This window comes from Catharus ustulatus, chromosome 14 (genome assembly GCF_009819885.2).
Source record: "Catharus ustulatus isolate bCatUst1 chromosome 14, bCatUst1.pri.v2, whole genome shotgun sequence".
Taxonomy (NCBI): domain Eukaryota; kingdom Metazoa; phylum Chordata; class Aves; order Passeriformes; family Turdidae; genus Catharus; species Catharus ustulatus.
In genome coordinates this window covers 901,377-968,666 of record NC_046234.1, presented here as the reverse complement: position 1 = coordinate 968,666, position 67,290 = coordinate 901,377, and the positions used below count along the sequence as shown (strand labels likewise).

The 67,290-nt window shown below is 51.6% G+C and overlaps 5 protein-coding genes across 6 annotated transcripts in view; 3 read left to right on the top strand and 2 right to left on the bottom strand.

The window, feature by feature from the left end:
- Positions 1–19,134: 19,134 nt before the first annotated feature.
- LOC117003127 lies at positions 19,135–31,562 on the bottom strand. The gene is made up of 9 exons (XM_033072800.1): positions 31,342–31,562; positions 30,361–30,468; positions 27,098–28,777; positions 25,978–26,077; positions 24,924–25,072; positions 24,647–24,759; positions 24,029–24,118; positions 22,944–23,066; positions 19,135–22,471 (listed from the first exon to the last, which is right to left on the bottom strand). The coding sequence occupies exons 1-9, from the start codon at positions 31,442–31,444 to the stop codon at positions 22,289–22,291; spliced, it is 2,649 nt and encodes an 882-aa protein (XP_032928691.1). The 5' UTR covers positions 31,445–31,562; the 3' UTR covers positions 19,135–22,288.
- Positions 31,563–34,376: 2,814 nt separating this feature from the next.
- Positions 34,377–39,388, top strand: LOC117003068 (glutamine amidotransferase-like class 1 domain-containing protein 3B, mitochondrial). Its single transcript, XM_033072697.1, has 4 exons — positions 34,377–34,514; positions 36,316–36,487; positions 36,709–36,910; positions 38,694–39,388. The coding sequence occupies exons 1-4, from the start codon at positions 34,407–34,409 to the stop codon at positions 38,884–38,886; spliced, it is 675 nt and encodes a 224-aa protein (XP_032928588.1). The 5' UTR covers positions 34,377–34,406; the 3' UTR covers positions 38,887–39,388.
- Positions 39,389–40,201: 813 nt separating this feature from the next.
- On the bottom strand, positions 40,202–44,631 carry CETN2 (centrin 2). Of its 2 annotated transcripts, none has more exons than XM_033072699.2 (5): positions 44,556–44,631; positions 43,112–43,270; positions 41,867–41,995; positions 41,117–41,254; positions 40,202–40,773 (listed from the first exon to the last, which is right to left on the bottom strand). In XM_033072699.2, the coding sequence occupies exons 1-5, from the start codon at positions 44,601–44,603 to the stop codon at positions 40,684–40,686; spliced, it is 564 nt and encodes a 187-aa protein (XP_032928590.1). In that variant the 5' UTR covers positions 44,604–44,631; the 3' UTR covers positions 40,202–40,683. The 2 variants fall into 2 exon arrangements, with proteins under 2 accessions (XP_032928590.1, XP_032928589.1); XM_033072698.2 differs by having other exon boundaries at positions 44,544–44,611.
- Positions 44,632–44,863: 232 nt separating this feature from the next.
- On the top strand, positions 44,864–53,139 carry NSDHL (NAD(P) dependent steroid dehydrogenase-like). The gene is made up of 8 exons (XM_033072714.2): positions 44,864–44,941; positions 45,490–45,540; positions 48,071–48,232; positions 48,911–49,057; positions 49,963–50,091; positions 51,328–51,470; positions 51,929–52,031; positions 52,580–53,139. Exons 2-8 carry the CDS (start codon positions 45,520–45,522, stop codon positions 52,913–52,915), a joined length of 1,041 nt encoding a protein of 346 aa, XP_032928605.1. The 5' UTR covers positions 44,864–44,941; positions 45,490–45,519; the 3' UTR covers positions 52,916–53,139.
- A 5,588-nt stretch (positions 53,140–58,727) lies between these two features.
- ZNF185 (zinc finger protein 185 with LIM domain) overlaps positions 58,728–67,290 on the top strand; it is a 26,300-nt gene continuing 17,737 nt past the window's right edge. Inside the window, exons 1-8 of the mRNA XM_033072569.1 lie at positions 58,728–59,837; positions 63,260–63,334; positions 64,259–64,394; positions 65,419–65,469; positions 66,171–66,209; positions 66,397–66,468; positions 66,776–66,835; positions 67,178–67,258. Of these exons, the coding sequence (XP_032928460.1) occupies positions 63,310–63,334; positions 64,259–64,394; positions 65,419–65,469; positions 66,171–66,209; positions 66,397–66,468; positions 66,776–66,835; positions 67,178–67,258 (464 nt within the window). The 5' untranslated portion in view covers positions 58,728–59,837; positions 63,260–63,309. The remainder of the gene's footprint in view (positions 59,838–63,259; positions 63,335–64,258; positions 64,395–65,418; positions 65,470–66,170; positions 66,210–66,396; positions 66,469–66,775; positions 66,836–67,177; positions 67,259–67,290) is intronic.

The following is a 67,290-nucleotide window of genomic DNA, read 5'->3' as shown; positions in this document are numbered from 1 at the left end:
AATCCCAACCTTCTGCACAACCAAGTAATTGAATAATTCATTGCTCCCCAGTCTTTCCTTGGAGGTTTTTAGCCTTTCCTCATTTGATGAGGGTTGATGTTGCCAAACCAGTTTGGAGCTGTCGGAGTTGATTTATCCTCCATCCTTCTTCCTTTGGGGAAGTGACATCCTTTAGAATAAATGGAGAGAGGAAAACACGGGACTTTTAGCAGAACAAGCGAGTCCAGGGGCTACTGATGTTTGCAAAATGTGAATTTGTGCTGAGGATTTGTGTGATCCTGGAATTTAGGTTCGTTATTGTTCCCATATTATTTTTCTTTGGGTGGTGCTCCTTCCCTCCTCCTCACTCCCCTGAACAATAGTGGAGCTTTCCTCCCTTTCCAAAGGGTTCTTTGGAATGGCTGACAACAGCATACATCACCTTCTCCCTTTCCAGCTTTTTTAGCTCACCAAATATTCTAAAAATACCCAAATCACAAGAACATTGCTGTTTTATTTTCCTCTTTGTTTCCCAACAAAACCCTCCAGAGAGAAAACTTCAGCTCCTGGTACCCAGGAGCGCCGAAGAGTGGAAACGTGGGGGCTGCCTGCAAACAGACGAGTTCATGGGAGAAATATGAAGGGTTTGAAAATAGCCTATTTAGTCACTGGGGTTGAAAGAAAGCTGGAAAATTCCATCTGGAAGGGAGACTGTGTGTGTGTGTGTGCACCGTGCCTGCCCTGTTTGTCTGCAACAGTGGATAAGAAACGTCCTGGAACGGCTCAAAAATACCTTGTGGGTTTTGTCTGAATGTTTGTTGGTTTGGGTTGGGCTATTCATGCCTCTCCATCTCCAGCAGCCTGGAGAAGAGGGGACAGCTACCATCACCACCACCTGCAGCGCTTTGGGGCACCTAAACATGTTTTTGCCAGGAATCCTGGTCGCCTAAATGGGCTGTGTGTGTTTTTTCTGGATGGGGCTGCGGAAAGCAGGCACCTCAAGTGGTGCTTTGAATGGAGCCTTTGTCCATGGCAAGGAACATGGAAACACCTGAGCCTGTGGGCAGGGGCACGGCCCTGAGGGTTGGCCAGGTGCCCCAGGGGAGGCTGTGGGGGCGAGGGCCGACTCTGCTGTTTTGTCTGGAAGGGCCATGGCGAGCGCTGAGGGTTTCGCTGCCGTCTTCTACAGTGAGCCGGGTGTGCTGGGGCTGCTCGGCAATGTGGTCAGCGCCTTCCTGCTATGCCTGCAGAACTTCACCGTGGCCACCACTGGCCTGGGGCCTCAGGCAGCAGAGCAGGTCCTGGCAGGTGGGTGCTGCTGTTCAGGGTGGGGTGAGTGGGGTTGAACATCCCCCGAGATCTTTGAGGGTCATCCCTGTGGGGCAATGGTGGGGAAATGGGGGCTGTGTCCATCGTGGGTGCTCCTGGGGATGGCTGCTCCTCCCTCCCTGGCCACTGGGCCGCCTGTTCCCATGTGCCAATCCCTGCTGGATCCAAACTGTCCTTGGGGCCTGCTCACCACGGGGCTCAGGGGCCACATAAAAATTTCCCACAAAGGTGGGAAGAGGGGCAGGCAGAGGCCACAGGACCTGCCGTGGGGTGGATCTTCCTGCAGCTCCAGCCTTTTTGTGCTTGGTTTCACCCCTGACCCCTTCCTGCATCCCTCAGGCATCCACCTCATACTGATTGGTGGCTTTGTCCAGCTCCTGGCCGGGTTTCTCGCCTTCCGCAAGTATGACCACCTTGGAGGTGTGGCCTTCCTCACCTTCTCTGCTCTGTGGAGCAGCTATGGGGCCACCAAGGTCCTGTCAGCTGCATTCCCCTCCCCAGAGAACACAATGCTTCCCTCTGGGAATGCCAGCCAGCTGCTGGCTGACAGCATGGCCCCGCTCTCAGCCAGCCAGAGCGCCGTGGCCGGGCTGGTGGCCTACATCACCATCTCCTTCATCCTGTCCTTCTGCTCGGCCACCGTCAACTACATCATGCCCTTCATCTTCGGGGCCATTGCACTGGCCCTGGGTTTCGAGGCAGTGGCGCTCTTCGGGGACTGGGCGCTGGTGGTGTCCGCAGTGCTGGAGCTGGGCATCGTCCTGTGTGGGCTCTACGGGGCTGTGGCTCTGCTCCTCAAGGGCATCACCCAGAGGTATGTCCTGCCCGGCTTTGGGCACCCCCTCTTCAACATCCTGCTGTTGGGATCGGCACAGAAAAGCTCCTCCAAGGCCCTAGGGGATGAAAAGAAGAAGAACACGAAGTACGCAGAGCCGATGGCCCTGGGGAACATCTGTGACACTGTGTCCCCCTTCATCTTCGCCTTTTACTTCTTTGGCTACATGGAAACCTTCTGTGTGGGAGCAGCGTGGGTATCCATCATCTCCAGCTGCCAGCTGCTCTCCAGCTTCTACAGCTACCTCCGAGGGGATGGCTACCACACCACCAAGTTTGGCGTGCACAGCCTGCTCTGGCTGGTGATGTGCTGGGAGGAGTTTGTGCTCAGCACTGTGCTGGGGCTGCCCATGGCTCAGGACAGCAGGATGGCCATGTTTGGAGCCTGGTTCTTCCTGGCTGCCGCCCTCCTGCTCTTTGTGATGTCCACCCACAAAGACACCCTGGAGATGCTGCAGAACGCCTCCTTCATCCTCCTCACCTCGGCCTTCATCCACCAGATCCCGCTGCGAGGCGCCCGGCCCTTCCTGGGGGCCGCCTGCAGCCTCTGCGCCGCGCTCTCCCTCTACGCCACCTTCGCCAGCCTCATCAACTCCATCGGGGAGAAGGCTCTGATTCCCATGGGAGCCCAGGCCGTGTCCAGCTCAGCTCTCCAAGCCACGCTGGGGGCTGTCCACACCTGGCTCTCAAGGTCCAAGGACATCCCCAGCGGCTGCAGTGCCGCCGTGCCGGATGCTTTGTTCTACATCTGCAATGGCCTGGCTGCGGCTGCCGCCGTGCAGGGCAGCGCTGAGCCGGGCAGGCAGCAGCTCGGCATCCCCTCTGTGCTCATCCCTGGAGCCCTGGGGCAGCTCTTCGTGTGCAGGATCCAGCTGCAGTGTGGAAAGAGGTTTGGGTCTGTGCTCCCCTTCTGCTACGCTGCCTTCTGGGCAGGCTGGACCTGGCTGCGCCTGGCAGGTAAAGCACGGGGTGGCTCCTGGGTCAAGGGGTGCTTCCAGGGAGTTTCAGATTGCCTTCTCCAATGGAATTCCTTCTTTCAGGAGAGTCAATGACATCAGGTTTACTGATGTTCCTCCTTGGAAAAAGATAATTCACGAATCACCCAAGTTTGCACTCCACTGCTGCAGGTGCCTGGTGCTCTCAGCTCCAGGAGTCCAAGCTGTGCCTTCAAACTCCAACAAAAGCCAAAATTCCCCTGCAAAAACATGTGAGACAGGGCTGGTTCTGGGCTGTTATAGCCCAGAATAACAACTCAGGAGATGCTTTAGGCAGTGGGAGACTCCAGATTCTGGATTTCTCCTTTGGGTGCCTGGAGAACTCCATCCCAGCTGGTCACAGCCACGAAAGAAGCTCTCGGAAGCTGAGCCTGCCTTTTAAAAGTTGCACTTTGCTCCAGGTGGGCAGAGTGTCCACAGCCTTCGTGCCAGGCACTCTTAAAATTAGCACCTGTGGGGAAAGTTAAAGCTGTGCCTTCAGAGCTGCCCAAGTGTCCAGCCAGGTCCTGAGTATTCCAAGCTGGAGGTAAAATCCAGAGCTTTTTTTAGACAGCTGTCACCAGTCCCACAGTTAATACCTCACTTTGTGTGGCAACAGCAGCGGGTGTCGGTGAGGGAGGGTTTTTGGGAGGTCACCATGGTGAGGGAGGGTTTTTGGGAGGCTGCCATCCATCAGCTGGAGCTGTGGGAATCCCAGCTGAGGCTTTGCTGCTCTCCTGCCACACTGCTCTCTGTGGTTTGCTCGTAACCAGATGTGCTGCTCCTCTTTCAGGCCACTTGCTGAGCATTGGGGCGGGGAACACCGAGGGATTCACTGCTGGCTCCATTGCCTGTTTGGTGCTCAATGCCTTTTTAATCATTTTGGGTAAGTCCCAGAACCACGTGGGATGTTTATTGAGGGGCGTCCAGGGTCAGATCATGAATCCTTCTGTGGTTGCTCCACGGTGGAGATGCTCAGTGAGGGAGGCTCAGCTCTGCCTGCCACTCTGATTAAGCAAGAACGGAGATGTTTTGCCCACAGCCAGTAACAGAAGCTGAGCTGGGCTTAGGAGAAGCAGCCCCGAGGGAATGGAAGAACATTTCAAAGAAAATAAAAGGATCAAACCAGGTGAAAGTGTTTGGCACTCTAGGGCCCATCCACAGCCACGCTCCAGCCCAGCTGGTGGAAATCAGAACCCGCTTGGCTGCTGGGGAAGTGTTTTCCATGTGAGCACAGTGTCCTGGCAGATCAGGGGCTTGGCAGCATGTCCGTGGAACCTGAGGGCTGAACAGACCTTGGCTGTGCCTCTTTGTTCCTCCACGGATAGGGAGATCAGAGCTGGGGCTGCTGGCTTCAACCAAACAAGCCTCAGTTGATTTAGGAACTCTTCTGCTGCCTCATGGATGTTTTATGGGCTGTGCTTGATGTGGGTCCCTCTTGTTTGTGTTTCTTTCCACAGCTTCCTCTTTCAACATGGTGCTGCTCTGCCTGACCCTGGCCATGGAGCTCTTGACCGTTTGTTTTCTGCTCTTTACACTGGAGAAGCTCCCTTTGCCATTTGAAAGTGAGTTTTAGGGGGAACCTGGGAATTAAACCTTCACCCACAAAGTGCAGGGAGTGATTCCTGGCTTGGGAAAATCAAGCAGAGTGTTCCTCTTTCCCTGGAAGTCTGGGGTGTGTGCAAGCAGGACTGGAGAAGAAAATCTTTCCTCCTGTCACCCCCAGGGCCTTGAGCTTCCAAATAAACCCACAGGTTTGGATCAGAGCACCTCTGGAGGTTCTGTCCAGCTGCACTTCCCAGTGGATGCTCCCTGGGGTGTGGGATGAGCTGGATGTGCCACCACTGTCAGTGGCTGGAGTTCTGCTGGAACTCTGGCTCTGCTGAGAGTGACAATTTCAGTTTTAATTCCATGGAGTGCTGTAGCAAGGGGATTAGCAGGAGCTTTTCCACCAGGGTTTTGTCACCACAGAATGGAACCACAGCACCATGAAATCCAAGCCACTGTGTCCAAATCCCATCCCCAAGTGCCACATCCACACTGTTAAATCCCTGCAGGGACAGGGATTCAATCTCTCTTTCCTGCCTCTGAATCTTTTGGGATTTTTTCCAGTTGTGGTGTTGAGCATCCTCAGCGTCATCTGCTTCTACGGAGCCGCAGCCTCACTCACCAACTGCATGTTTGGGAAGGACCTCCTGGTGATGGGACCCCCTCTGCTCACAGTAAGAGATCCTGGCGTGGTACTGGAGCTCAGAGGGAAATTCTGGGGCCTTCAGAGCAGATTCCTGTGGGATTTCCCTTCTACTGGATCCTTTAGTGCTCTTCAAAGTCCCGTCACAGCATTTTTGTAGGGAGCTGTGAGCTGGGAATGAGCTCTCTTCCATTATGAATAACAATGGAGAAAGGGCAGGGATGTGCACAAGGCTCTCACCTTGCTACTGGGGAATCAGCCATCCCCAGTCCAAGAACTCCCCACAGACTGAGTTTTAAAGCAAACACTTGGGAGCAGGGAGTTTAAGAAGTTTCTCAGACTGGACAGCAAGAATTCCCCATATTTTCTTAACTTCAGACTCCTTCTGCCATCTGTGTCTGACCAGGGCAATTCCCCCAGTCCAGGATGATAGATCTGACAGCTCCAATTCCTGCTGCAGAGAAACTGTTCCATTAAATCAGCATTTCATGGGAATGTTTGGAACTCCATCCTCGTCTGGGTTTTGGATTCCCGAACGGTTTCCTTAGGTCACTTTGGAGAGCATCCAATTCTCCGGGAAGCTGTGCTGGGTGGGATTCATCTCCTCTAATTTAAGGATTTAGTTGAAATTTTAGGATGTTTTAGTTGAAATGTCCACCCTGAGCTGCTCTCTTTGACTTTAATAATTGGAACTCACCTCCCCTATTTTGGGAGAGGCATCCCTAGAGGGATCACAACAGGATCCCTTCATTCAGGTGGATAAAATCCTACCCTGTGTCCCATATTTTTACTTCTTTGTTGTTTCCTGATCCCTGGCAGGTCCAGAGCTCCAGGAAGGACAGGGAGGAGCCCCTGCCCTGTGTGTGCCCCAAGTCCCACCTGACGAGTGGCCTGAGGACCATCGCGGAGCTGCTGAACACGGGCGCTGTGTGCGGGGTCCCCACAGACACCGTGTACGCCCTGGCAGCCTCCTGCAAACACCCTCAGGCCATCGAGAAGGTCTACAGGATCAAGGTGGGCATTCAGGGCTGGCTCTGCTTGCCTGGCTCTGGGTGCTGTCTGTGAGGCACAAAGGGAAGCCCCTGCTTTGAGGTTGCCCCACGATTCAGCGGGGCAGAGCTCATGAGCAGCCACACCAGAGCATCAGGGACCATTTTCTGAGCAACCCAAGTTACAGCCCCTCTGCTGCAGGCTGGAGTGCTGGGAATTAGGCAGAGACACCCCTGGGGATGGACAGAGCACAACCCCAAACAGGAACAGGCACTCACAAGTGGCTCCGTGCCTCATGAAGTGCTGAATCAGAATCCCAGTGCTGCATTCCCCCAGACTTTTGGAGCCACTCAGAGCTGGAAGCAGCCCCAGAGTTCGCAGCTTTTGCAGCCTGGCCCTGTCTGCTGCCCATGAGGCAATTTCCTGGCTAGCCTGGAGAAATAACCATAACAGAGCACCACAAAGGGCGTCTCTTGTGTGCTGCCCTGCTGCCAGCGCTGAGCTCGCTGCGATGAGGGAATACACACAGAATGTAAATACATGCCCAGCTCCTGAGTCACCTGGCCCCACTGAAGCTGATGTCAGTGGAGGACTGAAGTGACACGGCTTTGTGAGCTCGTTTGATTTCCCCTCCATCTCCACCACTGCTTTCACACCGAATTTATTTCACCAGGCTTCTTTCAAAGTGCTGGAAGGAGGATAATGGAGGTGTTGGTTTGCAGGGGGTTGAGTTCTCCATCCTTTATCCCATCACAAATTGGTGTGTTTGACCTTGGCTTATGCCAGCAGAAATTTGGAAAAAATCAAACTCCTGGTGTGTAAGATCCCAAAAATGCTGATACTGAGCAGGGCATCATTATCCCTGTGATGGATGTGATTAAAGAGGGGAAACTGGATGCAGCCCAGAAGTTCCCAAGGGCAGCCTGCTGCTCTGGCTCCTCTTTCATTTGCACTCATCTGAGGCATTGTAGTGGTTTTGGTTTGTTAATTTGAATTTTTTTTCATAAACGTGCTAATTTATGTTGTGTGTTTTGGGTTAAATTGTTAATGTGTTTGTTTGAATTAATTTTTTTGTTGTTGTGAGATAGAATTAGGAGGAAGGCAAAATGGGCTTAAATTTTAAAGGGTATAAAGAAAACTTTTATTATTAGAAATTATAAGGAAAAATAATGAGAATAAAATTTTAAGAACTTTTTTTTCTTTCTTTTACAACTTTTTTTTTTTTTTTTACTATTAATTACACATAGAAACAATTTACTCAGTTTAATACTTTTAAAATTTTCAAAAAAAATCTTTACAAACCACCACAGGGTCCCATCACAGCTCAGCATGGTGCAGACACAGCACCTTCCCTGCCTGGAGCTCCCTGGGGAATCACACAAACCAGGATCCCAGCAGCCTGTGAGCTTCTCCAGGCAAACCTTCCCTCTTCATCTCACTCTCCATCATTCCCCCCTTTTTTTTCAGGACAGGCCTCAGGAGAAGCCCATCTGCATCTTTATTTCCAACCTGGAGCAGCTGCGAGCGGCTGCCCCGCCCATCAGCCCCCTGCTCTGGGAGTTCATGGAAAACGTTTATCCAGGTGGCATTGGCTGCATCATCCAGAAGGGAGAGTGGCTGAAGAAGTTGGGTGAGATGAGCAGCACGACCCTCCCATCCTCATTTCATGTTTCCAGCACAACCCTTCCATCCTCATTTTGTGTTTCCAGCACAACTCTTCCATCCCCTTTTCATGGTCTCAGCACAACCCTTCCATCATCATTTCGTGCTTCAAGCATGACCCTTCTGTCCCTCTTTTGTGTTTCCAGCATGACCCTTCCATCCTCATTTTGTGTTCTTGCACAACCCTTCTGTCCCCCTTTCATGTTCTCAGCACAGCCCTTCCATCCCTCTTTCACATTTCCAGCACAGCCCTTCTGTCCCTTCTGTCCTTTCACATTTTCAGCATGTCAGGTCTGCAACCCCACCCCCATTTGGGATGGGATGGGGAGAGATTCCGGCGGTTTTCTCCCAAGCAATTCCACCTGGAGCTCCCAGATGCTGTGGAGGATGCTCAGCAGAGGGTGTTGATTATATGGAGTGACTCACCAGGAGTGGGAGCCAGCAGGATGAGCTCTTCACCCAGAGCCAGGGAGGCTCCTCAACCTGGGAGGGTCCCTCCAGTCCCGAGCCCCCCGCTGTTCACTGGGAATGAGCAAAGCAGGGCGGGGCACCCCGGAGATGAGAGGGCTCCTGCTCATCCCTGCTCACCCCTGCTCATCCCTCTGCCCTCCCAGCACAGGCAGGCACTGTGAGTTGGCACTGGGCTGATCCACCCCAGCCCTGGCTCCTGGCAGCCTTGGAAATGGCACAGAGTGAGGGAACTGGAGGATTTGGAGCACAAACCCTGTGGGGAGCTGGGAAAGGGGCTCAGCCTGGAGAAAAGGGGGTTCAGGGGGGCCCTTGTGGCTCTGCACAACTTTCTGACAGGAGGGGACAGCCAGGGGAGGTCAGGCTCTGCTCCCAGGGAGCAGGACAGGAGGAGAGAACACAGCCTTAATCTGCACCGGGGTTGGACATCAGGAAAAAAAGCCTTCCTAGATTTTTCACTCCACGGAAAAAAATCACCTCAGAAAAGGTGATTGGACATTGGCAGGGGCTGCCCAGGGAGATGTTGGAGTCCTCATCCCTGGAGGAGTCTGAGGAAAGGCTGGATGTGGCACTTGGTGCCATGCTGTGGTGGTGTTGGGGTTGCACTCAATGATCTCAAAGGTTTTTTGCAGCTCGGTGGGTTCTGTGAGGCAGAGGGAGGTGGTGGAGGGTGGGCAATGGTCACAGGAAGTCAGATTTGGGATATGGGGAGATCCTGTGTCCGTGGAAACAGGGATGCCTCCAGCTGTGATTCATTCCCTTTTCACCCAGCTGGACCCCAAACTGCTCTCCTCTGTTGGAACCCTCAACAGTGGGAGTTCTGAGCTTTCTGTGCTTTCTGGCACTGATCCCAAAAGAACACTGCTTTTAACTTGAGGACTTGGAGAAAGCTTCCAAAATGGAGTGATAGAGTTAAAATCACTGCTGTGCAGTTGAATAGAAGTGTGTGATTCCACATGGTGAAGGGTTTGGAATTTGGGGTTTTAGAGTATAATAATGGGTATGGGACAAGATGGAGGTTTTGGGGCATTGGCTCTTCTTCCTTGTCCCTCCTTCTTGGTCTCAGGCAGCAGTTTTTGGTTGGATAGAAAGTACTGCAGGGCAGGTCACAGCTGTATGGTCATTGGGTCAAAAGTAAAAATATTATAGATATTAGTTTTTAATTAGCTAGTTAGCCTTTAAAAAACCTTGTAACAACCTAGAACCGCCTCCAATTCCTCACTTCTGGCTTGTTAGCTAGAAGTGCTACAGAACTCTCTGTAGTTTAGGTAAGTTTTAATAAACAACCAAGTCCAAACAAAAAAAATCCAAAAAACAGAAGAGAAGTCATTAATGTGTGGTTTGGCTGCCAGCCCTGTGCTATCCTTGCAGGGGTTGGAGCAGGGTACAGCAGGGTGGGGACCCAGGACAGCATCATGATCCGAGTGCCTGACCTGACGGTGCTGGTGCACCTCATCGACATGACCGGGCCCTTGGCCATCACCTCAGCCAACCCCAGCGGGGAGGTGGACAGCACCCACCATGACATGGTCATCTCGTGAGTCCCTGCAGTGCCCCCCTGCCCCCACACCCTGCTCTGGTGCCCTGCACCCAGCACGAGGTCACAGCAAGGTCTTGGAAGGGTTGTTGATGTTTTCCCCCACCCCCACAGGCGCCTGGGCCATAAGCTGGAGGGTGTTCTGTGTGATGGAGAGTCTGACGAGGTGGTGGCATCCACTGTGGTCAACTGCACAAGGATTGATGAGAGTGAGTGTGGGAACCACCCTGTGTGTCAGCCCTGGCGTTTTCCTGGGAGCTGTCCATGCCTTTCCAAAGCTCTATCAGTCTGGCAGCACAGAGCGCTCCAAGAGTAACAGCTCTGGAGTGCCTGGACCTTTGCAAATATGGTGATGAAGAGAAGCAAACAAAAGATGTCCTGGGAGGACCTCTGTGTTGACAGGGAGCAGGGTAGGATAAACCCAGTTGTGCAAGGAAAATCTGCCTTGTCATGGGGGAAATGCTCTGAGAGAGAGGGTGGGTGATACTGGAAGGGGAGTGGAGGGTGCTGAAGGAGGTGGGTGATGCTGGGAGGAGGGTGGGTGATGAAGGAGGGTGGGAGCTGCAGGAAGGAGGGATGGGTGCTGCCTCAGCCCACCACAGCGAGGGTGGTGCAGGAGCTTGCCCACAGTGATGCAGCAGCACACGCTGAGGTGTCCTGGGTGGCTCTGGGCTGACATTTGAGAGGGATTCATTAGTGGAAAACCAAACCCCTGAATTAAGTGTGAGGTCAGTGTTCATTGGTTTCACTTTCTGACCCATTTCTGGTCCTTCCACACAACTTTATTTTGAGTGGTTTTGCTGGTGAGGGATGTTCCTCAAAACTCCTTTCTGTGCCCCTTTGGGGATTGTCCTGATGTGTTCGTTGTCCCTCTGGGAAGGTGGCATCACCATTGTGCGGGAAGGCTGCATCCCAGCAGGAAAAGTGATGCAGATCTTTGAGAGGGTGAAGAACAGAGTGGTCTGAAGCAACCGAAGGAACTTCCCTGAGCCAAGGAACAAATTCTGCTCTCCCTGAAAACACGAGGTGTCCCTTGTTCTGCTGGAGAGTCATTCCTTCTCTGATCCAGCTCTTACCTCCTTGGGAACGGCAGTACTTCCCCACCTGGGGCCTCTCCTGGGCCCTTTCTGCAGTGATTTGTTGTTTATCCCCTGCAAGGACCTGGAACCTCCAAGAGCTTTGCTGCAGGAATTCCAAGAGCTCCCGTGTTTCCGAAGTGCATCGGGCTGTGAATGCAATGTTTGTGCATCCCCCTCCACAACACTCAGACCTGTGTGTTTGAAAATTCCTAAACCCACTAAATAAATGCTCTTTTTGGAACATGAGACTTTGAGTTTCCTTTGATCTCTTCATCCTCCCAAAATGGCAAAGCTCCACAAGTAAACACCAGGGGAAGGAATAAATGCAGGGAGGTGTAATTGTGACAGAGAATTTCTGACAGAGAGTTACAGCAGTAATTCATCCCATTCCTTCTCTGCCCCTCCCCAGCTCATCCCGGGCCACTCAGTTCCTTGAAAATGCCAAAGAACTTCCATGAGCATCCATGGCCAAACTGAGGGCTCGGGCTGCCTTGGGTTGGAAGGGATTTTTAGCATCACCCCCTGCCCCTGGGCTGAGTGCTGCTGTCCCCAGGACCCACTGTGGAGGGGCAGAAATCCCTGCCAGGAGCAGAGAACAGAACCTCCCTCTCTCCCAAAGCAAACAAGCCCCAGGAGGAGCCAGGGATGAGGGAATCCACTCGTTAAACACAAACCTCAACAAAGGAAACAATGAGTTAGACCCGAGGGCTTCAAAACACCGCGAGGTGCGTGACAGATGGGAGGTTTTCTGTACGGATTTTCTGTAATGTTTTTCCCATCCTGGAGGCAGTGTCCAAGTGGGAGATCTCTGCCAGTTCCCTGCCTCGTTCCCTCTGCTCCCTCCTGCTCTGGGCAGGGAGGTCACTCCCTGGGGAATGTCCCAGGGGGACAAGATCCTTCCCTTCCCCTTCTCCTTATCATTGTTTTGGAGGATCTTGCTCGTGGAATTCTCCCTCAGGCCACACCTCACCTGCTCACCTGCTGTGGGAGCCGGGCAGGAAAATCTGGGAGATCTGGGGCTGGATCGCTCCTGATTCTGTGGGATTTGGGCAGCGAAATCTGGGAGATCTGGGGCTGGATTCCTCCTGCTGCTGTGGGATTTGGGCAGGAAAATCTGGGAGATCTGGGTGGGAAAATCTGTGAGCCCTGGGGTTGGATTTCTCCTGATTGTGTGGGATTGGGGCAGGGAAATCTGGGACATCTGGGCAGGAATATCTAGGAGATCTGGGGCTGGATTCCTGCTGATTCTGTGGGATTTGGACAGGGAAATGTGGGAGCCCTGGGGCTGGATTCCTCCCACGCCTCGTTGCTGACATTTCAACACCAGCTCCATCCCTGAGCTTTGGCGCTGCCGCTGGTGCTGCCATCCCGTTTGAACTCAGGATTTATAAACATTCCCCATAAATAGCAGCTCTCACTTCTTCTCCAGCTCATGGATGTCGTTCCATCCAAGCAGCTCCCCAAAGTCCCGGCTGGAGGTGCCTGGTAGGGCTCCTGGGGTGGAACCCTGCAAACCCAGCGGGGCACAGCTGGGCATTCCCAGCCTCCTGTGGTTTCCCAGCCCGTGCCAGCATCTGGAAGTGGAATTCGGGTCAGGATCTCCTCCCTGCACATGCCTTAGGACAGCTAAACAACCTGGTGGAAGGTGTCCATGGCATGGGATGAGCTTCAGGTCCCTTTCAAGCCAAACCTTTCTCTGGTTGTGTGATAAACACTTATTAATAAATGGCAAAGTGCCAGCTGAGGTTCATCACCACCCAGCAGAGGCTTAACTTTAAGGGATGTGGTGAGGTCCCACAACACGGGACTCGTCTCATGTTTAAATACCTTAATGCTTGAAAAACGACTTGAACTTCCTGAGCAAGGGAGGTTTGTTAATATTGGCTATAAACTGCTGGAAGGGTAGAAAAACCCTAAGAAAATAGAAAAGGAGAAGAATTCTTGACCTGTGATCTGTGTTAGACCATCCCTGGTGCCGTGGGAGATGTCAGTTCCTGTGAGGATGTGGAGTTCCCCAACTTCACTGCTCACCCCAAACAGGCAGGATTTGGCAAATCCAAGGATGGAAAAGTTACCTGTGATGTGGAAAGCACCGTGATGGGAAATCAGGGCTGAAAATAGAAACAGATTCCAAACAGAGCTACGAAGAATCCAGAATTTATGTTAAAAGTGGGGCAAGATAAAAAAATTACAGGAGTTTATGGATTCATTTCAGGGAGAACCAGGATTAGAATTTCCTTATAAAATTGGTATAAATTTATATATAAATGTATATAATTTGTGTAAATTCCTTATAAAATGTAGGGCTTCCCTCCCAGTAGAGCACAATGAAATCAATAAACTCTCTGTACTTACAGGCAGCTGAGAGGCAAGGGTGTAAAATTTAATGCACTAATTGAGCTTTTATGATTTACTGAATAAGGAAACAAACAAATTATCTTAGAGGAAAATAAAACCCCAAACAGTCACCATGGTCTGGGCTGCTCACTTTGGCACTGACATCTCGTGAGTGTTCTGGTGACTCAGGAGTAATTACGGCTCAGAGGTGTTTGCTCTGCACCTGTTTTCCACCATCAGGTGATAAAAAAGAAAAACAGGATTTTTTTTGTTTTTTTAATTAACAAAATAAATGGCACAATCCGTTTGTGCCAGGAACAAGCTCTCACCTCTCTTTGCTGCAAAGAAGGAAATAAATTTGATTTTTTTTTTCAGTGTTGCTGCTAAACAGAAAAGAATTTATTTATTTATTTATTTATTTATTTATTTACTTACTTACTTACTTGCTTACTTACTTACTTACTTACTTGCTTACTTACTTGTTGATATTTCCTTTAAAAAAATGTTTTGGGGAATCAGGGAACCCCAGAATGGTTTGGGTCAGGAGGGACCTTAAAGATCATCCTTTTCCCAATCCCTGCCGTGGGACACCTTCCACTGCACCGGGTTATTTGTGCCTTGCTCACACAGCTGGGAATTTCTGACCAGCATCCCTGGGGGTTGTGGGACAAGATTTGCTGGTTGAGAGGCCATGATAAATCTCAGATAAGGAATTGATGTTGTAGTGAAATGTAATTCACAGCATTTTAACTAAAAGGTTTTTTGATGGTAGGGATGAAGCTCCATCTCTGGAAGTGCCCAAGGTCGGGTTGGACACTGGGATAGTGGAAGGTGTCCCTGCCCGTAGCAGATCTTTAAATTTCCTTTAAATTCATCTCTGGAAGCCCCAGGTTGGACAGGGCTTGGAAAAACTTGGGATAGTGAAGGTGTTCCTGCCCATGGCAGGAGATCTTTAAATTCCCTTTTAACCCAAATAATTCTGGGGTTTTGTGTTGTTGGTTCTGCCACTTTAGCCAAACAAATGATGGAATTCTTTAGTGGGGTCTGAGCAGTTCCCAGGACAAACCCAGCTGGAAAACAGCTCAGACCCATCCCCCAGGCGAGTGAGCACCACCGTGCTGGGTCTCTGACACATGAACCCAGCACGAGAAAGTTGGGAGCTGGAGCAAGGTCCCCAATGTCACATTGCCACAATTCCTCCAAAGGAAATTCCCCAGCTCTCCAGAGCCTCTGCAAGGTGAGAGGGAAACAAACACCTCCCTTGGATCAACAACAGGAGCCTTCAGTTCCTGTAGTCAGGCTCCCTAAACACAGGAGCCTTTCAGCAGAACTGGTGCTGGCTTTTAACCCCTCTTGTTGTGTTTTCCACCCTGCTGCACGCTGAAGAAGGCTCATCCCAAAGGGAAAGGCTCATTTCCCAAAGGAAGCAGCACTGCCAGCCAGAGTTAGGGGTGAAGGATGCAAACCTGGTCACGTTTGCTCCTAAGTGTCTCCTGTGGATGGTTTTATTCATTTCCAGCCCTCTTCTCACCTTGGTGTTTGCTCCAAAAGGAGCTGAGCTCCAGTGAAATAATTTTTAGGGATAGGGAGAGGGGCAGGAGGCTTTAGGTGACAGGACATTATTTTATTAATTCTTTTATTGAAAGAAACCCCGGTGGGAAATGCTGCTACAAAACTGAGCATTCACATTGCCAAGGAATTAAACTGCCCCAGTGCCAGTGGGGGTGCAGGACATTCCAGCTGTGCTCCAGGAGGTTGGGAAGGGAATATTGAGGGGTGACAGCCAGCCCTCCATGGCCAGGCCTGTTCTGGGACCAAGGGACCAGGGCCTAGGAGGTGACAGCATTTTTGGGCACCCCAGGGCTCCCATGAAAACTGAATTTCCAGCTCTGCCTCAGCACAGAGAACCAGCTCATCCTCCTGCCTGGACTCTCTGCTGGCAGCTTTTACCAAGTCATTATTTAGTCTAAAAATAAGGAAGTCCTCCCTAGGCCAGGAGTTGGTGCTGCCCTTCCCACATCAAGGCTCTGGTTTTGGTTCTGCCCTGCCCATACCTGTCTCCTTCCTTCTTCTCAGGGTTTTTTACTGATGGATCAAAGAATTCCATTTGTCAGTTAATTTTAACAGGTGGGAAAATGAATCTCCCTGGTGGCAGTTAGATCACGGCTCTGTGAATTTGCATTTTATCAATTTAAACATAATTTTGTGCAGAGTAGGAATCAAAAACAACAAAGGTGAAAACACCTACACTACCAACTCCCACCAGGGATCTGCTGGGACTCGCTTCTGCAATGGGCAGGAGGAACTGTTCTGGGCAAAGCACGTCCAGAAAGCTCCAAAATCTGCAGCACCACAGAGAAGGCAACTTCAAATCCACCTGCTGCTGTGCAAAACCATTTCAGAAATCCCAGAACTCCTGGCTGGTTTGGGTTGGGAGGTTTAAAGCCCTTCTCATTCCAGTCTCATGGGTATGGACAGCTCCAGTGCTCAGCTATGAACCCCCCCGAGATGCTGTTCCATATTAAAGTTTAGCAAAGCTGCTATTTCATATTAAAGTTTAGAAATGGAGAGACCTGGACGAGGCCTCCACCTTCCCTGAACTCACATCCCAGGTTTTTGAGGGCGAGACCTCGGAAGTGAGATGGAGAGCAGAATCTCCATTAAATGTCTGTGGAAAGTCCAGCTCAGCTGTTGCTGTGGCCAAGGAGCCTGCATCCCATGTCCCAGCAGTCATGGAATCATGGAATCATGCAATCATGGAATTGTGGAATCATGGAATCATGGAATTGTGAAACAATGGAATAATAGAATAATGGAATAATGAATCATGGAATCCTGGAGTCATGGAGTCATGGAATCATGGAATCATGGAATCGTGGAATTGTGGAATCATGGACTCATGGAATTGTGGAATCATGGACTCATGGAATCACGGAATCCATGGAATCCTGGAATGATGGAATGATGGAATAATGGAATAATGCAATCCTGGAGTCATGGACTCATGGAATCATGGAATCCATGGAATCCATGGAATCATGGGCTCACAGGGATAAAATCATCAGTTCAACCATGTTGGTTTCTTCTTCACTCCCAAAACAACAGCAAGCTTCCATGTCTGCTCCTTCATTATCCCTTCCTCATCCCTCCCTTTTTTTGCCATTTCCAATTCCCTCAAGAGAATCCCGCGCTGCCAATTACGACTGGGGTGGTTTTGCAAGGGAAGGAGGGCCTGGAGTGATGGTAGGGTTGGGAAGGAGGGGGAAAGAGGTCTGTGGTACCCCTTGGGTCATGTAGGATCTGATAACCCAGTGTGGGACAGCAGGGAAAGCTGCAGGTGCAGGATGCCTCAGGTGGTTTGGGGACTTTTGGGAATTTTCAGGAGATAAGGTGAGTGTGACTGATACCCATCCAGGTTCTAAAGGACTCCTGAAGGGAAACCAGGGCTCAGCCTGGTCCTTCAGGGAGATTTTGAGTGCACAGGGTCATGCTGGAACCCACAGCAGTGGGAATGATCAGACTGTGGGGTGGAAACCGGTTGTGGTATACGCGAGGTCAAAGGGGGAAGGGATTGTAGCACTTCCAGCAACTGGTGCTGTGTCAGGGAAGGAATTTGGGGCTGGGTATTTACTGAAACTCCCCATGGCACAAAAACACCTCACAAAAGGCCCACGTTACTTCCTGCTGGGTGGGTCACCTAAAAATGGGGTGTGAGAACAGAGGTGCTCACCTAGAGAATCTCTGGGTGAGCAAGGAATGCCAGGAATGCTTCTAAATTTGGGATGGGGCCACGAGAACTGCACGGAGCCAAGGCACAGAGATGGTCAAAGGATCTTCTGCAGCAGGCTGTGAGAGCATGAGGTTCCTCAGAGCCTTGGGGAGACCTCAGTGACTCTGTGACAGCTGCTGGGACAGGTGAACCTCTCTCTGTTCCAACCCTGACATCCATCTCGTGGCCAGAGCAGAAGAATTTGCTGGAATTCCTGGGTTTTGCTATCTCAAATGAGATAACAACACGAGTGAGATCTCGGTGTGTTTTCCAGGAAGGAATGGAAGGTTCTCACAAAAACCAACAATGTTGACCCTTTAACACGTGATTTTCACTCCAGGTGTTTATTGGAGCTGCTGAACTGGATGTTCAGGGCAGACCTCCCCATCCAGCCCCACACACCCCCTGCCCTGACTGCTCTGGTTTCCCTGGGATTCTCTGGCACTGGGAGGTGACAGCAGCCATGGAATGGAGCAGGGAAATCCAGTGACCCCATAAACCCACCAGAGTCTGCCCAAGGATGCAGTCCCACACACCCTCTCCTCCCTCAGCCCCAGCTGGCAGTGCCCTGCAGAAAGAGGGGATGGAAATCCTCAGATCAGAAAGGAAAAACATGATGGAGTCACAACTGGATTTAATTAACCCCATTAACTGTTGTAACGTCCCAAGAAACTCGATTTCCAGCAAGCTGCTTTTTCCTCCAAGATTTTGTACATAATCCATCCATTCCCTAGGGTGATAAATTCTCTGCTGCTGTTCCAGAGCTCCAGGAGCACCAGGAATCACAAACAGCAAAAGAGAAGGTGTCCCAGGTCAGGCTGGAGGGGGCTTGGAGCAGCCTGGGACAGTGGAAGGTGGGACTGGATGAGCTTTGAGCTCCTTTCCAACCCCAAAGATGTGGGATTCTGGGATTTAAGAGTTGTCTTGTGTTTTGGTTCAGGGCCCAGTTGCTGTCACCCAGCCACCTCTAATTCAGTGTCACCTCTGGCAGGGATGTGGGGGCTGCAGGATGGCTCTGGACCAGCTGGGCACCACAGCTCAGCACCTCTCAGGGGTTAAATCCCAGCAGGTTTGTGGAGCAGCTGAAAACCTGGCAAGGTTTTGGGTGATGCTGTTCCTCTGCTGGTGGAGCTGATTACCAGTGATTTTGCAGGAATAGCCCCAGGCTGCTGCTAGGAAAGTGAAGAATGGAACGGGGTGAGCATGACCCCAACCCACTGTGGGCCCTGCAGGAGCTGTGCCTCAGCCCTAGCTGGTCACAGGGCTGGGTTTGGGCTGAAGGCAACCCAACCAAGCAGGACTTTATCCTTTATTTATTTCCACCCCATATCTCATCCCAAACCACAGGCAGACTTTGACTCTTTAGGAGAAAGAACCCAAGAGAGGAGTCATAAAACTGTAGAATCGATAAGGTTGGAAAATATTAGTGGGGGAGTTGGGTTTTTTTAAATTTTTTGTTTGGTTGTTGGTTGGTTTTTTTGTTTGATTGTTTTTTTGTTATGTTTTGGGTGGGGTTTTTTGGGTTTTTTTTATTAGGTGCTGGTTTCAGTTTTGGTTTTGGTTTTGGATTTCTTGCATTTTTTTGGTTTGTTGGGGTTTTTTTAGTTAGACTTCGGATTGAATGTATGAGAGACAATGTTTTGTGTTTGGACTTGGCTGTTTATTAATTATTATCTATAGTACAGTGAGTTTTACAGTACTTCTAGCTAACAAGCTAAAAGCAAGAAAATATTGGTGGATCTTCCCCATACAAGGTCTTTTAACTGTTCAATTAAAAACTAACACCTATATTATTTACACTTTTGACTCAATGAATAAACACCCGTGACCTGCAGTGCAGAACTTTTTATTTAACAAAACAATATTACTGAAAACTAAGAAGAAGAAGGAGGAACAAGAAGGAAGAAGACACAAGGCCCCAGAACCTCCATTTTGTCCCATAACTATTACTATATTTTAAAACTCTAAATTCCAAACCCTTCACCATGTGATATTTATTACACACTTCTATTCAAACTGCACACCAGTGATTTTAACTCCACCACTCAATTTTGGGAGCTTTTTCCAAGTCAAAATCAGTGTTCTCTGGAGGAGAAAGCACAGAAAGCTCCAAACTCCCCTGAGGGCTCCAACAGAAAAAGATCTCCAGGAGCCCCCATTCCCACAGCCCCAGAGCTCCCTGGTGCTCCTACAGGTTGGAGGTGACACTCCTGCCCGTGTCCCAGGGCCCTGCTGGGCTGGTTGCCCCCCAGCCGTGGCTGGTAGCCGCCCTTCCCTCGGCAGAACTCTGCCCACCCTAGTGCCCGTGGCACTGACTCAGTTCCTGTCCCCACAGCTCTGCTCTCCAAGGGTGAGCTGGCTTTTTCCTGCCACTGCAAAACACTTCCTCACATCCCTTTTTAAAGCTTTTTTCCATTGACACGGGTGTCTAGACTGCACAAAGGGCAGAGGGAAGGTGGGACAGCCCTTCTTCCCGGGCTGTTTCCAACCCCAGTGGGATTGCAGAGCTGGCTGGGGCACAAAGAGCCCCATTCATGAGCTTGTTTTGTCTCCCAGGGTGACCTTTCAGGCCTGAAGATCTCCCAGACATGGACAATACAAACCCACATTGGTTTCAGAGGAATCTCCTCTGGTTTTCCTCCTTCTGGGGTGACGTTTGAGGTCCTCACATCCCCTCCTGTCCCTCTTATCCAGAACATGGGGATGGAGAGGTTCCTTCCCTTTGAGGACAGCCTTTCCTGACCATACCCTTCAGTTTTAGTGATGAAAATGCTCTCGTTGATAGCCCCAGATAGATTTGATCTGTGATTTTTCAGCACATGAACCCAAATAATCAAATCTTTATCTCAGCCCTTTCTGACTGAAGTGTTTTGCATTTGCCACTTAAAACAGCAACTTTTGTCCTTTCTCCAGCTCTCTTCCAAAATGTTTTGCTTCCCTCTAAATGCTGGGAAACTGTGGAAATAGCAGAAATATATTTTTTTGCCTTGATTTAAGCGAAAGATCCCATTTAAATCTCCTTTTTCCTGCTCCTTTTTGTTTTGCTAGTACACAGGAGAGCTGTGGGTGGGGTAAAATCGAGCCTGAAATGAAACTTCTCCTTGTCTCACTGCAGCAGAGTGAGAAAGGCTTCTCCCAGTGTCCTGAGACTGAAACCAACATTTGCTGCAAATAAAAACCAAAAAATATGGAGACAAAGGGGAAAAATGGATAAAGATGAAGCATCAAGTGAAGAACACACTTTTTGAGTCACTTTTAATTAGTAAAAAATCATTATTTAGAGCACAGGGCAGCAGTTCCTCTGGTATATTTAAGCCAGGGCAGTTTTCTTTCACCAAAATTCTTTGTAATGTCCCAGCACCTCTCCAAATTCCCAATTCTTACCACATTCCCTCAGATTTTAGTGTTTATGGGTTGTGGGGTTTTTTTAGTGATTAAGGGGTGAAATTCAGCTCTGGTTTCTGAGCTGCCATGAGGAGTTTTCTCCCTCCTCTTCCCCACCCTGGAAGTGTCACAATTTGACTCCCTCCTGAGATCCTGCTCGGATCCTGTTCAGCCAGGAGCCCCAACATCTAGAACCCAAAGCCCCACAAGGTTTCGTCACAATTGCACAGCCCCAAGTGAGATCTGTTTATTGAAAATATTTTATTGCATCCTAAAAACCAGTTTCAATGAGCTCCAAAGAGATAGAGGAAGTAGACCAGCAGAATTGTTAAACACACTGAATTCTCTGGAATTGTCTCTGCAGGAAGAGAGAGGTGGGGGGAGAGAGAGCCAGCTCTGTGAGGATGATTGAGGAAACCCCATTTTGGCAGAGTTCCTCTGCCTGCACCACTTTTATCCTTAAATTCCAACACAACTTCAGGTGAAATCAATGAGTAACGGATTGGTTTCAGCTGGAGTTTGATCAGCACCTTGCACCTGAGTCAGGTAAGAAGAAGATCAGCAGTTTTTGGAGCTGGAAGGAACCATAACTGCAGTGTTGACCAAGGAAAACTCCTCATGAGGGTTTGAGAGATTTTTTGGGTCCTTCCCAATTCCTCTTGGCCAGCAGCCACCACTCCACACTGCCTGTCCTTCCTAAAAAGTCCAGATCCTCCCATTGCTCCACTGCAGGAGCCTTCCCACCACGTCCCAGTGATGCCAGTAAAGTCATGGGTGAGCACATTCCAGCTCCTTCCCTGTGTTTCAGGGGAAATTTCAGAGTTTGCAGAGAAGCTGTGCCCCTGGAGAAGACAAATGACTGCCTGGAACAGCTGGAATTCCTTCCCCTGATCCCATGGGATTTGCACTCTGAAGGAAATGTGCCATGAGATGGGAAGGGTTGGGCTGAGAGAACAGCTCCTGGCATCCTCAAACATGTGGGGATTGGGCTCCTGAAATTCCTAACGTGGGAAGGGAGGCCTTCCCTAAAGCTCCAGCACCTTGGAGGATATAAAAGGATATAATGGGGTCATCCAAATGGGAATTGCAGCCTGGCACTGATTGTGAAATGCAGGAGTGGCACCTCACACCTCAGGTCTGGCGTTTCTTTGGAGTGTTGAGGAAGAAAACAGAGGAAACACCTCCTAGGTGGGATCAAACATGGGTAATTGTGAGGAAAACTCAGCAGGGGACACCCCCAGGCTTTGCCAAGCCCACTGGATCCACCAGAAAAGCACCTGGACTCATCTCCCCTCCTTCTTCCCCATGTGGTGTGGCACTTGGGGACACGGGGACACAGCCTTGGCAGTGCTGGGGGCTCAAGGGTTGGAAAGGTCTTTCCCCACCTAAATAATTCTGTGTAATTCAAGTTTCACGCAGTGTTTCTCCCCCACCACAATTCTGCATCGCTTCTGCTCCAAACCTGGGGAATTTGGGATTCCCCAAATCCAAGGCATTCCCTCCCAGTGGCAGGGCTGCAGCTCTGGGACTCCAGGACCACCCTTTGGTCATGACTGATCTCCAGGGAGAGCCGGCAGTGTCCCTAAGGGAAAATTTTCCTGTGGTTTGCAGGGATGTGTGAGCAGTGTCCATGGGAAGATAGATGAGTCACCCCTGCAGCTGGGCAGCCTCTCCCATTCCCCAATTTGGCCGAAATGCCGTTGTTTTTCCCCACATTTCCCACATTTTCCAGCAGACGAGCGTGGAGCTGTGGGATCACAAGCGGGTGTGGTGCTCGGAGTCGGGGTCCAGCCCCGGCTCCCCCAGGGCAGCTCTGCCCACCCCGTTGTGCATGGTGTGGCCACGAGCCTGGAGCTCTTCCCAGCCTGTTGTGGAGCCGGTGGCTCTGCTGGGCACTACCAGGTGTTTCTTCTGCACCTGCTCCAGGATCTGCAGCACCTGGAATGAGCAAACACAGCTGGGAGTGGGTCAGGAATTGATGGAGAGCACTCATTTCTTCTCCAGCTTTTGAAATAATCATTAAAAAATGGGTTGGAAGTGATCTTTAAAGGTGCCCCATGGGCAGACCTCCCACAGGATCTTCTCTTTCTTTTTTCTGGCTTGGTTTTGGGATGGCACAAATAATTTCTGTGCTCAGAGGTCTCTGGGATGGGTGAACATGGAGATCCATGGAGGTCCATGGTCTTGGATTCCATGGAGGAATCAGCCCCATTTTTGGGGAATTGCCCATTCCCCAGCACTGGAGGTGCTCAGAACAGAAATGTAGGCTCTGCTCATGTCCCTCACCCCAGCCTGGGATAACTCCTTATGCTATCACAGATCCTTTGCGTCCTTACTGAATCAGGAAGGGCCAGGCTGAAACTCATTCAGTGGAGAGAGGGAATGGAACTGAAACCCAGCTGAGTCTCACCTGGGACTTGGGGATGATGCCGACACGGAAGAACCCGATGTTCCCGGTGTCGATCTTGGTGCAGTCCACCACGGTGGAGGCAATGTTCTCTGGAGAAGGCCCACCACAAAGAACTGCATCCACCTGCAAACAGCAGATTTCCACACCAAATTCCCCTCAAAATGGGGGAGTTTTCCCTCTCAGCAGTAAATCATTCTCATCAAAGGCAGTGCTGCTCCTTCCTGCCCCGCTGTAGAGACACCAGTGCTGGATTTGGAGAGAATGAACCCCAAAGCAAGGACAGGGAGAGCTCAGCAGGGTGCAGGTCAGCAGCACAGCACAGACAGGTTTCCTTTTTCCACAAAGCAAAGGTGAAGTTTTGATTTTTGAGGAGTTAGAGGTGGAAGGTTTGTGCCACCTCTTGTTTAAAGCTGTGCTGTGACGACACAAAATGTAAAACCCTCAGAACTCAGCAGTGAAATCTCAAAATCATGGAATTATCCAGAGCTGGAAGGATCCACAGGCACCATCAATCCAACCCCTGGCCCTGCACCCCACCAATCCCACCCTTCCAAGCACTCCTGGAGCTCTGTGGGGCTGTGCCCATTCCCTGGGGAGCCTGGGCAGTGCCCAGCACCCTCTGGGTGAGGGGAGAACCTTTCCTAAAACCCAACCAGAACCACTGAAAGGCCACGACCATGGCACTTCCGTGAGAGCTTTAAAAGCCAAGAATGTTTTGGAGCTTTTGGAGTTTTAAACCAGGCTTAGGTGGGAATCCCTGAGCTCTCACAGCCTGGTGCCAGCTGCAGCCCTGGCACATCCAGGATTTGATTGCTTGTAGGCAAGAAGGAAGTTTTGGTTGCTGCCATCATCTCATGTTGGAAAATCAATGACTCACGTTGCCAAGCCATAACTACACTGTGTACAGCTTGGTTTCACACCAAGATTGGTGTTTTAAAATCTTCCTTGACACCAACATGAGGAGCATCCACGGGATTTTTTTAATTAGAGGCTTTCCCAGATTCCTGATACCATGTATTGATTTTCCTCCTGGAAACAAGGGGGTTGCATTTTCCCCATTTTTCCAAGCCCACACTGTTGGTTACCTTGTCTCCCAGCTTGGCGTACACCTGGTTGTGGTGGGTTGTGTCAGCCTCTCCCGTGGGGTTGGCTGATGTGACAACAATGGGGCCAACCTGAAGACACAAACACAGCAATCAAAGCTCTGAGCACAACTTTTGAGATCACACAGCTGGCTCGAGCTCTGAACTTCATCTGTGACCCTGAGAAGACTCAGTGTGGCTCACCCAGGGGAGGAACCTTCTCTGCAGGCAATTACAACCCCACCAAACTGCGTTTGGGGGAACAGCACTGGCGAATTTGGGTTTGGTGATGATAGCCATGAAATGAGGTCTTGCTTTCCAGCATCAGCACTTGCCTAGACCTACAACACTCAGGGTATCACCTGTGGTGACCACCTGAAGGTTCCTGTGGCCATTTCTGCACCTTCTGAAGTCATTCTGGCCTCACACAAGTCTGTGCTTCCAACGGTACTCTATGCTGGAAATGAAACTCTGTCTGTCAAGGACATTCTCCTCATTTCCTGACCTGCTGGTTGCTCCTCTTCCCCTCTTTGCTGCCATAAGAACCCTCCCAGCTGCCTGCAGTCCCCAGCCCCTCCCAAAGGGGGGCTCAGGTCTCCAGGATGGGGTACTGGGACTCACCAGGTCGATGAGGTGTGTGGTCACAGAGCAGTCGGGGATGCGGATGGCCACGCTCTGAGGGGTCCCAACGTATTTGGCAGAGTCCTTCATCCCCAGGAAATCCAGCCACTCACCTGCACCAAGCAGAGGCACACTCAGAGATCTGCACCAGCCCAAGCACAGTGACTGTGGCAGGAATATCCCTGTGGAACATGCAGGGTGGCAGGGGCTCACAGTTTTTGGGAATTCCAGACCCAAATCTCTCCACAGTTTCCTCACCTCTGCAGAGTTTCCTCACCTCTGGGAATGACCAAGCTGATGGGAGATGGCCAGGCAGCCTCCATGAAGTCCCAGAGCAGGGGAGTGAACAAATGCCTGGCAGGTTCCAGCTGCTTTAGGCTGGAGATCCAGAGGGACATGGGGCGATCCTGAGCCTGGCGCTTGGACCTGGAAAAGGGGGAGGAAAAGATGAGGCTGGAACTAAGACAAGAGTTTAATTTCAAAGAAAGGGAACTGTTTGTGAGGTCTAGTGCTAAGGGGAGGTGTGCAGGCTCTGCCCCAGTCTGGAGTAAAAGCAGGACATTAATGGCTGCTCCCAGTTAGGAATGTCTGTTTTCAATTCAAGGCTTTAATTCCTCCTGTACTGATGGGTAAAGGTCCAAATACTGAGGAAACCCCACCAATATGAGGGGCTCCTTACAACTCTCCATATAACTCCTCAACCAAATTCCACAGAAATAATAGCAGCAAAACCCACCATGTTTCAGGTGTAAAAAATTTAAACCTATAAAAAAGTAATTACCCAAAATCTACAGAAAATATGAAAACACCAAATCATTACCCAAGATATGAAAAAAGATAAATCAGTGTCATTTCAAAATAAATGGAAATAAAAACCTCTACCCCTACCAAGAAACTCCAAAGAAAAAAAACCCAAGCAAATTACAACACAAATAATTACAGTAAATCATCAACCCAAAATCCCTCAGAACACAACATACACAAAAAACCCTGATTAAACTCCCTGCACACTCCTTATGAGGAGTTATATGGAGAGTCTGTTGTCACCAGAGGGGTTTTGTTGTGACAACAAAAAAGAACAAGTTCTTACAACTTCCAAATAAAAACAACAACACCCTGCCTTGTTTGCAACCGGTTTGGGTTTCTGGTGGTGTCCAGGTTACCCAGCTCCATCAGCTTCTAGTGCCCCAGGACACAACTCCAGCTCAATTCCCACCTTTCCTCACCTGGATCTTCTCCCCACCTCGCTTTTCCCACCGAGGCTGAGCTGCTGTCACTCTCAGCAGCAGCTCTGGAAGGTTCCTGAGCTCAGCCCAGGTACCAGGACTCACCTGTGAGCTTTCTCCACGGCGTCAGGCCGGCTGCAGGCGGCCACCAGCACGTACACGGTGTCGGTGGGGATGCCACAGGTGCCACCATTCCTCAGGATATCTGTTGGCATGGACACAGGGAGGTGACAGAGGGCTCCTCTCCTCTCCTCTCCTCTCCTCTCCTCTCCTCTCCTCTCCTCTCCTCTCCTCTCCTCTCCTCTCCTCTCCTCTCCTCTCCTCTCCTCTCCTCTCCTCTCCTCTCCTCTCCTCTCCTCTCCTCTCCTCTCCTCTCCTCTCCTCTCCTCTCCTCTCCTCTCCTCTCCTCTCCTCTCCTCTCCTCTCCTCTCCTCTCCTCTCCTCTCCTCTCCTCTCCTCTCCTCTCCTCTCCTCTCCTCTTCTCTCATTTCTGGTTTTCAGGGGAGTTCTGAGCCTGAGTGGAGAGGGCAAAGACCAAACATTGGCTCTGCTCTCTCTGTGCAGAGCTTTGGGGGGCAGCCCCAGCTTGGAGGATTTTTTTGAGGATTCTCAGACAGGATGAGGACACAGGGAAATGGTACAGGAGACTCAGCAGGGAATTCACTGCTCCACTCAGCTTGTAACTCCTGTAACTTGACCCAGGAATTCTGATATTCTCCCCAGAAATAACCTGTACAGATTGTCCCTGGTCCTTTCCATGATTCCTCATCAAAAGGGAGTTTCCTTCTCCTTTGTAGTCCCCCCTCAACTACCAAACATGGTGAGAAGATCTCCCCTAAATCTCAGTTCCCCAAGGCTGAACAAGCTCAGCTCTCTCAGCCTTTCCCAGGCCTTGGATCATCTTTGTGGCCTTTCTCTGGATCCTCTCCAGCCTGGCCACGTCTATTTTTTTTTTTGGCGAAGTGGAGACCAAAACTCTTTCCTCAACTCTGATGGCTTCAAAATGAATCTTTACCAAAACATCACATCACCCAGGTTTCCACATCACCCAGACCATCCAGCCTAGTCTGGAAGAAGGTGTCCCCATGGATCAAGATGGGCTTTAAGGCTCTTCCCCACCCTGTGATTCGCTGATTGAGATAATGCCCTTTTCACAGCGTTCTGCTACAAAACCTCCCAAAATTTCCCCTCCCTCCCCACATTCCACCCTGTTTTTCCCCCTTACCTGCAATTCTCTTGACTGAGGACGCTTTCCTGGCGGGCAGGTGAAGGCACTTGGTGGCTCCTGCCCCGACACCACTGAGCTGCACCATGGGCTTCCCCATGGGCAAGCACACACCCTGCAAGGTGCTGCTGGCCAGGGCAGCCAGGAAGCAGTAGAAGCTCACCAGCCCAAAGATGAGGCTGGCAGCCATGTCATATCCAGCAGGAAGAGCACCGATGGAGTCCAGCAGGAAGCTGCCAGCCACCAGCATGAAGGTGAGGGAGTAGAAGAACCAGGCTGTGTTGAGGAAGAGTGAGCAGAAGATGACGAAGCTGTTAAAGAGCACGAAGGCAACGATGCCCACAGCGGCGTGGAAGCTCCTGGAGGTGCCCTGGAGGCCAGCAAACCTTGCCAGGCCCCAGATGATCCACATGACAGCGTAGAGGATGAAGGCGCTGCTCTCCAGGGTTTTACCCCGGGCAAAAGCCACCGAGCCACCGAGGAGCTTCAGGATGCCACCAGCCACCACCACCCATGGAATGACCACGGTGGCAAGAGGAGCCTGGGGGTCTCCTGTGGCTGTGAGGGCAAAAGAAGCCAGGACACTGCAGGCGTAGGCGAGGATTTCTGCGTCGGCGTATTTGGAGTAGCCCAGGTAGGGAGCGTGAAGGCCAGGCCCCTCGCGGAGCCTCAGGAAGCTGCTGCGAGCCAGGAGGGCCCTCACAGCCCCCTGCCCTGTAGGGATCTTGGCCCTGGCCCTCACGTTGTACAGGTGAATGAGAGCCACTGAGGCCGAGGCCACAAAAATGGCCACGGCCACGCCTTGGGGGCCAGCTGCGAAAAAGCCCCTGGGGCTGCAAGCCAAGGCAATGCAGTAGGTGACAAAAACCAGCAAGTACAGGCCATCCACGGGGCTCTGGAGGGAGAGAAAGAGAGCCAGGAGAGCAAAAAGGATGGAGAAGACCACCAGGAGTGGGGTGGGGAGAGCTGGCTCCTCTGGCTGCCAGGTGGGGTGCAGGAGGCTGTAGCCCCCAGCAAAGCTGAGGATGGCAGTGAAGCCGAAGGCTGTGGCCATGAGCATGTCCATGGCACGGTAGGACAGCACACAGATGCCAACCTGGAAGGTGCCAGCCACCCACAGCCAGGGCACGTGGCCCAGGAAGAGCCTGTGGGTGACCCCCAGGAGCCTGCAGCAGAAAACACTGGCCCACAGCACGTTCAGGAGCAGCCCAGGGGCTACAAAGGGGTTGTCAGAGCTAGCCCAGCCCTGCTCTCGGGCCTTCTTCTCAGCCAGATCCGTGCCAGGGAGGGCAACTCTCCCTTTGGTCAGGAAGTAAAGGATCCTCCCCAGAGCAAAGTAGCCCCCGAGCAAGCAGACAAGGAGGTGGCCGCAAGCCACGGCCGAGGGGCCAAGCGAGGAGCTGTAGTGCAGGGCAATCTCATGGCTAGTGGCCAGGGCCATGGCAGTAGCCAGCAGGGCCAGGAAGGGCTCTCCAGAGAGGAAGCCCACCAGGGCTAGCAGCAGCAGGGCCAGCGTGGAGGTGGCCAGGCCTGGCAGCAGGGCGTCGCGGGCGTCCCCCGGCGCGGGCAGCACGCCCTGCCCGGCCAGCACCAGGATCACGCCATAGCCACTCCACAGAGCTGACAGGATCAGGCACAGGGCCACCAGCAGGGAGCCATTCCTGGCGCTTCTCCGGATGCCTGGGGACAAAGGGAGATGGGGATGCTATAAATGCATGACATATTGTTGGCTTTTTGCAAATATTGGGATAAATGCTATGTGTATAATGTTAAAATAGCTTTTCTTTATGAATATAGGCTTTTTTCTTTTCTTCTAATAGCAAAAGTTAGATAGAAGTTTTTTAAAAGTAATATGCTGAAACTACCCGCTTAGTTGAGATAACAGCCCGTAAACGTGTAATGGAGACCTACAGCTGACAAAACAATTATCAACACTCATCAGCTACAAAAGGCCAGGACCACCAACCAATTTAAAAAGTAATAAAAAAAAATTAAAACCACAAGCCAAGAAACACGCAAGCTCTAAAAAAGCGAACCCAAAGAGTAATCATACTAAACAGTTCCCCAAAAAAATTTAAAACTATAAAAAAAAATTAAAAACTATACATATGCAACAAGTTAATGTATTGTAAAACATTTAAAAAGGTGATCCCAAAGCAGCCATGTGCTTCTAGCAACTTACCAAGATCCAGCCATTTTAACCCTTTGCTTTATGTTTATCTCCTATTATCTTTTTATTAAACCTTTTAAATTTTACCAAGACAGTAAAACATGTTTCTCACAGGGATGTGATTTCAGACAGTGGGGTGGGGGAGGCAGGGTCGCTATGGAGCAGGGACCAGCACGGGCCCTGCCTGATGATGGATTTATCCTGGAGAGAAGAAGGCTCAGCAGGGCATGTCATACTCTACAACTACCTGGAATGAGGTTGTAGTGAGAGGTGGGGCTCTTCTCCCCAGGAACAAGAGACAGGGTGAGAGGAAATGGCTTCAATTTGTGCTGGGGGAGGTTTAGATTGAATATCAGGAAAAATTGCTCGTGGAAAGGGTTGTCTAGGCCTGGCACAGCTGCCCAGGGCAGTGGAGGAGTGCCCATACCTGTAAGTGCCAAAAAAACACATGCAAGTGGCATTTGAGGACAGGGTGACCATGGTGGCAGTGCTGGCTAGTGGTTGGACTTGACAACCTTTAAGGTTTTTTCCAACCCGAACAATTCTGTGATTTCATGTTCTCATTGCTATGAGTTGCAAAGAATAAATAGTTCAACATTCATTCTAGAAAGTGTGGGTTTTGTTCTAGGCAGATGAGTACAGGCACTGTCTCAGCATTTACCCATGGACATTTCAATCCATGGATGCTCAAACACTCTCAGAAAGCTGAGGAAGAGAAATGCCGTGTTCAGTGTGTTAAAACCCCAAGAACCTGGTAGAGGATTTGTTTAGAATGAACATTGATTTCTCTTCTTGCCTATAGAGGAAAAATTTGCTGTGCTAACACCAAGCCATGGTATGGGTTGGGAGAGAGACCTCAAAGCTCATCCCATCCCACTCTTGCCATGGCGGGGACATTTTCCACTGTCCCAGGCTGCTCCAAGCTCTGTCCAGCCTGTCCTTGGACACTTCCAGGGATGCAGGGACAGCTTCTCTGGACAGCACACACACCCCTGGGAGAAGGGATGAGTGGTGCAGCCAGGTTTGTACCCTGCTGGCAAAGCACATCTGGATGTGGGAGGGAGTTTTGGGCCTGGGCAGCCCCAGCTCTTACCTGCATAGGTCAGGAGAGGTGACAGGAGCAGCAGCAGGACCCCCAGAGCTGTGCTGGGGATCAGAGCTCGGGGTGAGCTGTAGAAGTGTATGGCCAGCAGGAGAGACCCTGTGGGACACAGAGGGGAGAAGCACAGAGAGCTTGTAAACCCAGCCCAAAAACTTGAGAGGATCAGGGTGGGCAGAGGGAAAATAACAGTGTGAGATTTGCAAATGGAAAAGCCTGGGGAGCTGAGTGTGACTTGGTTTGTGCCCCAGGTCTCGCTTCTTTCCAGGTGCCTGGTTTGGAAAAGCTTGAAATGAATCATTTGAGGTTGACCAGAGAGGTTGTGGACGCCCCATCCCATCAAGATCAGGTTGGACAGGGCTTGGAGCAACCTGAGATAGAGGAAGGTGTCCCTGCGCATGGCAGGGGATGGAACTGGATCATCTTTGAGGTCCCTTCCAACCCAAACCATCCTGGGAATGCATGGAAGAGCCTGAAAGTTGCCACCTAAAGATAAAAATCCAGGATTCCAGTTATGGAAAAGGCAGACAGACACACACACGCACACATCCTGCAGCTGATCCCTCCAGACTCGTGCTGATGCAAAACCAGCCCAAAAAATTGCGGGAAGATGGAACTCAGGGAAGGACCAAGTGAGAGGGAGCGAGCACGGAAAACAGAGCTGCAGGGAGAAGGGCTGGAAAAGGGAAGGGGAGGAAACTGCATCCAACCCGAGATGATTTACTACTGTGACCACAAAAAAAAAGTTTGGATTCTCTTCCCACCCAGTGTGGAACGAGCACAAAACTCCAGGCCAGCCCTGGGAAGCCAACACAAATATTTTGCTGGCGGCTGAAGCGGGCGCTGGGATCTCCGGATTGAAAAGCTTTGCCCAGGCGGGGCAGCCCGCGGATAAACAGCAGCTTTAGCCCCCCTGGAAAAGGGGTAAGCTGTTCCGAGCCCTGTCCCGTACCAGATGCCAGGAGCGGTGCCTACCTGCGGCAATGGCCAGGAGCGCGATGCAAGAATGCAGTGACTCAGCCCCGCTGCCGCCCATCCCTGCGCCGAGCGCTGCACTGCTGCCTCTCCTTCCTCCCATGCTCTTTATAACCAAACCATCGCCTTCCTCCTGCTCTCCACCCCTTTTCCCTACAAACCTCTTCTGTTCCTGCTCCTCTCTGCATGCGGGAGGAAATGCAAATGAAGTTCTGGCTGCAGTAAATTTGGGGCTGTGAGTCAGCGTGGGCTGCTGGTAGCTCCCTCCAGGGGCCTCTTAATTTTACTGTTGATTAACCCTTGTTCAAAAAGGCACTTGGAAAATAAGGCTGAGGGTTTATTGCCATTGCTGCCTTTTTTGCTTCTGCCAGTGAGGAAATCAGAGTGGTTAAAATGAAAGTTTTTTGCAAGCATCCACCTGGATGGAGCAAACAAGCCCTGTGCAAGCCCAGCAGCTCCTTGGGGAGCACTTGTTTCTCCTCACACTGCCCAGGGGCCTGCTGTTTGTCCCTGCCACAGCTCTGAATGCCTGGCAGCAGCCCCCTGAGCTGGGCAAAGCCAGGGCACACTCAGTGCCAGTCCCTTAAAGGTCACTTCTGTACGTCTATCCCTCCACATCCAGCTCCTCCAGCTCAGAGGAGCCTTGCTGCCTTTCCAGGTCAGGAGTAAGAGTCCAACACTGCCAGGGTTGTGTCCCAAAGGGGCAGGAAGGACCTGGGGGCAGCCTCCATGGGGAATGGGCAGGGAATAAAGGTGGTTGTAGATGGAGGGGAGGCTGCAGTGGACACTGGCCTGGGGGTTGTGTGGAGCCGTGGCTGGGGTGGGAATTGTCAGAGAATGATTCTGTGAGAGCTGACAGAGCTTTGTTCCTCTGCTGTGTTGTTGGTGGGGAAGGAGCAGGGTGGGGACTGCTCCCCTGAGGGACTCAGCTCCAGTTAAAGCAAATCCCAAGCTCCTGACAAGACCAGAGGTGGAGAACAGCGTGCAGAGCTCAGCACTGATAGTGCCAGGGATGGCTCTGCACAGCTCCTGGAGCTGCTGTTCCCCTCAGCACACCCTGCCCTGTGACCCAAAACCCATCAATCCTGTTCCACAGGAGCCTGGAGGACAGGAAAGCTGCTGGGAATGGGGCTGGGAGCTGCACTGGTCTATGGGATCATCCAAGAGGTGTTGGAACTTTGAGAGCATCCAGAACAAGCCCAGAACACCAGGTACAGAGGAGCCTGCCCCTGAGCCAGCTGGAGCACGATGGATTCATATCACTGCTCCTAAACTTCCCTGGGATCTCTGACTGTGTTCATCCTGACAATGGATCCAGCTGCATCCCCATCACTGTTCCCAAACTCTCCTGGGATCTCTGACTGTGCTCACCCTGCAGGAAGAGGGTCCCTTCCCACCCCTCTCCCTGGAAACTTAACGCAAATGAAAACTTGTTAGAAGCAAAGCCCACAATAAATGTGTACAGCCAAGGGCAGCCAGGCTGGAACTACCCAGCTGAGAAATGTCATTTATCACTCACATTTATCACTCACATTTATCATTCATCTCTCACTGCAGAGACATCTTTAGGGCTGAAGTATTTTTCCTAGGGGAGGAAACAAGCCTGGCTGGTCCAGTTGCACCAATTATCCCAGTAAAGGGAACCAGCCCAGCCAGTTTACAGCAGGCAGGGGTTACTGATGTGGTTTGCAGCAGGCAGGGTGTGGAAATCCTCAGCCTCTGGCTACTTCGTTCTGTGGCTGAGGGGACTGCTGCCGAAGCAGCTGCAGGAAGGAGAAATTACCTGTTCAGGTTGCAACATCACTCAGCTGTTTTTTCATGCAAGGGGAAATAAAATACCCCTAAACCATAGCTGGGATTCCTTACATAGCAAAACAGACATCAGAGGAAATGTTTGAGGTGTTTTTAAATGCATATCTCAATTCCTGTTCTGAGCAATAAAAGTAACTGGGTTGGATTAGTGGGACTGCAAGGCTTCTGTCACACATTTCTTGTTCCTGCTTGTTCAGGTAGCAGCTGGATGCCTGAAATCCCTAACTTTGGGAGAAACATGCCATAAATGAAGTCCCCACCCTGGCTGAGCACCCTGCCAAGCCACGAGTTCATTACCCACAGGATGTGCTTCACGTCTCTCCCGAAAATGACAGAGCCCCAAGGAACTTGTCTTATAAATAACCCCTGACAAACACCCTGCAGCCATGCCCTGGGAGCTTTTTGTTCTCTCAGCCTCCACAAGGCACAGTTATTTCACCAGGGCCAGGCTGAAATTGAGAGGTACAGGATAATCTCAGAGCCAGGGAGGGAGGAATGAGCTCCAGACACCAAATCCTGCAGAGCTCAGGGCTCCACCAATCCCCAGAGCCACTTCTCTGGAATTAAATACAGGGAGACATGGTGCTGTTGGTGAAGAACCCCATTACTGCAGAGATCAGGAAGTGTTTGGGCAATGCTGTCAGGCACAGGGTGGGATTGTTGGGGTGCCCTGGGCAGGGCCAGGGCTTCTGGGGTCCCTTCCAACTCTATGGATTCTAAACTCAGGGGGCAAAAGCCAGCAAATAACTGCAGCAAATGTAAAATATCCCCTTCGGAGAAGTGGGATCTGAAGAAAGGAACATTCAGGAATGTTGGAGTTAAAAGCCTGAAGCAGCCCGTGCAGTGGAAGGTTCAAAGAATGGGGCACAGAGGGGAATGCACTGACTGAAATCCCAGCTCCCTTTGGTACCATCCCCTCTGCAAGGGTTTGGGTGCTTCAGCCTGAGCTAGAATGGAAAATCAACACCAGAGGAGGAAAAACACAGCTGCTCTGTTGAGCAGGGCACGTCAGCTCTGCAGACAACGTGCTGGGAAGAAGAGCTGTAAGGGAGCAGCCAGTTGAGGAAACAAATAATATTTACATGCCCTGCCTGTGGAACTGGAAATAAAACCTCCTTGCCAGTAAAAAACCCAGCCCAGCCCTCCTGGCCCCACCTGCTCTGGGGAGGGCTGGGGATATAAAGGGCTGGGGCAGCGAGCAGAGCTCAGAGCAGCGAGGGGATCTCCGGGGAACCGCGGGGCTCGGGGGGACCATGACAAAGAGGGTGGCCGTGGTGCTGGCTGGCTGCGGGGTGTTCGATGGCAGCGAGATCCACGAGGCTTCGGCCGTGCTGGTGCAGCTCAGCCGGGAGGGGGCTCAGGTAAGAGCGGCTCCTTGTCTCGGGATTCTGTCCCGGCTCCTTGTCCCGGGATTCTTGTCCTGGTGTCCTTGTCCTGGCATCCTGTCCGGGGATGCTGCCCCGGCTCCTTTTCCCGGGATCCTTGTCCCAGTGTCCTGCTCAGGATCCTGGTCCCGGGATCTTGTCCCGGCTCCTTTTCCCGGGATGCTGCCCCGGGATGCTGCCCCCCTTTCTTTGTCCCGGGATGCTGCGCCTCTCCTTTTTCCGTTGTCCTGCCCCAGCTCCTTGTCCCGGCTCTGCTCCTCCACCTCTCCCCTTCTTGTCTCTGAGATGAACTCCCCAAGAGCCAAGCAGCGGTGCCTGGAGATGGTGTGCAGAACTCCCTGCCCAGCTGTGCTCTACGGAGCAATGGGCTCTGGATCCAGCATACCCAAACTCTCCAAAAGGCTTCCCTGAACGCCTTCTTCTCTGAATTATTTCTTCCCCGAATTACTTCGTTCCTAGAATATTTATTTCCTGAATTATTTCTTCCCCGAATGCCTTCCCTCTTCGCTTTTGGCTTGCACATCCTCTTTTCCTCTGCATTCCTCTTTTCTTCCCTGCTATTTCTGTTTAAAAGACAGTTTGGGCTGTTTGAAATCCATTTTTTTTAAAACCTTCCAAGAGTAGAAGTGAAAATGGAATCAGAGAATCCCAGAAGGGTTTGGGTTGGGAGGGATTTTAAAGCTTATCCGTTCCCACCCCTGCCATGGCAGGGACAACTTCCACTGTCCCAGGGCACTCCCAGCCCAACCCAGCCTGGCTGGGACACTGCCAGGGATGAGAGAACAGGCAGGGGTTAATCTTGAGGGGTAAAAAAGGTGCAGCTGCTCTAAAGTCACTCCTGAGGCTGGGACAGGAGGGAGGGAAAGGCTCCAGAACTGAGCTGGGAGCTACCCACGTTCCTGGTGCCATCCCTGGGAACAGGAATTGACGTAGAACACACAGGGGTGACCTCCCCATGCCACCCCCCAATCCCAAACCATCCCAACCATCCCAACCCTGCCTTCGCTGGATGGGACTTGGCCAGACGTTTTCTCCACTGTCATTTTGCCGTTTCCTCTCCTGGAGCTGCAGCAGTCGCTACCCTGCTGCCATATCCCAACCCAGCGGGATCGGAGCCCATCCCTCCCTCATCCCTGGATCGCCAGAGGCCTCTAGTGGAGGAAACTCGGGCATCATCTCAATCCCTCCTTTAATAAGGGAACAGGATGGAATATTTCAGCTGGAAGGGAGGAGAGCTCAGCACCTCTCTCTCCACGGGAAGCTCCTCAGCCTCCTTCTCTCCCCCTGGATAATTCCAAAGTCCTCGGCTGCTCCTCACGGGACATTCCTTCCAGCCCCGCCCTCCTCGGCACACCTTGGTGTTCCTTAAATCCTTCCTAAATTGTGGGGCCCAGAACTGTACAGGTGGTACAGTCCCAAAATCCGTTCAGCACCCTCCACTCTCAATTTCTGCACATGAGCTTGAAAGTAGTAATGGAAAGGGAAGCATTTCCCAGAAAAAAATGGAAAAGAGTGGCTTTGGGAAAAGAGTGGGTGGGGAGAGGAAACTCCAAGTGCTGTCCTGGGGTGGGACAGCAGCTCCCTGTGTGAGCAAATCCCCAGCAAGAAGGATTTATGGGGATGTGGATGGACTCTTCAGCCCCCCAGACAAGTTCTGGGCACAAACTACTAAAGCTTTTCCTTTTCCTTTCCTCCCTCAGCATACCCACTCACTGTCTGTCTTTCCCACATTTTTCCATCACTCCTGAAGGATAACAACCCTTTTCCCTCACTCCAGGCTGAGGTTTATGCCCCAAACATCCCCCAGATGCACGTGGTGGACCATGTGAAGGGGCAGCCAACTCCAGAGCAGCGAAATGTCCTGGTGGAGAGTGCCAGGATAGCCAGAGGCAACATCAAGGACCTGGCCACACTGGATGTCAAGGGGCTGGATGCCCTCATCATTCCAGGTGGGATTGTGTGGGGTCTGCCTGTGCACAGGTGAAATATTCCATGGGTCTGGAATGGTGTGGGAGTCATGGGATGGAGCAGGGTTTGGAAAGAGAGGTAATTTTTATTCTTTTATTCGGGACAATGCTGCCAAGCATCCAATCCACCTGAGCATTCCACCTGGCAAAAATCCTGCCCTGGGTATGAAAATCTCCAGCCTAAACTGCTTCTCTTTCCTCAGGTGGCTTCGGGGTGGCAAAAAACCTGAGCACTTGGGCCAGCCAGGGCAAGAACTGCAGCGTGTGCAAGGAGGTGGAGGGGGTGCTCAGGGCGTTCCACGCTGCCCACAAACCCATCGGGCTCTGCTGCATCTCCCCAGTGCTGGCAGCCAAAATCTTTCCGGGCTGCGAGGTGACCGTGGGACACGACACCGAGTGTGAGCAGTGAGTGACAGGGGTGGGGACCCTCACACCCCAAAGTGTCCCCAAATCCCTGCTCAGGGGTGGGGGCTCACACCCCAAAGTGTCCCCAAATCCCTGCTCAGGGGTGGGGACACTCACACCCCAAAGTGCCCCCAAATCCCTGCTCAGGGGTGGGGGCTCACACCCCAAAGTGTCCCCAAATCCCTGCTCAGGGGTGGGGACACTCACACCACAAAGTGCCCCCAAATCCCTGCTCGGGGGTGGGGGGCTCACAAGGAGCTGGGTTTTGTTTCTCCTGAGGAGAAATGTGAGAACTCAGCTCTGCAACCTTTGGGGACTGAACAGGGAAAAGCAGAAACTCTGCAAAGTTGATTTCATCATTTCTCAGCACAGTAGAAGGAATGGTGTCACACCAGACCTGTTCACATTTTTGTGACTTGTTTCCACAACTGACAGCTGTGAACAAGACACTTTCTTTTAAATTAATTGAGATTTAATTTATTATTTCAAATTAAATATTTGCCTCGCAGACCCAGGGTAGGAAAAAGCTTTGCAGACTCCAAGTTAGGCAGATCCAAGGCAGGAACAGGATCGGTCCCCAAGGGAGTGAAGCTGTCCTCAGTCCTACAGGGAAGCTGTGACTGGATTCTCCCTTTATTTGAAATCCAACCCCAGCTGCAGCCTCTGAGCATTCCTGCAAGCACAGAGCTCTGAGCAGCAGCTCTGAGAATTTCCTTTGGCAAAGATTTCCTCAGCCATGTGAACTGAACACAAGGAATGTTGATGGCTTTTGCTATTCTCACTAACTTGGAGGAAGTTGGTGGAAAAAACCCACCCCAAACATAAATCTAATTGTTGCCAAGGGAAGCTGAGGCTGCTCCATCCCTGGGACAGTGGAATTGTCCCTGGCATGGCAGGGGTGGCACTGGGTGGGCTTTGAGGCCTCTTTTCACCCAAACCATCCCAGGATCCTATAAACATCACCTCTGGAGGGGACACAGTTAGGGAGTGGAACACCCAAAGTGGCACTTCAGGTCTCAGTTGGCTTTACTTCAGATTTTTAACTCATTTGAACAGAAGGTTTTCTATTAGTGGTTATCTTTTTTTTTTTTTCTGCTTTTAGTTAGAATGGGGATTGAAGTACATGAGACAGATTTTTGTGTTGTTTATTAATTCTTATCCATAGTGCAGTGAGTTCTTCAGCACTTTTAGTTAAGCTAAAAATGACAAAATGGAGCTGGATCTAGCTAGTTACAAGGTCTTTTAAAAGCTAACTATCCAATTAAAAACTAACATCTATATTATTTATACTTTTGACTCAATGATCAAACACCTGTGACCTGCAGTGTGGTACTTTCTATCTAACTAAAAAATATTACCTAAAACCAAGAAGAAGGAGTAAGGAGGAAGAAAAAGACCACATCCCAGAACTTCCATCTTGTCCCATACTCATTTCTAACTCCAAATTCCAAACCCTTCACCATGTGGTATTACACACTTCTGTTCAAATATTCTATTCAAACTTCACACCAGTGGTTCCAACTCCATCACTCAAATTTGGAAGCTTTTCCCAAGGCCTCAGGTGAAAAGCAGTGCTCTTTTGGGGGTCAGAGCCAGAAAGCACAGAAAGTTCAGAACTCCCAGGTTTCAGGGCTCCAACAGTTTTCCTGTTGGAGAAACTCCTGCAGCAGGATAAGGTTTGGCTCCTATGAAGGTTTTGTGCACAGAATTTTGCTCTTTCCTCCCCCAGCCCAGATTTTAGGATGTTCCCCACTCCAGGTTGCCTTTCCCTGCTCCCCTGCAGGTGGCCTTACGCCAAGACTGCCGAGGCCCTGCAGGAGCTGGGCTGCAGGCACGTGAACAGCCAGGTGAGCCAGGTGCACGTGGACCAGCAGAACCTCCTGGTTACCACCAGCGCCTTCATGTGCAACGCCCCCATCCACCAGGTGCACGACGGCGTGGCCAGGATGGTGCAGGAGGTGCTCAGGCTGGCCTGAGCCCCTCCTCCTCCTGCAGGGATCAGCCCCCAGTGTCCCCCTGTCCCCTCAGCTCTGTCCCCACACCTCTGGGGGCTGCTGGGGAGGGAGAGCCTTGCAGTTGTTGTGTTCACTCTGCCATGAGATCGTGGAATGGGCTGGGTTGGGGTGGGAGGGATCTCTCTCTTTTCTCCCATGGCAGGGACACATCTCACTAGCCCAGGATGCTCCAAGCTGGTCCAGAACACTGCCAGGGGTCCAGGGGCAGCCACAGCTGCTCTGGGTACCCTGTGCCAGGGCCTGCCCACCCTCCCAGGGGGGAATTCCATCCCAAATCTCACCTACCCCTGCCCTCCCTCAGCTTGAGGCCAGGCTCCCACAGGGCTCAGGCTCAGCTGTCCCCCAACCTCTCCCTCAGAGCAGTGAATTGTCAAAGGAAGGAAACCCAGTTCTGCTACTAAATGAATAAATTTGATTTTATACCATTTATTATACTAAATAAATGCTTCTACTGAATTCTGAACTCTGCTTCTGTCTCTGCCTTTCCCTCTGGATCAGCACCAGCCCCAGGGTAGTTGATCCAGGAAGAAATCCCCAACACCCTCACGTTGTTTTCTGGGATTTGTCAGAACCAGACTGGAGCAGGAATGTGGCACTGCTGAGAGCAGGACCAGCCCTGTGCCCAGCCAGCTCTGGTAGGAAGAGGTGAAATTCTTTTCCTGCATTAACAGAAGCAGAGAATTTCAGATTGGAAGTAGCTCAAGGCTCACCTGGTCCAACCTTTCTTGGTAAAAATACTGTCTGGACAAAATGTCCCAGCAGCCTGTCCTGGTGGATCCTAAAGTGTCCAAACTTGGGGAATCCACCACTTTCAGCAGCTGATTTTCTCTTTGGGGAAAACTGTCCTCTGGACATTCAGGATGTCCCCAGGAATAACCTGTACAGATTATCCCTGGTCCTTTCCATGATTCCTCATTAGAAGGGAGTTTCCTTCTCCTTTGTAGTCCCCCTGAAACACCAAACATGGTGAGAAGATCTCCCCTAAATCTCAGTTCCCCAAGGCTGAACAAGCTCAGCTCCCTCAGCCTTTCCCAGGCTTTGGATCATCTTTGTGGCCTTTCTCTGGATCCTCTCCAGCCTGGCCACATCTTTTTGTTTTTTAGGCAAAGTGGGGATCAAAACTCTATTCACAATTCTGATGGCTTAAAATAAGACTTTATTTGAAATCCAACCCCCTCTGCAGCCTCTGAGCACTCCTGCAAGCATAGAGCTCTCAGCAGCAGCTCTGAGAATTTCCTTCTGCAAAGATTTCACAGCCATGTGAACTGAACACAAGGAAAGTTGCAGCAGTTTATTTTCATTTTGTGTTTTAAGAATGCCCTAAAAAAAGGGGGAAGGGATAATCCCCATAAAACAGGTTCCAAAAAGCTGGTCCCTGCAAATATGTAATGAAAAGAGTTCACTGTAGAGCCCAACCAAAAACATAATCCCAAAATAGATTTACATTGAGCAATACATTGACACTGCCTGGTTTTGAGTCACCTCTTTACCAAACTGGACCCATTTTTTTGAGTCAGAAAAGGATCTGAATTTGGTCCCAAAAATGTGATTTGTGGATTTTAAAGAGTGTAAACATCATAACCAGCACCCAACAGGGGTGCTGCAATCTGCTCCCAAACACCCTTAAAACTTCTGAACAAAATCATTCCACACAAAAAACTTCCAGCAGAACTGACCTGTATTTTCTGCTGCCTCCAAAGACATCAAGACATGACAAAATGAGGCACACAAGGGCCAAGGAATAAATGCCACTGGGCTTCAGTAAAGGCTGGTCTTCTTCATGATCCTCAGGAATTCCTGCTCGCTCACCTCCCCGTCCCCATCCTGATCTGCCTCATCAATCATCTCCTGCAAAACATTTGGGGCAGCAGTTAGGGATTTGTACTGGGAACTGCTGCATTCATGCAGAATTCCAGCCACTGTGCCACAGGGGACAGTGTTGGCTCAAGCTCAGATCAAAATATTTCCCAAAATCTGGGTGTATTTATAGAGAAATGTGGTCAGGAAATCAATATTAGAGGAAGTGTACGGAGCACATCACTGCCACTCCACAAAGCTGCAGCTGCATGATCCCATTCTCAAATCCAACCTCAAAATCCCCAAACTGCAAAAATTCCTCCCTCCCTACCAGCACAGGGAGGATTCTCCTCCCAGCTCCAGCACAAAGATCCCAAAACTACCAGGTCCAAACCTGCAGCTCCTCATCTGTGAGGTTCTCCCCCAGCTCTTTGGCCACACGTTTGAGGTTTTTGAAGGAGATTTTTCCAGTTTCATCATCATCAAAGAGTTTGAAAGCTTTGAGAATCTCCTCTTTGGAATCTTTTTCAGCCTTAAAGAAAAAAAAATAGGAGTTTAAGGTTAAAAAAGGGGTGGTTGTGCTGTGGGTGACACTCAAAGTTATAAAAGATCTGATAGAATGAGAAATTTGGGAACAAATCAAGGAACCCAGCCAGCAGGAATTACACAGAAAAGCTGAAATGATAGAGACAACCAGAATTTCAGAATTTCAGGGATTTTTTTCTGTCCTTGCCAGCCAGATATCTTTGGGATTTCACTATCAGCACCTTCTGCTATGAAATATCTGGGTTTCAAAAAGATTTTTCAAAGCAGATATTTAATCTCTAAATTAGAATTCAACCCCCATGCCAGACATCAACCCTCCAAAAGCTTCCTGCAGGTTTCCATCTGTGAGAAAAACTTTTTTCCCTTTTTTTCAAACACAAAAATCACCTCTGGTTGTTAAAGAAACCTGTTAATGATATCATGATTTTAATGTTTCCCTGAAAAATGGGAGAATCCAAGATAGGGATTACAGCAATTTTTATACATTACTTGTTAGGATTAGAACAGTGCTTTAATCTCCCTCTAAACCCAAAAGGAGATAAAGGCTCCTGATCCACCTTCAGAATTCCATTTGTTTGGAGCTGTAAAACATCCATACCATTTTCTGGGACATCACTGCCAGGAAGTCACTGAAGCTGATTTTTCCTGTGCCTTCTTTATCAATGTCTGAGATCATTTTCTTGATCTCTTCTTTCTTAGGTTCAAACCCCAGGGCCCTCATGGCCACCTGGAAGGACAAAATAAGATATAAATCTTTCAAAATGATCACCAAAACCACAGGAGGTGGGAGAAAAGTGAATTTTCTGTCCAAAATTCTGTAAAACAGGGGCAGGCTGAGAGTGAGGCTGCTCTGCACTCACATCACGATGCAGAAAACAGGGATAGAAACATCCCTGGTCTGGAATTGTCCCTCAGCTAATCCAGGAATTTCCTACACACACATCTGGAACTGGTCAAGGGAATCTAAATCAGCTTCTTTTTCATTCTGGTGATAAAAATCTAGTTGGGAAAACATTTTCCTCCTTTGATAGAGGGCCAGATAAGAGCAACAACAATAATAACAATAATAACAATAACAACAATAATAACAATAATAACAATAACAACAATAATAACAATAATAACAATAACAACAATAATAACAATAACAATAATAAAGAAGCATTAACACCTCAACAAGAGGGGAACCCCCCTCACCTTTTTAATGTGCAGAACCCCTTTTCTTGATGTTTTATGAAAAGAGAAAGAGTCAGGTCAGAAATCACAGAGTTGTACCTGAATTTTGGGCAGCCTGGCTCTAAACACGTGGATGAGAGCAGTGAAGAGCTGCAATTCAAGAGAAAATTGTGCTTTTTGCCCACCAGGTTTTCTGCTGGAGGGAGGATGGGGGAAACCCAGGAAAGTGCTGTGTTTTTGGAGGTGATTTTAGCATTTCTGGTCCTGTTCTTTTATAATCTCAGTGCCTTCACAGAATTCACAGAATCAACAGGTTGGAAGGGAGCTTCAAGATCATAGAGTCCAATCCAGCCCTAACACCTCAACTAAACCATGACTGCCACATCCAGGCTTTTTTTAAACAAATCCAGGGATGGTGACTCCACCACCTCCCCAGGCAGACCATTCCAGTACTTTATCACCCTTTCCATTAAAAACTTTCTCCTAATATCCAACCTAATTTTCCCTTGGTGCAGCTTGAGGCTGTGTCCTCTGGTTCTGTCAGTGCTGCCTGGAGGAACCCAACCCCAGCTGAGCACAGCACCTTTCAGGGAGCTGGAGAGAGTGACAAGGTCACCCCTGAGCCTCCTTCTATCCAGGATAAACAGCCCCAAACCTCCCAGCTGACCTTCAGCTCCCTGATGTGGATGCTGCCGCTGCCATCGGTGTGGAAGAGCTCGAAGGCGTCGCGGATCTCGCGCTGCTGCTCCTCGGGCAGCTCCAGCCTGGGATTCACCTTCTTCCTCTGGGCCACAGCTTCCAGGGATGGCTTGGGACAGCCACAGGCCTTGGCACAGTACACAGGGGTCAGGGTGGGGGAGTGGGGGCTCGGCCCTGTCCCAGCCCCTGAGCCATCCCAGCCCCTGAGCCCTGTCCCAGCCCCTGAGCCATCACAGCCCGAGCCCTGTCACAGCCCCTGAGCCATCACAGCCCCTGAGTCCTGTCACAGCCCCTGAGCCATCACAGCCCCTGAGCCCTGTCACAGCCCCTGAGCCATCACAGCCCCTGAGCCCTGTCACAGCCCCTGAGCCATCACAGCCCCTGAGCCCTGTCACAGCCCCCAAGCCATCATCGCCTCTCAGCCATCACAGCCCCTGAGCCATCATTGCCTCTCAGCCATCACAGTCCCTGAGCCCTGTCACAGCCCCCAAGCCATCATTGCCTCTCAGCCATCACAGCCCCTGAGCCATCATTGCCTCTCAGCCATCACAGTCCCTGAGCCCTGTCACAGCCCCTGAGCCCTGTCACAGCCCCTGAGCCCTCATCACAGGCCCTGAGCCATCGCAGCTCCTGAGCGATGACAACCCCTGAGCACTGTCACAGCCCCTGGGCCGTGACAGCCCCTGAGCTCTGTCACAGCCCCTGGGCCATGACAGCCCCTGAGCCCTGTCACAGCCCCTGAGCCATCACTGTCCCTGAGCCATCACAGCCCCTGAGCCCTCATCACTGTCCCTGAGCCATCGCAGCTCCTGAGCGATGACAACCCCTGAGCCCTGTCACAGTCCCTGAGCCCCATCACAGCCCCTGAGCCATCACTGCCTCTCAGCCATCACAGCCCCTGAGCCCTGTCACAGCCCCTGAGTCCTGTCACAGCCCCTGAGCCCTCATCACTGTCCCTGAGCCATCGCAGCTCCTGAGCGATGACAACCCCTGAGCACTGTCACAGCCCCTGGGCCATGACAACCCCTGAGCACTGTCACAGCCCCTGGGCCATGACAGCCCCTGAGCTCTGTCACAACCCCCGAGCCCGTCATGGTCCCTGAACCATCATTGCCTCTGAACCCCCATCACTGCCCCAGAGCCCTGTCCCAGCCCCTGAGCCTCATCAAAGCCCCTGAGCCTCCATCACAGCCCCCAAACCCCCATGACAGCCCCTGAGCCATTATTGCCTCTGAGCCATCATTGCCTCTGAGCCATCACAGCCTCTGAGCCCTCATCACAACCCTTGAGCCCTCGTCACTGCCCCTGAGCCATCACAGCCTCTGAGCCCCCATCACAGGAAAATGGGGAATTTCCTGGTTCCATTGAATCTTCCTGAGCCCCCATCACGGCCCCCTCACCGCCGGCCTCACCATCCCGCCGGCTTCACCCCTGGCAGCCTCAATATCCCGCCCCGCCATTGGCTGTCGCCCCCACGCCGTTGCTATGGCAACGCGTGCTCCTATTGGCTGGCGTGATGGCGAGGCCAAAGGTGAATGAGGGCGTGGGAGATTCTCCTCTTTCCTTCCACGCGATTGGTCACAGTGGAGAGGGGTTGGACCAATCAGCGAGCGCGAGCATACTGGCGCGATGCTCGCCTCAGGGAAAGAGGCGGGAACGGGGTGGGTGGGCGGGGTCTGGGATGAAGCGCGGCTCTGATTGGTGAAGAGCAGCGAGGGGGCGGGGCCGGGGGCGGGACCGGGGCTCCCTCAGGGCGGCGGCGAGCGGGGTCCGGCAGAGTCCTGGCAGCTGAAAAAAGGTGTGGGAACAGCGGGGAACGGGCTGCGGCTGTGGGAGTGAGGCCTGGGGTCGGTGAGGGAGATGTGGAAGGGTCCTGGGGGCTGAGGGGAAGGAGCTGGGAGCTGTGCTGGGAGCAGGGGAGGAGCTCCTGGGGCTGCCGGGGCTGTGGGTGAGGTACTAAAGGCCATGGGGGGCTCTGGGATGGGGGTGAAGGCTGGGTAGGGGGGAACTGGAGATGCAGCAGTTCGTAAAGTGCGTTTTGGAGAGGGAGAGGATAGATATGGAAGAGGGGACAGCTGTGTCCCTGCTTTAAACCAGCTCGGTGTTCCAGGACAGGCACCCCTCCCGCCTCTTCCCGGCTTTTTCCTTGGAACTGCAGAGGGCTTTCAGAAAAATCAGCACCAAAGAGCCAGGCCAGCACCTGCAGTTGCAGATTTATGGAAGAACAGGGAGAATTAACTCCCTCTCTTCATCCTTCTTCAGCATAACGGCTTCAAACCTTGATTTCTGTAACTAGGAAAGTGTTGTTTTATTAGGAATAAAAGAATATTCTCCCTTTTTTCCAAGGATTCTGGTGGACAGTGCCTCACCAAAGCCATGGCCACACGCCTCAGATCGGTGAGTTGGGGCCTCAAACTTTGGGAAGAAACAAATGCATAAATATTCTGCACATCACTGGGGAAGACATGAGGATGATCCTGCATTAATGATAATTCTGGGGAGAAAACGTGGTTTTCTGAGGTACAATTTGGATGGATTGAATTCAGACCTTAAAATCAATATAGATGTGTAGTTTGGCTTGCCATAAAGATTATATTGTGCAATATTAAAAGATAGAGAGTTTGTAATATTAGATATAAGTATGGCTGCATACCATTCAATATCAAATGATAGAGGGTTTATAATAAAATTATATATAATTGTAGCTGTCCCTGGATCCCTGAAAGTGTCCAAGGCCAGGCTGGATAGGGCTTGGAGCAACCTGGGGTACTGGAAGGTGTGATTATTTTATTTTATTATTTTATTATTTTATTCCAACCTCCGTGGAATAAAAAGAGCTTTAAAATCCCTGCCAGCCCAAAGCAATCTGGGATTCTGGGATTCCTCTGAAGCCTCTGCAGTGTTCAGGGATTCAGAGGCAGAGGGCAGCATTCTGCTGCAGGAAAACTTCACTTCCAGCACATCTCAGAGCAGTTTGGTTCCTGGAGAAGGCACAGGGATCAGAATGGTGTGGGGTGGAAGGGACTGGTGGGAAAGGGTGCAGGGAGAAGGGAAAGGGCAGAGGAAGGGAGTGGCTGCCTTTGAGGAGGAGCTGAAAATGTTTCTGTCTGAATCCCCTCCTCTGCTCCAAACCACATTCCAAAATTCCCTCCTTGTCTGAGACTTCCAGGGTCACTCTTTCAGTGGAGAAATTTCCCCAATATCACCCTGCCCTCCCCTGGCCCAGCCTGAGGCTGTTCCCTCTCCTCCTGTCCCTGTTCCCTAAGCAGATCCCAAATCCTCCCCCTGGCTGTCCCCTCCTGTCAGGGAATCATGCAGAGCCAGAAGTTCCCCCTGAGCCCCTTTCCCAGCTGCTCCTCACAGGATTTCTGCTCCAGACCCTGCTCAGGGTGGCCCATCCCAAAGAACTGGTTCAGCTTTGATGTAACCCAGGGAACAAATCGAATTTCTCCTGTGGATCACCCAACACTCAGCAGAGCCTTTCCTTAAAGGGTTGTGAACAGTCCCTGTTCTTGTGTGGCCCCAGGGGGTTCAGACTCCCCCAGAGATCCCTGCAGAGCTGGGGGTTGTGTTACAACCAGGAGTAAAACTCTTTGCAAGCAGCACAGAGCATTCTTTGTGTAAAAGCTCCCTCAGACTCGGGGCCTGGATGTTCTATGCAGTGCTTTGGTCTCAGTCCAGTGAGAAATCTGTTAATCAGTGACTCCAGTCATGGGTTTACAAAGCTGAAAGAAAAAGGAAGGCAGAACTAATGGCTCAAAAGGACAGCCCCTGTGCTTTTGAACCTTTACCTGCTTGCTTTCTTGGCTCTGAGAGTCAAGTTTCTGATAATGTTGATGCTGTTCGTGTTCTGAATTAGCTGTGCCAGGAGGCTGAAGCAAATCCCAGAATCAGCCCAGAATCCCAGACTGGTCTGGCTTGGGAGAGACCTTAAAGCTGGTCCAGCTCCACCCCTGCCTGGCAGGGACACCTCCCACTGTCCCGGGCTGCTGCAGCCTGGCCTTGGACACTGCCCGGGATCAGGGGCAGCCCCAGCTGCTCTGGGCACCTGTGCCAGGGCCTCACTGCTCTGCCAGGGAACAATTCCTGCCCAAAATCCCAATATCCCACCCATCCCTGCCCTCTGGCAGTGGGAAGCCCCTCCCTGTGTCCTGCCTCTCTTGCAAATCTTTTCTCTCCATCTTTCTTGCAGGCTCCCTTCAAATTCTGCTTGCAGAATTCATGGGGGCCAATCTTCCTTTCCTTCCCTCCTCCCTGAGCCTCTTGATTGTAAGGATGAGGCAGAGTCCTTCCAAAATCCCACCAGGGTGTCTGAACTCCTCTCCTGGTTTAGGACAACCCCAGGAAAGCTCCTGACTCTGGGTGACAGCCCAGAGCTCTGCTGTGCCAGTTCCCATCCCTGCAGTGTACAGCAGAACTGAACCCCCCAGCTCCAGGAGAGCTCAGCACAGTTTGCTGGCTGTGCCAGGGGGTTCTCCCTGTCAGGAAAATGAATCCACAAACAGCAGAGGTTTATGTCTAAAATGGAATAAAGGGAGAGGCCATGGGGCATCCCCTGGGCTCTCTCAGATTTTTGGAGGCCTCACCTCCCTTTTTATCCCAATTTCCCTCTCTCTTTCCCCATTGCTGAGGTACTTGAGAGGCACAGACTTCCCAAACACTGATACCTGAGATTCCCCTCTAATGTACAACCCTCCCTTTTAATTTTTAATTCTTACAGAATTCATCGGTTTTCCCCCATTGTTTCTTTCACCTTCCAATACCCAGTTTCATTTCTCAGCAAACCTGCAGTTTGTTTGGAAAGGCAATCAGTGAAATCCATCCCATGGTTTCTTTTATCTCTCAGTGCTGGTCTTATCTACCAGCAGACCCACAGCTCGTTTGTAAAGACAAATCCAGCATTGCTGTCATCCCTGTGTCCCTGCAGGCTGGCAGGAGCTGCACTGTCATCGGGGGCTCGGGCTTCCTGGGCCAGCACATGGTGGAGCAGCTGCTGGCCAAGGGCTACAGAGTCAACGTCTTTGACATCCAGCAGAGCTTTGAGAGGGAGCAGGTGACCTTCTACCTGGGGGACCTGTGTGACAAGGAGGTGAGCTGCAGGCAGCAGGGCAGGGATTGCACTTTTCCTTGCATTTGTGCTGCTGAAGGGAGCAGATCTCTGTTCCTTGAGTTTTTACCCCTGAAGGGAGCAGATCTGCTGTCTGGCTTCTGCTGCAAGCTGAGAGGAGCAGGGCTGGGTCGTGCCTGGTGCTTTGCATCACTGATAGCTGGGATTCACAGGGTAATTACAGTCCCTGGGTTAATTGCAGGGGCTCTCCCAGTTCTCCTCAACTCCCTGAGAATAGCACAGCTCATGTTCCCAACAGAGATGAGTGGGAGCCTTGGCCAAGGTCTGGGGGAGGTGACTTGGGGACACTCACCTGCACTCAGTGCCGTGGGGAGCTTTAAAGCTGCTGTTTCCTCATGTCCCAGCTCCAGGGAATCCTGAGCCTTGCACCTGGGAGCTGCAGGGAGCTCAGCCTGGGCAGCCTCCAGCCCTGGGGAAGCTCCCAGAATTTCTCTGGGGAGAGGAGAGGATGTGGTGAGTGCTGAGGACAGGACATTGTGGAGATCCTGCATGCTGATCCAGCTGCCCACCTTTATGGAAGGAACTGTTGGAGCTGTTTCCATGATAAAAAAAGAGCTGCTGTATTTCCATGCTGTTGTTTTTTTCCTGTCACCCACTCTGGCTGCTGCTCCATTCCCTTTTCCCCCTGTTTTCCTGCAGGCTCTGCTGCCAGCCCTGCAGGGAGTGTCTGTGGTGTTCCACTGTGCCTCACCAGCCCCTTCCAGTGACAACAGGGAGCTGTTCTACAAGGTGAATTTTCTGGGAACCAAGACAGTCATTGCAGCCTGCAGAGAGGCTAGAGTGCAGGTAAAGGTTTTTGGCTGATGGATTTATAACATTGTCATCAAAGCCAGCCTGGCTTGAGAGGGGTCACAGGGCTCTGAGATCCTGAATTCCCACCTGGTCCATGAAAAGCAGTGGATGAGAGACTCTGGGGGTGTAAACTCAGTCCCTGTTTGCCACAGAAAAGCACATTGTGCTGGAAAAGTATCCATGCAAATCTGTCCTAGCTGGGAGAGCAGCATCTCACAAGTGCTTCTTTCATAAAGGGACAGCCCCAGAGGTGACTTTTCCAGCAGGGGGAAGATTCCTGGCATCTCTTCCCCAGAATCCTTCACCCTGGAGTGAGGAGGAGCACACTTGTGCCATGGTTTCAGTCATTTGGTTTAAAAACTCAATTGCCCACAAAAGGAAGAGCCTGAGGAAGCAAGCCTGGAATTGGAGACTGAATTTTCTCCTTAAATTACTTGAATCCCCATAAGTTTTCATTTAAATTAATTTATTTCATTTATATTTATGTATTATATTAATTTCATTTAAATAACCAAACAAAGACATCCAAGGTTTCTTTTGTTGTTTTTCTGTTATTGCCAAGATGAGCAAATCTTTCTTTAAAACACTGGCTGTGTGTTAAGTGTTCCAAGCCTCTGATTTTCCTGGAGATGTTTCCCCTGGATTGACTGCCTTGGGTGTTTGTTGGAATGTTTTATTTCCTTCAGGCAGCATTAAATGATGGGACAGAATGAATCAAAACGGGGGAGTTCTCTCACCTGCAGTTTCTGTTCATCTTCTGTTAGACTCAGGTTATTTTCTGTAGCATCAGTTCGTTAACTATTATTGTTATTATCATTATTATCTTTACTCAGCCTCTGTAAATAATGACCCTTTCATTTTAGACTTTAAACAACTGTTTTCTCCCCTTTTTCTTGCAGAAATTGGTGTTAACCAGCAGTGCCAGTGTAGTTTTTGAGGGCACAGACATCAAAAATGGCTCAGAAGATCTCCCCTATGCACAAAAACCTATTGATTACTACACAGAGACCAAGATCCTGCAGGAGAAGGTATTTGCAGTGGTTAAACTGTTCTTTTTGTGTGTATTCACTGAATAAAAAGAGAATAAAATTCTCTTTGTGGCATGAATTGCCTCAGAGGTTGAATGAAATCCTGTGTGCCACTGCAGAGGGGTCACAGCCACAGGATAGTCCCAGTTCTCACCTGCCACAGCTCTGGGTTAACAGTCAGGGCAGGGTTTTGGCTTCTCTGCTGCTTTTCCTGCTTTGCAGCCTGAATTTCGAGTTGGGAATGTGCAAAAGGCACTGGGGGAGGAGGAGAGGGGGTGGCAGTGTGGCCTGAGCTAAGGGGCACACTGAAAATGTTAATATGAAATTAATAATCACCAAACATCTGAGAGCTCACTGCTTTGGACACCAGCAATACCTGCTCTTCTCATGTTCTTACTGTGCAGCATCTGTGCTTTACATGTGGCATGGCAATGTTTTCAATCAAAGCCTGCAGATCTCTTTTGGATCCTTTTCCCATGGCTTGCGTTTCAGCTGGGGGAAGAATCTTTGCTTTTTGTGCCAGAAGAATTGAGAGTCCCTTCCATGCTGGTGCTGCCAGTGTGAGAGGCTGGATTTCCTCCACAAAAGCTGAATTAATTGTAGTAGTGGAAACATATGCTCCTTCAGCAGCACTTTGCAGTGTCTGCTCAAGGGGAAGCTGAGGAGCAGAAGTCAGGGGTAGCTCCAGTGATTATGGCTTTGTTTTGGGGGGGAACTGAAAGGATTTTGTCTGTGCCTCCTCCATGGAAATTCCAGCAGCTGGAAATGAGGAGAACTCGTTGTTTAGGAGCTCCCAGGAGAGTGAAATCTGCTCCAGAGCTGCTTAATGTGCTGCTGGGGCTCCAGGAGATGGGGTCTCCACCTCCTGAGGCAGATCCAGGAGGGCTGGGAGGGACAGAAATGAAATTCCTGAGTGTCCTTTGCTCCAGCTCATGCACAGAGCTCGTGGAGAGGAGCTTGGAAAGCTCCTCTGGCTTCTGGGATGTTCAATGAGAGAAGCAAAGCTTCCCTTCCTTTGTCAATTCATTAAATGTCAACCATAAAAACTGGGGTTTTGTCTGGTTTTCTTATCGAGGAGAGCTGGGAAAGGAGATGGGAACAAAGAGAGGATCAGGATGGACAGGAGGGGATAATTCAGGTTCCTTGCCAGGGAGATGAGCAGCCCCCAGCCCCTGCAGTAGATGCATTGCTGAGCTCTGTTTCCCCCCTTGATTTCCTTCTCCTCTTTCCCCACAGGAGGTGCTCAGTGCCAATGACCCAGACAATGATTTCCTCACCACTGCAATCCGGCCCCATGGGATATTTGGGCCCAGAGACCCTCAGCTGGTTCCCATCCTCATCCAGGCAGCTCAGAGTGGCAAAATGAAATTCATCATTGGGTGAGCAAGGCCAGGCAGTGCAGAGCTGGGGCACAATCCCTGCTGGATCTCCAAAGCCCTTTGGAAGGGAGCTAAAGGAAATCAGTTGTGTTGTTTCTTTTCTTTTTTTTTTAATGCTTAAAAATCCTCTGTTGGGGCTCACTCCCTGCCGTGGTGAGAGTCCATAATGCCAAAGGAATATCCATGAGGAAAGCTGGAGCTGTTCAAGAGCTGTGCCATTAATATGAGACAGCTCCAATTACTTGCTGTTAATTTATACCACTTGTATTTGAGGTTTTTGCAATTCAAACCCCTATAAAATATGAAATATTGGAACTATGGCCTGAAATTACAGCACCAGAGAGTGAAAGAAGGGGAAACTTGGCATGATTTCATCCTGGTGGAAGTGCTTCCTTTTGCCACAGGCAGATTTTCAGCCCAGCTTGCCTTTAGGGCTAAAATCCCTTTTCTGTGTGCAGGGATGGAAAGAACTTGGTGGATTTTACCTACGTGGAGAACGTGGTGCATGGGCACATCCTGGCTGCAGAAAAGCTGCACAAAGACTCTCCCCTGTGTGGGAAGGTGAGAGGGAAGGGGAGGGGAGGGGAAGATCCCCTTCCCACAGCCTCTCCTGTGGGATCCCTGCTCATTCCTGGACATCCATGCTGCAGGGGAGCAGCTCCAACTTTCCCATCTGTGTGCAGCCACCTGGATGGATATCCTGGAATTTCCTGCTCTAAAACTGCTTGGGAAGGGCAATCCAGGCAGAGCTGGGGGCAGCCAGGAGGCACACATGGAAACACAGAAGTTTTTGGGACACAGTTCAGAACAGGAGGAGCTTTTCCAGCTTTCCCTGGTCCTGCTGTGCTCTGGGCACACTGGGGTGTTTTAGGCTGTCTGCTCTGTGCTGTGGCAGCCAGCTGGGTTGGTATTTCTGAGGAATCCTGGCCTCTGGAGTGCTGGTTTCCTTGGAAAAGCGGGGGTTCCCCCTGCTCACACAGAGGTGGGCAGACAAAGCACTTTGGCCCAGCTCAGGGGGGCCGTGTCCTCAGCATGAGCAGGAGCATTGAGCCAAACCTGAGCAAGCCAGCAGGATTTTAACCCCTGCTTCTCCTCTGCCTCTCTTCCAGGCCTTCCACATCACCAATGATGAGCCAATTCCCTTCTGGACCTTCATGTCCCGGATCCTGACCGGCCTGGACTACGACCCTCCCAAGTACCACATCCCCTACTGGCTGGCCTATTACCTGGCCCTGCTGCTGGCCCTGCTGCTGGCCCTGCTCAGGCCCCTGGTGACCATCAAGGCCACCTTCACACCCATGAGGGTGGCCCTGGCTGGGACCTTCCACTACTACAGCTGTGAGAGGGCCAAGAGAGCCATGGGCTACAGGCCTGTGGTCAGCCTGGATGAGGCCATAGCCAGGACTGTGCAGAGCTACCCCAGCCTGCGCCGTGCCAGGGCCTGAGAGCCCTGCTTGGAGCCTCCCCTCCCTCATTCCCATCACAGCTGACAGCTTCTCATGGAGCAAATGGCAGCAATTCCCAGGAGCCAGCAGTTTTCCTGAAGTCTCTGCTCCTCCTCCTTACCGTTCCCCCATGTGGGAGTTTGTTTCTTGGATGTGACTTCTTGTTTGGAAACAGCTGCTGAACTCTCTGGGCTGTGAATAAACACCCTGCTGTGCCCTCCTCAGTCCCAGGCAGGCACACCAGCATTCCTGCTCCCTTCCCTCCACCCTTGGCCAGTGTTTTGTTGCTCTGGTGACAGCAGCCACCCCTTCCCAGAGCTGCAGGCTGGCTCACAAACACTTCCCGTGCCTGGCTCCCCTCTGGGCTTTGGCTTTGCTCTCCACAAGAGTGCCAGAAAGGAGCTCTGCCACCATCTCTTCAGTCATTGCAGCTCTTCTGGTTTCCCCTCCATGATCAGGGCGTGCTTTGGCTTCTCCCTGAGGCAGCAGAAGGAATAAGGAGTGTGCTCCTTTGTGCAGGGCTGATTTCTGTCCCAAAAGAGCCCAAACCAATCCCACAGGGGTGACTTCCCAGCTCTGTGTCCCATCTCTGAAAGGGTAGATCTCACTCTGAGCACAGGCAGGATGTTCATGATTCCCTTTTTGGGGGCAGAGGTTTTTGGGAGTAGATTGTTGTGTTTTAGCACAACTCCCTTCCCACAAGAGCTGCACTGCTGAGAAGATCCTGCAGCACCAAGCACCTCCTCCCTGCCCTGGCCCAAGGATTTTTGGTGCTCTGACCACTTAGTCCATGCAAAAACCTCTTTTCCACAAGGAAATGGAAACAAAACACTGGTCCCCAAGCTATTTCCTGTGACTTGTATATTAGATATTCTTTACCCTCTAATCCTCCTAAGCACTTCAGTTCTGGTGTGGTTTTAAAATGAGGGGTTTAGGTTGGAGCTGCAATTTCCCCCTGTGCTCCCTGGGAGTTCTGGTGTTTGGAATTTCAGAAGGATGGGAAGTGTCTCAGTCACAGAATTATGGAATCCCAGGATGGTTTGGGTTGGGAGGGACCTTAAAGCTCATCCCATTCCACCCCCGGGGACACTCCCACTATTCCAGGCTGCTCCCAGCAGTTTGGGACACTGGATGGGCTTTAAGGTCCCTTCCCACCCAAACCATTCCTGGATTTTTATGCTACCAGTCTGGATTCTGTGTGTGTCAGCTGTGAAGTGAAATTGCTGTTATCAAACTCTCCTTGCAAACCTTCAGGATCCAATGCAGGTGCAGTCTGTCCTTGTCAGGAACCCTCAGCAGGAGCTCCCCACGACTTCAAAGACTTCCCTGGAGCGCTCTCATCCAGCTCCTTATCTCCCTCTCTGCTTTCCTGGCTTTTCCTTGCTGCAGCTCCTCGTTTTGCTGACCTCAGACTGGTTTTGGCAGTGGGAGAGATGAAGGGAGATCTTCTGTTGCTTATCTTGGAGGAAGCAGAGGGAGGGAAGGCAGAGAGGATTAAAAGTGGAGTTCAGGTAACCAAAACCCCCATTCCCCTCTTCCAGAGATTGCAAAGGGAGCTTGCTCAGGAGGATTGTCCAGGGAATTCCTTTCAATCTTGGAATGTGGGGGAAGCCCAGAGGGGAAAAAACATGGCTTGGGTGTAATTACCAGAAATAGGGAAGAGGAAAAATGGATAAAAGCAGGTCAGAAATGGCCCTGCATGTTCAGGCAGCAAAAAGGCACAGAGGGCACCCCAGGGGTGTGCAGGAGGAGTCCAAGGCCAGGCTGGAGCAGTCTGGGGTAGTGGAAGCTGTCCCTGCCCATGGGGTGGAACAAGATGGGCTTTAAGGTCCTTCCCAAGCCAAACCATGCTGGGATTCAGCCAGGTTTGGGAGCAGTGGGACATTGCACCCTGCAAATGGGGCATTTCCAGACTCAGCCATCCCAGGTCATGCTGCAGGGCTGGAGCTCAGCATTTTGGGGTGTTTTGTGTCCCTGTTAGCCCAGTGTGAGCACCAGGACATTCCCACACCTGCCAGCCTCAGCAGGGCCGGCCTCTGCTTCCCAATCCTCTCCCGAGTTTCACTGTGGTTGTGCAAGCCCCGGGCTGGTGCCAGGCCCACAGGGGCAGAGTGGTGCAAGCCAGGCCCTGTCAGGGCAGGGGGAACAGCAGCTGCTTTGCCTCAGAGCCTGCAAGGACCTGGCTGAGCTGCTGAGGACAAATCAGCATCTCCCCGCTTGTGCCAGAGCGGGTTTGGGGTGTCCTGGTGGCACAGCTGTGCCTCTGCTGTGCTCTGCCTCTGCTGACAACAACATTTTGTGTCAGTGCTGGCACTCCTGAGCTCCAGGTGTGGCCCTGAGCACGGGCAGCCTGCAGTATTCCAGCAGGGAATGGCTTGGGACAGACAATGCTGTGCTCCCTGCTATTAGGGAGGTGAGGCCTGGCTCAGCTCTGCAGTGACACCTCATGAAAAACCAGTTGGGTTCCCTCATAACTAATGGGTGTAGTGTTTTACACCCTGAGACTCATCACAGCTCAGCTGGGCTTGGGGTTGGTGGCAGCTCTGCCAAGGCCACAGCACTGCAGGGTTACTCACCTGCCCTCCCCCCTCACACCTGGGAGGGGCTGCTCCCAGTGGTATCGGCAGAGCAGGAAATGTTCCAGAGCAGCTCCCTCCTGGAGTGGGGCTGCTGCACTTGGCACAGTCAGAAAAGACTGAAAAGTGTCCCAGGCTGAGCTGTGAGGGTGGCCCTGGAGTCACCATTGCCACAGGAATGGTTTGGTGAAACCCCCTCCCCATAAAATTGGCAGCCTGGATTTGCAGGTTCCTCACAGACATCCCTGCTCCTGCAGGGGTTAATCCTGTGGGGTTCCAGCTGCGGGCACCCCTGGAAGTGGCACAGCCAGGATCAGTCCCAGCTGTTGGACAACTCCATGAGAAAAGGGATCTTTGTGCTTTCCTTGGGGAGGACATCCCATGAAAATTCATTTCCTGGTAAAGTCAGATATTCCAGGCTGGAATTTACTTTATAGCAGTAATGTTTTTAGCAGGAGCTGGGGAAAAAGCTCTTTTTTCCCTCTTTCCTGTGCTGCAGGAGTGTGTGTGTCTGTGTCCCTGAGAAATTGTGGGGTTGGGATGGGGACAGAACCTTGCTCCTGCTCTGGGCTGAGCTCAGGCCCAGCTTTACCTGAGCCTAGGCTCATGGCTGAGGAGGGATTCAAGCCAAATTCTCCTGCTTTGAACCAGATTCCATGGGAAAATGGGAAAACTCCCCCCTAGATTCTGCTCAGGTGGGATGAGTATAAATGAGGATAAAGGACTTTTTGTGGTGTTGCTCCAAAGGTGTGCAGGGCACCTGTGCTGCTGCAGGTGGGGTGGGTGTCTTGTCCTGGAGCACCCTGAATTTGGCAGAGTTTAACTCCTGCTGAGCTCCCTGACAGAAATCTGGAGTCCATCCCTGAGCCCTCAGCTCCTCCAGGCCCTACAAGCCACACTGGGGTTACCCCAAAGCTTCTCCTGGTGAGCAGTCCCAGCTCCATCCTCTGCCCATCCTGAGCCTCCCCCTGGGCTCTGTGCAGGTGAGGTCTCACCTGAGTGGGGCAGGGGGCACAGCCCCAATCCCTTTCCTGCTGCCCACACTGTGGGGATGCATTTCCTCAGCCAGCAGTGACCTGGGATGAGCTTTGGGAGCTCCTCATCCATTTCTGTCTGGTTCAGATTGAGGTGTTTATAACAAATACCTTTGCTTCTCTTTTTGTTTTCCTTTTTTTTTTTTGTGTTTTTGTGGGGTTTTTTGTTGGGTTGTTTGGGTTCTTTGTTTTTGTTTTATTATTTTTGTGGGTTTTTGTTTGTTTGTTTGTTTTGGGGTTTTTTTTTTGTTTTTTGTGTGTGTGTGTTTGTTTGTTTGTTTGTTGGTTGGGTTTTTTTTCTTTTTTCCCCAGTTTTTGACCATTCAGCATGGAGCACTGTTCAGAGCCCTGGGTGTCCCTGCCGTGCTCAGGGACCTCCTGTCACTGCAGGGCTGGCCAGGCCGGGTTCTTACTCACTGTTATTCCAGGGAAGAGCCCGGCCAAACCTTCAGCAAAGCCTGCCGTGACTCAGGGCCGGCCGAAAATAAAGCTGCAGTGTCAGCCCGAGTCCGGGGCAGGGGATGCTCCCAGGAAGGGTCCCTGGTGTCCCCGAGCCCGACCCGCCCGGAGCTCGGGCTGCGGCTCTGCAGAGCCCGGCTTATCTCAGCCGGGATCAGCGGCAGCACAGAGCCCAGCTGAGGAGATGGGACAGGGAGATCTGAGGCTGGAGTTAATGCCTGAAAATCCCTGATGTCATCCTGGCTGTGCTGCTGGGAGCCAGGGCTGGGTCAGCAGCCCTGCTGGAGCACATCCCCATGGGATGGGATGGGATGGGATCCATGGGATGGGATCCATGGGATGGGATCCATGGGATGGGATGAGATCTACAGGATCCATGGAATGGTATGTTCCCCTCATCCCCCAGCACACCCAGGGGGACACAGCAGGAGTTTTCCTTTCCAGCTGCTGCAGGCTCAGCAGTACCTGTGCTTGAATGGTGGAGCAGGGGACAGGGGATCCTGCTGGGGGCTGGGCTGGGGCCTCAGCTCCTGCAGGGCTGGAGGAGGCACAGAGCTGCTGGGATAAATCCAGAGGAATCGGGAGAGCTGGGGGTGCTCACCTGGACAGCAGAAGGATCCAGGGAGAGCTCAGGGTCTGAAGGGGCTCCAGGAGAGCTGGAGAGACAAGGGATGGAGGGACAGGACACAGGGAACGGCTGCCACTGCCACAGGGCAGGGATGGATGGGATTTTGGGCAGGAATTATTCCCTGGGAAGGTGGGGAAGGCCTGGCAGAGGTTTCCCAGAGGAGCTCTGGCTGCTCCATCCCTGGCAGTGCCGAAAGCCAGGCTGGACACTGGGGCTTGGAGCAGCCTGGGACAGTGCAAGGTGTCCCTGCCATGGCAGGGGTGGCACTGGGTGCATTTTGTGTCTCTCCCAACCCAAACCAGTCCGGGATTCTCTGGTTCTCCCCACCCCCAGCTGCCAGGCCTTGGGGACAGCCAAAACTCGTGTCCCAGGGCCTGGCAGTGCCACCTGTCCCCTGTGCTGGCCCTCGGGGACAGAGTGGTGACCAGAGCAATTAGAAAGGGAAATAAAGCAGAATGCCCGGCAATTTCCTGTGCGATTATCACACCTCTGGGGCTCCTTAATGAGCTGCAAGCAGACAATCAGTGTCCAGGGTTAATGACAGCGCCTTCCCCGATGCTCCCCGGGTACCACTGCTCCAGCAGCTCCGAGCCCGCGGTACCGGGCAGCGCTGGGGGCTCTGCTGGCCCGGGCAGTGCTCGCCAGGGGGGCTGTGCCAGTGGCCCACAGGGCTGGGGACCGCGGCATTCGCTGGGGAATGCCAGGAATGCAGAGCAGAGCTCGCAGGGAGGGGAGCCCGTGCCGCCCAATGGAGAAACCTGTTTGATTCCCCTCAAGGGCAGAACACACCCAAGTCTCCTCCTCAAAACAAGGCTCGGCTTCGCTGGGCCCGGCCCTCCCGGCAGGTAAGGGCTCAGGTGTGCCACAGGTGAGGGCTCAGGTGTGCCCCAGCCGTGCCAGGGCCAGCTCGGAGCCGGGGGAGCTGCGAATCTCACCTGGGAACTGCACAGGTAGGGCTGAGCTGGGGCTGCCTCACCTGCCCTGCCTGCCTGGGGGGAGGAACAGCTGGGATGTGCTGTCCTCTGTGGGACACCCCGAGGGACCCCCTCAATCCTCCTGCCTGGGGAACTGGGGATTTTGGGGGATTTTTGGGGTGCTGGAGGTGTGGTGTGGGTTCTGCTGGGATGGGGTTCCTACAGCAGGGGGGGTGAGGCTGAGGTTTGGCTCTGGGGTTTTGTTGCACCTGTGTGATCTCGAATTCCTTCCTTGAATCCTCCTAAAACCCTTTCCTCTCTGTAATTCCGGCAGTGGAATTCACCTGGGACAGGTGTGGGTGTGGGCAGAGAGGGGAAACAACTCCGGGGAAATTCAATCCTGTGACCCCTGAAAATCCCGGGAGAGGTTTGGGGCAGCTCCAGCCCTTTCTGCCTGTCCGGTCCCTCCCTCCGGGACTCCTGTGGGACCCGGGGGTGCAGGTTGGGGTTTCTCCCTCCCTCCCTCCTGCTCTGCCTTGTTTTGTTCTCCCGGATCAGGGGAAGGAGTGGCAGAGCTGGCACAGAGGACAGGGAGCACCTCCCTCTGTCCTTGCTTCATCCCAGCGCAGGGAATGTCCCCATTTCCCTGGGCCACCCCTGCTCCAGGACGGGAGGATGGGCTGGGATCACCTGGGCACTTTGGGAATCTCCTCAGCAGAGATCTGCTCCCTCCTCAGCTCCATCACGAGGTTTTCTTCAGGGTATTTTATTTATTTTGTTATAAACTCCGTGTATTTTATTCATCCAGCCAATGGTTCAGCACATTTCTTCCCCCCAAAAAAATTCCCAGGACTGAAGTGGAAGTCCCGATTTCCACAAGTGGCATATTTTAGCTTTTTTTAACAAAACAGTTGTGTTTTCTTGGCAAAACGTCGTGGTGTCTGTGATGTCACGAGGCTCCAAGGAGCTTTTGTCCTGCTGTGTGGGTCAGCGACACAAACACAAAGCTCCACCTCTGACACAAACCCTATTTTTCCTTCCTTTTTTTCTTTCATCTCTGGACATCAAGGCTCAAGGTCGGCGGTGCGTGGGTGTGGTGAACGTCCCGCGCATCCTTCCTTTTAAACCCAGAAATTAGCTGAGCAATTAGCAACGAATTCCGTGTAATTAGAGCAATGGAACTGCACACCCAGGATGGTGAAAACGAGCCGAGGATTTTTCTTGGCAGTAGCAGGGGGATGTTTTTGTGCTGGGGGTGGTCCTTATCCAAGATGATCCCTGGGGATGGGCAGGGCTGAGTGCTGCTCTCAGGTATTTTTCCACTCTTTCCTCACTTCAATAGCTCCAGGATTTGATTTTTTATTTTATTTTATTTTTTTTTTGTGGGGTGTGTGGTTGTGAGTGAATGAAAGGAAGTTCTAATTGTGCATTCACAGCTTTTCAAGCAGTTCCAGTTTTCTGGAACGTGGCTGTTGTGAGGTCTGGGCAGGATTCTCCCCTCCAGCTCCAGGTTTTCATCCCGTTTCCCATATTCAGGCAAAATTCACTGCCCTGAAGCCATGGGGAGAGGATCCTGAGGGAATATGGTGCTGGATGAGGCTGCTCAGAGCTCCTGGAACCAGGAATTTCTCCATGGGAAGGGTGGCAGGGCTTGGCAGGGGAGTTTGGATCACCATCCCTGGGGGGATGTCCCCTCAGGGGACAAGGTGGGCACTGGGCTCAGGGTGCATTTGATGATCCCAGAGTGCTTTTCCAGCCTCAGACTCTGGGGTTCTGCCTCATGAACTAGGCAGGCAGAGCTGCTGTGTTGCACAAGGCTGGAGTGGTGGACTTAAGCTTGGGTTTAAGGTTGTATTTAAGGTTTGCTGGAGTCTTTCAATTCCTGAGTTCCTGATTCTTCATAACTTGACTTTAGAAATCTCCCAGTGCTTCTTAAATGCTCCCAATGTTTATGGAACTACTGTTCAGTGTCACTGTATGGAAAAAGGGAAATGAAAATAATAAGAACGGGAATAAAAAAGGAATAAAAAGCTGGTACCTCAGAGCATCTGAGCATTGTCTAAAACCTGGAATCCCAGAATGGTTTGGGTTGGGAGGACCCTAAATCCCATCCTGGGACATCCTGGGACACCTCCCACTGTCCCAGGAGCTCCAAACCCTGTCCAGCCTGGCCTTCGGCACTGCCAGGGCCCAGGGGCAGCCCCAGCTGCTCTGGGATGCTGGGCCAGGGCTCAGGCTGGGTCTGGGCTTTCCCTCAGAACCTCCTGCCCCAAACACAGCCCCTGTGCGCAGCAGGGATGAAACCTTCAGCTCTGTGGAGCCTGAGGTGCCATTCCAATTGTCCCCCCTCCCCAGGAGTGGAGTGTGCTTCAGGTCAGAGCTCAGAGGTGAGCTAAACCCAGCTTTAGGAATGCTGGCTTCAAAATGGCACAGCCAGCAGGAGCTGCCTGGAGCTGGGGTGGCTCTGGCAGGGTTGGTTTGGCTCTGGTTGGGGTAAGGGGTCAGTTTGGCTCTGGCAGGGTTAATTTGGCTCTGGCAGGGTCAGTTTGGCTCTGGCTGGGCTCCTTCCATCCCGGGCTGTCCCTTCTCAGGTGACAGCAGCAGAGCAGGGACAAGCTTTGCATTGTGTGCTGCAGAGAAACCCGAGGCTGTGCCTCTTGGGGGGCAGTGCCAGCTCTGGATGTGCCTCTGGGCCAGCTAACCCGTGCCAAAGGGAAAGGAAAAGCTTCTCCCCCTGCTCTCCTTGCTGTGGGTTTCCAAAACCTGCATCCAAATCCCATTTTCCCCGTGGAGAGGGGTCCTGGCCCCACTGGAGATGGGGCTGGAGGAAAAATACCCCAGCAGGCTTGGGGAGGCTCAAAGGAAGGAGGCTCAAACCTCTTGCAAGCCTTAAACACATTTTAATTTGAGGCTTGTGAAGGTCACAACAGGCAGCAATTATCCTCAGAGCAGGAGATTTTTCTGCATGACTGCCCTGGGTGCTGTTGGCAGCCTTGGGGTCACTGGGCAAGCCCTCCCTCAATGCCCAGCTCCTGGGGAGTGAGCCCTGTGCTAGCCAGTCCTTGGGGAGCAGGGCAGGGGTCCTTGGGGAGCTCCAGGGGGAGCAGGGCAGGGATTCCCCTCTAATGTACAACCCTCCCTTTTAATTCTTATAGAATTCATATTTTTCCCCGTTGTTTCTTTCATCTCTCAATATCCAATTCCATTTCTCAGCAAACCTACAGTTTGTCTGTAAAGGCAAATATATATATGTATATATTTTATTTTTAATTCATCAAGCAGTGGAATCCATCCCATTGTTTCTTTTATCTCTCAGTGCTGGTTTTATCCACCAGCTTTGTAAAGACAAATCCTTCATTCCTCTCAGGGGTCACCACTATTAGGGGTGGCAGAGGAGTTTGTGGTGTTGGAGCTGCTCTAAAACTCCAGGGGAGGGAAGAGGTGAGGCAGGGCAAGGAGCCTGTGGAGTGTGAGAAGGGGGAGCTGGGCTGGCTCTGCTCTGAACCCCTGAACATCGACATCCCAAAAAGTCCCAGCTCCCTTTTCCTCATTAAATAACCTGGAATCTCTTTCCTCATTAAATAACCTGCAGTTGTTTTCCTTATGGGATGAGGAACCTCAGTGTCCCTAGTGGGTTTGGGATCCCAGCCCAGGGGGTCTCTGGCTCTCAGCAAAGCTGCCCCTGAAGCCCAGGGTTTCCCAGGGATGGGAATGACCTGTGTGTGCTGTCCTGGTGCTGTTCCTTGCCTTTGGAGCAGGAATTCTCTGTTACTCAGCATGGATTTAAGCCACAGCTCTGTTTGGAGTCTCAGTTCACAGTTTAATGGGATTTTGCTCCTGTGCAGGTCAGACATTTCTCTCTCATGCTGGATGCTTTGTCAGCAGGAATTAACCATTTTTTTATGGATCTGGGACACCCCAGTGCTCCATTCCAAAGCTGAGCACCAGTTGCATTTATCCAGCACACAGGATGAGGGATTCCATGTACCAGGGGCATGAGCTGGACCATAAACCACAGTTATCCCAAATATCAGGGAGAATACTGGGATCTCAGCTGGCTGCCGAGGGATGGGTGCAATGCTTGGGGATGTTTGCAGGAGATCTGCAGCCAGCATTGCTGCCAGGCTGTGCCTTCCTGCAGGGAATAAAAGGAATAATCTAATTTAGGTTCTCCCAAAGAGGGTGGGGCCTTTTTATTTCTGACTGGCAGAGGCATCCCAGAATCCAGGAGAGGTTAGGGTGGGAAAGGCTGGAAGGTGTCCCTGCCTGGGAGGGTTTGGAGCTGGAGCAGATTTAAGGTCCCATCCAACCCAACCCATTCTGGGATTCGATGCCTGATTTTTCTCCTCCATAAACAAAAGCTCATCCTGCAGCAGTGAAAAAATCAGGAGTGAAAACAGAACAGAACCTTTTCTGACAAACACAACCAGTACTGAATTAACCTGAATTAATTCTCATCCCAGTTGACACAAATCCTAGGGATACTCCAGGGACCTCAGAGCTCTGTGGGCTCCAGGTCTGACCCACCTGGGCACTTTTGCAAAGTCTCCTCCCACATTTTCCTCCTGGAAAAAATACCTCTGGCATGGCTGGATTTGATTTTCCTTGTCCTGCAGGTTCATGGATGGGAGAAATCCCAGGTCAGAGTGTCCCCATGTTCTGTGCTCCCCACGCCTGCCAGGCTTTTTTACCACCCCTGATATTTTGCTTTATCCCCTCTCCATTTCCCCCAGGGGCTCGTTGGCTGTGAGCAGTGGCAGGAGGGGAAGGTGCTGCTGAGACCATGATGTCCCTGGGTGTTGCTAAAGGTAATTCCTTCCATTCCTTCCTCTCCTGGGCTTTCCTCTCCTCCCTGTGCCCAGCTGGGGCTGCTGGAATTCTCTGCTGGCACAGGCCAGCACGTGTAAATGTGGTAACTGCAGCATTAGTTAGTGCCCTGTCTTCATTTTCTTCTGTCTTCGCTCAGAGTCAGGATTAAAAACACGAGACAAATTTTGGACTTGGTTGTTTATTTAATCTTACCTAAAGTACAGAGAGTTCTGGAACAGTTCCAGCTATCAGCTAAAAGTGAGCAAAATGGAACTGAATTTAGTTACAGGGTCTTTTAAAGCTAAACAGTCCAATAGAGAATTAACACCTGTATTATTTATACTTTTGACCCAATAACCAAACTCCTGTGACCCTCAGTGTAGCACTGACTGTCCAACCACAAACTGCCTGAAATCATGAGGGAGATAGAAAAAGACAACAATCAAAATCCTCAATCCTCCATCCTCCATCCCATACCTATCACTATATTATAAAATCTCAAATTCCAAACCCTTCACCATGTGAAATCACACATTTTTATTCAATTACACACTTGTGATTTTAACGCCATCACACAAATTTGGAGTCTTCTCCAAGGCCTCAGGTCACAAGCAGTGTTCTCCTGGGGGTCAGTGCCAGAAAGCTCAAAAAGCCCAGGATTTTGGGGTTTCCAGGCTTCTGGGTTCCAGGTTTCTGGGATCCAGCACGAGGATTCCACTGAGGTGTGGAATTCTGCACAAACTCCTCATCCAGAGCGATGCTGATCCTGAGCTCTGCACGGCCACATCTCCATCCTCCACCAGAGCTGGGGAAATCCCTAGGGCTGGGAGAAGGAGAGGGCTCCGTGCTGGGATGGTGCTGAGCCCGTGCTGGGGACCCTGAGCCCCTGCTGGGACCCCCAGCCCTCGTATCCCCCCATGCAGGAGGGCTGCTCCCCACCACGGACGAGGATCGCCGCAGGATCATCCGGCAGATGAAAGTTCGCACCACGCTGCGAGGGGACCAGAGCTGGATCCAGCACCACAACTCCGACTCTGACGAGGACAAGAGCAGCCCCCTGTGAGAGCATCTCCTTCTTGACAGGAAAATGAACCCACAAACACCAGGGGTTTGTCCAAAAAGGAGACAGAGGAGTCCTTTCACTTTATTGGAATAAAGGGAGAGGCCATGGGGTCTCTCAGATTTTTGGAGGCCTCACCTCCCTTTTTATCCCAATTTCCCTCTCTCTTTCCCCATTGCTGAGGTACTTGAGAGGCACAGACTTCCCAAACACTGATACCTGAGATTCCCCTCTAATGTACAACCCTCCCTTTTAATTTTTGATTCTTTTAGAATTCATGTTTTTTTCCCCATTGCTTCTTTCATCTCTCAATATCCAGTTCCATTTCTCAGCAAACCTGCAGTTTGTCTGTAAAGGCAAATATCAGTGCAGTCCTTCCCATTGTTTCTTTTATCTCTCAGTGCTGGTTTTATCCGTCAGCTTGTTTGGAAAGATAAATCCCTCGTTCCTCTCACTTCTCCTTCCCTTTCCCTGGTCAGAATTCTCAGATCATTGCTGCAAGCCCTAGCCCTGCACCACACCCCAACCACCCCTCCATGGTCCAGGGCATTACCCAGAGGATCTCTAGGTTCTCCCAGACATGCTGGGACCAGTTTTGGGGTCCCCGTGGTGCCAGCAGAGGAATTGCTGCTCCTGATTATTCCTGATAAAGGCAGGGTGGGGAAAAGCTCTCACAAATGTCTCCTGCTGGAGCTGGAACTCAGCAGCATGGGCAGGCTGGAGGATTCAGGAGAGCTGCAGAGTTTTGTGAAGCCAAATTGTGCTTCAGCATCTCAGAGTGAAAACCAGAGCAGGCTGGATGGGGGAGTTTAGAACGGAGGAGGCAGATCAGACAGTGCCCAGGGTGTCACTCAGTGCCCAGGGTGTCACACAGTGCCCTGTGCCAGGGAACACCTCTGCTCCATCTCCCCTTTCCTTGGGAACAAACCCAATCCCAAATCCCCCTTCTCCTCCTGCTCTCTCCAAACCCATCGTGGCCACGTCCAGCAATCACTTCACCCTTTGTGTTTTGTGTTCCTCCAGGCCTGGTGGGAGACCCCCAGCCCCCAAACCCGCTGCTCCCCAGCAGGACAGGTAATTCCAGGGTTCCATCCTGCTCCTCCCCTGCTCTGCTCTGAGCCCTCCTCAGCTCCTGCTGCCAGCCCAGGGCTGGGCACGGCCCTGTGGCACCCTGGAGAGGGATGGACTGGTTCTGGGGAGGTCCAGGGGGTAGGGAGATGGCTGGAGTTCAGAGGGATAACTCTTGAATTCAGGGGGGTAACTTTTGGATTGAGGGATAAATCTTGAATTCAGAGGGATCACTCTTGAATTTAGAGGGATAACTCTGGAATTCAGGGGGATCACTTTTGAGTTCAGAGGGATGGAGCCTTTGAGCCCCTGAGCCCACCAGGCTGCACCCTCAGAGGGGGTGGGCTGGAGCTGCTGGAAATAGAATATCCTGGAAATATAATGTAATAATTTTATCCTGATAAAATAATCAGGATCTGTATCACCTCTGATCTCCTCTCCTGTGCCACCAACCTGGGGAGTGAATGAACACTGCCAGCCTGGTTAATATTAACTCTGTTAACTCTAAAATTCACTTCCCCTATAAAAAATCCTTACTGGAGCTTGTTTTGATTATTCATTTCAAACCACGGCTCACTCAGCTGTGGGATCCCTCCAGGGGATTAGCTGGATTTTTGCTTTGACATCCACGTGGACATTCCCCTTCAATTTTCCCCCTTCCCTGTTGTTTTTCCTGTGTTTTTTACTCCCTGCTGTTCTTTGCACAGGTCCTCAGCCTCCAAGCCCCAGCCAGGATACCTCATCAGGTGGGTGTGGAATGGGAGGAGAGCTGGATCAGGAACCAAAAGCAGGGAAAATCCTCCTGGATTCTGGAGCTGGGAACATCCCAGTGCTCAGGGTCAAGAGCCGACCCTGCGGTTCCACCCGTGCTTTGAACTTTTGCCAAACATTTGCCAGCCCAAAATGTGAGATTTGCCTCCCTTCCCTCCCCAGGGGGGTGTTCACCAGGACCATCGACAAGAGCTCCTCTGATTCTTCTTCACCTTCCAGCCAAGCACAGAAAAAGTAGGAGTGTCCCTTTCCCCTTTCCCCTTTCCCCTTTCCCTCCCTTCCCCCTCACTGATCCTGGGATGCAGGAGCTCTATCCCAGAGGAGGAAAATCCACATCATCTCCCAGGGGAAACAGACCAGACCCCAAACCCCAATCCTAAAAGGAAGGATTCCCCTAAATGCTGCCCTCCCCCTGAGCAGCACTCCCTGCAGTCTCAGTGGGGATATTTGGGGTGTTTGCCCCATTCCTGAGGAGCTCCCTGGGCAGGAACAGGGCAGGGATGGGGAGCTCACATTCCCAGGTGTGGTTTTGTCCCTGCAGAGCCTCCCAGAGCCGCTCCCCCTCGGGGTACAGGATGACCACAGAGGACTACAAGAAATTGTGAGTGTGCAGAGGGAGCAGCTGCTCTGTCCCTGCTCAGGGAATGGCCCTGGGGTTTCCAGAGGGTCCCAGGGCCAGGAGGAGCTCCTGGAGGGGATTTTATCCCCAGGGAATTGGTTTTGGAGCATTCCTGAAGGCAGGAGAAAGGCAGAGCAGCACTGTGGGCATTTCCTTCCCAGCTTTTTGTGTGGCTCTGATCCCAAATGGGGTTGAGACTTCTGGACTAAGGAAAAAAGTCCTTCAGGGATTTATGGAAAACACAGGGTTTGAACCAACCCCTTGGATTGGCTTCTGCCCCAGCAGAATCCCCTGAGCCTGGCTCTCCCTTCCCTCCCACCCCAGGGCTCCATACAACATCCGGCAGAAATCTGGGGATGGGGACCAGGAGGATTCGCCTTTTTCTCCAGATGAGCACAAGAAGAGGTGAGCCAGCAGCTGTGCTCCTGCAGGGACAG

Coding starts and splice junctions, on each gene's coding strand:
- LOC117003127 (XM_033072800.1), bottom strand. CDS start 31,444: ATGGGAGGAAGGAGAGGCAGCAGTGCAGCGCTCGGCGCAGGGATGGGC. Junction 30,469..31,341: donor GCTCCTGGCCATTGCCGCAG/GTAGGCACCGCT, acceptor TGTGTCCCACAG/GGTCTCTCCTGCTGGCCATA. Junction 24,119..24,646: donor CCACACACCTCATCGACCTG/GTGAGTCCCAGT, acceptor TTGTGTCTTCAG/GTTGGCCCCATTGTTGTCAC.
- LOC117003068 (XM_033072697.1), top strand. CDS start 34,407: ATGACAAAGAGGGTGGCCGTGGTGCTGGCTGGCTGCGGGGTGTTCGAT. Junction 34,515..36,315: donor TCAGCCGGGAGGGGGCTCAG/GTAAGAGCGGCT, acceptor CCCTCACTCCAG/GCTGAGGTTTATGCCCCAAA. Junction 36,911..38,693: donor CACGACACCGAGTGTGAGCA/GTGAGTGACAGG, acceptor GCTCCCCTGCAG/GTGGCCTTACGCCAAGACTG.
- CETN2 (XM_033072698.2), bottom strand. CDS start 44,603: ATGGCGGGGCGGGATATTGAGGCTGCCAGGGGTGAAGCCGGCGGGATG. Junction 43,271..44,543: donor GCGGGATGGTGAGGCCGGCG/GTGAGGGGGCCG, acceptor TACTGTGCCAAG/GCCTGTGGCTGTCCCAAGCC. Junction 40,774..41,116: donor TCACAGATGAGGAGCTGCAG/GTTTGGACCTGG, acceptor AATGTTTTGCAG/GAGATGATTGATGAGGCAGA.
- NSDHL (XM_033072714.2), top strand. CDS start 45,520: ATGGCCACACGCCTCAGATCG. Junction 48,233..48,910: donor GGGACCTGTGTGACAAGGAG/GTGAGCTGCAGG, acceptor GTTTTCCTGCAG/GCTCTGCTGCCAGCCCTGCA. Junction 52,032..52,579: donor ACTCTCCCCTGTGTGGGAAG/GTGAGAGGGAAG, acceptor CCTCTCTTCCAG/GCCTTCCACATCACCAATGA.